The following is a 72,089-nucleotide window of genomic DNA, read 5'->3' as shown; positions in this document are numbered from 1 at the left end:
GTAACATTCTAAGCACACGACTCAGTCAAAATCTCTAAGACTCAAGATAATGCTATAAAACCTGTCGATGATAAAACTAATATTCAATCGTCCTTGCAGGAACTTCCTCGAACCAAGACAATAGAGACAATACACTATTATCATGAAGAGAACAAAGACGTCCATGAAGAATGAAGACTACGGATAGATGAGCTAGACGAATAGCGAGAACACAAACCGAGAACACATGATAAACAAAAACTACACCAAAACAAGCCCAATACCTCTCCTAATCAACTTCAGGTTGGCGATAAAGTCTTACTGGATGCCACAGGTCCCCACATTGTCGCTACCACACCAAATGAGGAAATCCCTCTTACGGTACTTAGTATTTTCCCATTCGGTATGGTTTAGGTGAGTCATCCAAAGTTCGGCACTTTTTAGGTAAACAAAACCCGATTAAAACCTTATTTTAAGATTGACAGCAGGAACGAGGAGTATGAACTCCTCAAACGACAATGATAAATCAACGGAGAGGTAAGTCAGGCTTAGACTATAAATAAGCGCTTCTCGGGAGGCAACCCGAGCACTAACATACTTTGATTACTTTATTTTCTATTTTCTAACACTTTGGATCCTTAACTTAATCTTTAAATTGAAAAGTTTTTCAGCATACACGGCCAGGCACACAGGCGTGCCGAAATCCGTGGCCAAACAGGGGAAGAGACACGGCTGTGCGATACAGCCGTGTTGAAGCAAGACATGATTTCCCCAAAACACGGGATGTGATAAATCCCCATGGCCATGCGACATGGCTGTGGGTGAACTTGTGTAATGCCCCGTACCCGAGATCGTTGCCGGAGTCGAACACGAGGTGTTAACGGACTTAATTCATTACTTAAACAGCTCAAACAATTTATTTTTAAAACTTCCAAAGAAGCTGGCAATCTGCATCACAGTCGCTTAAAAATTCATATCTTGAGTTAAGAAACTCTAAATCCAATTCCGTAAGATTTCCCTGAAACTATACTCATATATCTATTAACTAATTTTTTTCTAGAATTTTTGGTCAGGCCAACTGGTACAGTTTGTTAGTTAAAGTCTCCCCTGTTTTAGGGTTCGACTGCTCTGACCTCTGTATATTACGAATCACATATCTCTCTGTATAGAATTTCAATGACTATGAAGTTTGTTTCTATTAAAACTATACTCAATAAGGAATCTGTACATATAAATAATGACTTCTAATTATTGTTTTACAATTTATGAAGAATTTTTAAAGTCAGAACAAGGGATCCAGAAATTGCTCTGGCCCTGTTTCACAAAAAATTAAATATCTCATAAAATATATCTCATTTACCTATTTTGTTTCTTCCATTTGAAAATAGACATAATAATATTTTATTTCATAACTTATTCATCATTTAATTCCATTTCTACTATTTTTAGTGATTTTTCAAATTCACGTCACTGCTACTGTCTGATTGTGCTAATTTCACCTTTTCATTAATTTCCATGGAATAACTAGCATTTAGGCATACATAACACCAAACATGTCCTTGATTAGCCATTCCAACAGCTAATCATTATCAAGCATTTACATACCATTTATTAGCCATATCATAAGATCATACACACAAAATGGCTACGATGCTATACATGCCATACTCAAAATGAAACGTCTAGCTATACTAAAATAATCCTCGTGATAGTGTGCCCGGACCTCCGACGTACTTTACGATCCCCGAGTTAGCTTGACAAAACTATAAAAAGAAGGAAAATAAAGGGGGTAAGCATTAAGCTTAGTAAGTTTGCATGCAAATAAATAACAACATTCATTGGAACTTTCTTACTACTTGGCATGATACTACTTAATGCAACTTCATTAATTGTCATAGACATATTTAAAATTTCTTCACTTACACACTTACTTAAATACTTACTTACTTAATCAAATTTATTAATACATTTTACTTACCTTTTTCCTTATCAAGCATACATGAACATTATGTACTTACCTTTACTCTTCTAGCATGAACTTGTCTTACCTTTTTAGTATAACTCCTCTTACCTTACCTTACCTTGATATTCTCTTTAAATTTTCCCGTTGAACCACTTGGAATACTAAGGATACGCGGGTACCTTACCATTGCCATGACTTTTCATGGTCTTACGTGGTATCCTTTTGAAACTTACCATTGCCATGTCTTGACATGGTCTTATATGGTATCCTTGCCTTATGAATTCACCAATGCCATGCCTTGGCATGGTCTTACATGGGACCTTTGCCTTATAGTAACTTATCAATGCCACGTCTTGACATGGTCTTACATGATTTCCTTGTCTTAGAAACCTTACCAATTTCCATGCCTTGGCATGGTCTCACACGGTATCCTTAAACCCTAATGCCATGACATTTGTATCCTACACATTCCTAAGGTTCAACCGGGACTTTCTGAAATTACTTCTCTGTCAATTCATGCTTGAGTCTTCTTTGAATAATTTCATAAAATAAATATACACATGCTGGAAATTAACAAAATTAACATAAAATAATAGAATATTGCATTTATTTACCGCAAACTTACCTCGAAACAAAATACGATCAACTATATCGATTTAGTCCACTATCTTTTTCTTTCCCCGGTCTAACTCCAGATTTTGTCCTTCTTGATCTATAATAAAAAAATTAGCTTATTTAATACTCACATTTATTAAAATAGTCCTTGACCCAAACTTTGGCAAAATTACATTTTTGCCCCTAAACTTTCACATATTTTCACTTTTACCCCAAGGCTCGTAAATTAAACTTTATCCTATTTTCTTATGTTTTATGACATGCTGATCATTTTTCCCTTCTATGACAACATCAAATTCACACTCTAACATGTACTTATGACTATTAGGTATTTTTACCGATTAAGCCCTTTTACTCGTTTCACTTAAAATCGAGTAGCACAAGTTGTCTAACATAATTTAAAACCTCATATTCTATCATAAAACACCAAAATACACAAATTTCACCTATGGGTATTTTTCCAAATATGAACCCTAGGTTGAATTATTGCTAGAATAAGCTTAATTAAGTTATCGGGACTCCAAAAACGTAAAGATCATTAAAAACGGGGCTTGGAATCACTTACTATGGAGTTTGAAAGCTTGAAACAAACCCTAGCTATGGAGAACCCTTGAAATTTCATCCTAATGAAGAAGATGGACAAAAATTGGCTTTTAATTTTGTTTTTAATCCATTTTAATAACTAAATGACCAAAATGCCCTTACTACTAAACTTTCCAAAAATTCCATCCATGTCCAATTTTCGTCCATAGACTTAGAAATTGGTCAAATTCTATTTAATACCTCCTCAATTAATATTCCAAAGCAATTTCATACTAAAACATTCCAGAATGCAAGTTTTGCAAATTATTCGATTTAGTCCCTAATCTCAACTTAAGCACTTTATGCATAGAATTTCATCACAAAATTTTCACACAATCATGCAATCATATCATGAACCTCAAAATAATAATAAAATAAAAATTTCTACCTCGAATTTGTGGTTTCGCAACCACTGTTCCGTTTAGGCTTTATTTCGAGATGTTACATTTCTCCCCCCTTTAGGGATTTTCGTCCCCGAAAATCTTACCTGTGAAGAGATTTGGGTACTGTTTTAGCATAGCCTCTTCGGGCTCCCATGTAGCCTCGTCTACCCCATGTCTATTCCATAGTACTTTCACAAGTGCAATACTTTTGTTCCTTAATTGCTTTACCTCTCGAGCTAGAATCTGTACCGGTTCTTCACCGTAAGTCATGTCTGGCTGAATCTCAACCTCTGTCTGAGAAATCACATGTGACAGATCTGAATGATAACGACGTATCATAGACACATGAAATACATTATGAATCTTCTCTAACTCAATCGGCAAAGCTAACCGATATGCAAATGATCCGACTCTCTCAATCACTTCAAACAGTCCAATAAAACATGGACTTAGTTTGCCTTTCTTGCCAAATCTGAGAACTTTCTTCCACGGGGATACTTTCAAAAACACTTTGTCACCAACTTGATACTCAATCTCTTTTCTCTTCAAATCTTCATACGACTTTTGTCTGTCTGAAGCTACTTTCAAGTAATATCTGATGATTTTTACTTTCTCTTCTGTTTCCTTAACTAGATCAACCCCGTAAATCTGATTTTCCTTAAGCTCTATCCAATACAAAGGTGTGCGACATTTACATCCATACAAAGCTTTATAAGGTGCCATCTTCAAACTCGATTGATAGCTATTATTGTAGGCAAACTCTACTAATGGTAAATATTTTTCCCAACTGCCTTGAAATTCTAGTACACAACATCTAAGCATATCTTCAAGTACCTGAATAACTCTCTCTGACTGACCATCGGTTTGAGGATGGAAAGCTGTACTAAAACTCAACTTAGTGCCCAAAGCCTCCTGTAATTTCTTCAAAAACCATGAAGTGAATCTTGGATCTCTGTCTGAAATGATCGATAATGGTACCCCGTGTAGTCTGACTATCTCTGAAATATACAATTCGGCCAACTTGTTAAGTGAATAATCCATACGAACTGGAATAAAATGAGCCAACTTCGTTAACTTATCAATCACAACCCATATTGCATCTTTCTTTCTTGGTGTCAATGGCAATCATGTCACAAAATCCATAGTAACTCGATCCCATTTCCACTCAGGGACTAGCACAGGCTGCAATAAACCTGAAGGTACCTGATCTTCGGCCTTTACCAGCTGACAGATCAAGCATCTAGAAACAAAATCTGAAATGTCCCTTTTCATTCCTACCCACCAGTACATTTTCTTCAAATCGTTATACATCTTTGTACTACCTAGATGAATAGAAAAAGAACTACTATGTGCTTCCTATAAGATCTTTTGAATAAGGTCATCATTCTTCGGTACGCATACCCTGTCTCGGAACATTAAACAACCGTCAGGACTAATCTGAAAATCTGACTCTATATTTGATCCACACTGACCTCTTTTGGCTAACAACTCACTATCATTTTTCTGAGCTTCACAAATTTCTTCAAGAAACATCGGTTTAGCTCTCAACTCAGCTAAGATAAAACCATCATCTGATAAGGCTAAACTAGTGTTCAAAGCTCTTAATGCAAATAAAGATTTCCTACTCAAAGCATCAACAACAACGTTTGCCTTACCTGGGTGATAATCGATCACTAGCTCATAATCTTTAATCAACTCTAACCATCTTCTTTGCCTCAAATTCAAATCTTTTTGAGTCATCAAATATTTCAAACTTTTATGATCAGTGAATATGTGGCACTTCTCACCGTACAAATGATGTCTCCAAACCTTCAGCGCAAAAACAATGGCAGCTAGCTCTAAATCATGTGTCAGATAGTTCTTCTCATGTGGCTTTAGCTGTCTAGAGGCATAAGCAATTACCTTCCCTTCCTGCATAAGTACACAACAAAGTCCATTCATGGACGCATCACTGTAAATCACAAACTCCTTACCTGGTTCTGGTTGTACTAAAACAGGAGCTTTAGTCAACAATGCTTTTAACTTGTCAAAACTCTATTGACACTTCTCAGTCCATTCAAACTTGACATCCTTTCACAGCAATCTTGTCAGGGGGGTAGCTATCATGGAAAATCCCTCTACAAATCGTCTATAATATTCGGCAAGACCAAGAAAACTTCTAACTTCTGATACATTTCTAGGAGACTTCCAATCAACAACGGATGAAATCTTGCTCGGATCAACCTTAATACCTTTACCTCAGACAATCTGTCCAAGAAAATCAACTTCTCGTAACCAGAACTCACTTTTGCTGAACTTGGCATACAACTGATTATCTCTCAGAATCTGTAAAACTGTTCTCAAATGCTCTGCATGCTCAGTCTCATCATGAGAATAAATCAAGATATCATCAATGAACACAATACAAACTTATCCAAGTACGGTCTGAAAATTCGGTTCATTAAGTCCATAAAAATGGCAGGAGCATTAGTCAAGCCAAATGGCATCACAAGGAACTCATAATGACCATACCTAGTTTGGAAAGCAGTCTTCAGGACATTTGACTCTTTAACTCACAACTGATAGTATCCAGATCTCAAATCTATCTTGGAGAACATAGTAGCTCCCTTCAATTGATCAAACAGATCATCAATTCTAGGCAATGGATACTTGTTCTTTACTGTTACCTTGTTAAGTTGCTGATAATCTATGCACAATCTCATCGATCCGTCTTTCTTTTCCACAAATAGCACTGGTGCACCCCATGGTGAACTACTGGGTCTTACAAAGCCTTTATCTGTTAATTCTTGTAACTGAGCTTTCAATTCTTTCAATTCCAACGGAGCCATTCTATAAGGAGCAATAGAAATAGGCGTGGTAGCTGGAATCAACTCAATACCAAACTCAACTTCTCTAACAGGAGGCAAACCTAGTAGTTCTTCCGGAAACGCATCGAGAAACTCACATAGCACAGGAACTGGTTCAATTTTCAATTCTGGATCTTTAGTGTTTAACACAAAAGCAAGATAAGCTTCATACCCTTTTCTCAAACATTTCTGAGCAGACATAACAGAAATTATGGGAAATGAACTATCTGACTCTTCTAAATTAACCCGAAGAATTTCACCATTTTCACACTTCAACTCAATGAATTTCTTTCCACAATTCACTATCACATCATGTGTAGTCAACCAATCCATACCAAGAATCACATCAAACTCATCAAATAGCAATAGCATGAGATCGGCTGGAAAACAGTAGCCTCTAATCATTAAAGGGTAATTTCTACATACTTTATCTACTAATACATGCTTGCCTAATGGATTCGATACTTTAATCACAAATTCTGTAGATTCTATAGGCATACTTATACTAGGCATCAATTTCATGCAAGCATATGAATGGGTTGAACTCGGATCAATCAAAGCAATAACTCTAGTATCATGGAGAGAAAATGTACCCGTAATCACATCGAGGGAGGATGCCTCTTCGCGGGCACGGATAGCATAAGTCCTCGCAGGTACTCTAACATCTGGATTCACTGCTAAATCTCTAGATGCACCTCTATTATTTGCCCCAACTCCCAGATTTCTCAGTGGTCTACCTCTGACAGGAGCTTTTCCTGATCTTACATTCAGTATTGCTTCCCTTTTAATCATCTCGGGACACTCCCGAATAAAATGGTCTGGTGCACCACATCGGAAACAACCTGTCTCAGTTGCTCGACACTGACCTGGGTGACATCGACCACATCGGGGACACTCTGGTCTATCAGGCTGAACACTGCCAATGCTTGCAATCGAAGTTGTCTGAGCTTTCGGACTCATAAATCTTCTGCCTCTGTTTTGGCTAGAATATCCAGCTAAAAAATTAGATCTAGTGGAGAACTCTCTAGGCCTCTTGGATGTAGACTGAAATGACTTGCTCATTAGTCTTTTCTTCGTGTCTTGCGTCTCAATTTCAACTTTGCTCTTTCTTTTTAATAGCTCCTCTATCTTACAGGCTCTCTCAACTAGGATAAAAAACTCTTTTATTTCTAGGACACCAACAGACAATCGGATATCATCATTAAGCCCATCCTCAAATCTTTTGCACATAATACCTCTGTAGACACACACTCTCGAGCATAATTGCTGAGTCTAACAAACTCGCGCTCATATTCAGTCACTATCATATTGCCCTGTTTTAACTCTAGAAAATCTTTTCTTTTCTGGTCAACAAACCTCTGACTGATTACTTTTTACGGAATTCCTCCTGAAAGAAGTCCCAAGTGACTCTCTCTTTCGGTACAACTGATACAAGTGTCTTCCACCAATGGTAGGTCGAATCCTAAGGAGTGATACAACACATTTCATACATTCCTTAGGTGTGCAGGATAACTCATCAAAGACTCTGATAGTATTCTCGAGCCAAAATTCTACCTTTTCTGCATCATCATCTTTTGTAGCTCGAAACTCTTCGGCTCTTTGTTTTCTGATTTTATCAACTGGTGGTTTTTCTCTTATAACAATACCTGTGACTGGGGAAGCTACATGGGTGGTCTGATGATCATGAGGGGGTGGAGGTCTAACAGCCGGATTCGTTTGAACGAACTCGGCAAACCATTCATTCATAGCTTGGAAGAAGGCTTCTCAAGCCCCTCCTCCCTGACTAACTGTAACGGGCCTTTCACTACTATTTGGTGGCACAGTCCCTTCTGCAGGAGCGGGTACGTTACTCTGTACATCATCTGCACCAGGTTGTTCGGGATCCATAACTATAAAAGAAAACATTTTAAAATCGTCAGGAGTCGTCACACTATCAACACATAAGTATGGCATGTATAGCTAGACTCTTACTGATACTAAATATTCCGAGAACTGACTAAACCTTTGCTCTGATACCAATAAAATGTAACGCCCCGTACCTGAGACCGTCGCTGGAGTCAAACACGAGGTGTTAACGGACTTAATTCATTACTTAAACAGCTCAAACAATTTATTTTTAAAACTTCCAGAGAAGCTGACAATTTGCGTCACAGTTGCTTAAAAATTCATATCTCGAGTTATGAAACTTGAAATCCAATTCCGTAAATTTTATCTGAAACTAGACTCATATATATATCAAATAATTTTTTTCTAGAATTTTTGGTAGGCCAACTGGTACAGTTTGTTAGTTAAAATCTCCCCTGTTTTAGGGTTCGACTGCTCTGACCGCTGTATATTACGAATCAGATATCTCTCTTTATAGAATTTCAATGACTATGAAGTTTATTTCTATTAAAACTAGACTTAATAAGGAATCTTTACATATAAATAATGACTTCTAATTATTTTTTTACAATTTGTGATGAATTTTTAAAGTAAGAAAAGGGGATCCAGGAATCACTCTGGCCCTGTTTCACAAAAATTTAAATATCTCATAAAATATATTTACCTATTTGGTTTCTTCCATTTACAAATAGACATAATAATCTTTGATTTCATAACTTATTCATCATTTAATTTCATTTCTACTATTTTTAGTGATTTTTCAAATTCACGTCACTGCTACTGTCTGATTGTGCTAATTTCACCTTTTTTTCATAATTTCAATGGAATAACTAGCATTTAGGCATACATAACACCAAACATGTCCTTGATTAGCCATTCCAACAGCTAATCAATATCAAGCATTTACATACCATTTATTAGCCATATCATAAGATCATACACACAAAATGGCTACGGTGCTATACATGCCATACTCAAAATGAAACGTCTAGCTATACCAAAATAATCCTTGTGATAGTGTGCCCGAACCTCCGACGAACTTTACGATCCCCGAGTTAGCTTGACAAAACTATAAAAAGAAGGAAAATAAAGGGGGTAAGCATTAAGCTTAGTAAGTTTGCATGCAAATAAATAACAACATTCATTGGAACTTTCTTACTACTTGGCATGATACTACTTAATGCAACTTCATTAATTGTCATAGACATATTTAAAACTTCTTCACTTACTCACTTACTTAAATACTTACTTACTTAATCAAATTTATTAATACATTTTACTTACCTTTTTCCTTATCAAGCATACATGAACATTATGTACTTACCTTTACTCTTCTAGCATGAACTTGTCTTACCTGTTTAGTATAACTCCTCTTACCTTACCTTACCTTGATATTCTCTTTAAATTTTCCCGTTGAACCACTTGGAATACTAAGGATACGCGGGTACCTTACCATTGCCATGACTTTTCATGGTCTTACGTGGTATCCTTTTGAAACTTACCACTGCCATGTCTTGACATGGTCTTATATGGTATCATTGCCTTATGAATTCACCAATGCCATGCCTTGGCATGATCTTACATGGGACCTTTGCCTTATAGTAACTTATCAATGCCATGTCTTGACATGGTCTTACATGATTTCCTTGCCTTAGAAACCAATTTCCGTGCCTTAGCATGGTCTTACACGGTATCCTTAAACCCTAATGTCATGACATTTGTATCCTACACATTCCTAAGGTTCAACCGGGACTTTCTGAAATTACTTCTCTGTCAATTCATGCTTGAGTCTTCTTTGAATAATTTCATAAAATAAATATAAACATGTTGGAAATTAACAAAATTAACATAAAATAATAGAATATTGCATTTATTTACCGCAAACTTACCTCGAAACAAAATACGATCAACTATATCGATTTAGTCCACTATCTTTTTCTTTCCCCCGTCTAACTCCAGATTTTGTCCTTCTTGATCTATAATAAAAAAATTAGCTTATTTAATACTCACATTTATTAAAACAGTCTTTGACCCAAACTTTGGCAAATTTACATTTTTGCCCCTAAACTTTCACATATTTGCAGTTTTCCCCAAGGCTCGTAAATTAAACTTCATCCTATTTTCTTATGTTTTATGACATGCTGATCATTTTTCCCTTCTATGACAACATCAAATTCACACTCTAACATGTACTTATGACTATTAGGTATTTTTACCGATTAAGCCCTTTTACTCGTTTTCACTTAAAACCGAGTAGGACAAGTTGTCTAACATAATTTAAAGCCTCATATTCTATCATAAAACACCAAAATACACAAATTTCACATATGGGTATTTTTCCAAATATGCACCCTAGGTTGAATTATTGCTAGAATAAGCTTAATCAAGTTATCGGGACTCCAAAAACGTAAAGATCATTAAAAACGGGGCTTGGAATCACTTACTGTGGAGTTTGAAAGCTTGAAACAAACCCTAGCTATGGAGAACCCTTGAAATTTCGTCCTAATGAAGAAGATGGACAAAAATTGGCTTTTAATTTTGTTTTTAATTCATTTTAATAACTAAATGACCAAAATGCCCTTAATACTAAACTTTCCAAAAAATCCTTCCATGTCCAATTTTTGTCTATAGACTTATAAATTGGTCAAATTGCTATTTAAGACCTCCTCATTAATATTCCAAGGCAATTTCATACTAAAACATTCCAGAATGCAAGTTTTGCAAATTATTCGATTTAGTCCCTAATCTCAACTTAAGCACTTTATGCATAGAATTTCATCACAAAATTTTCACACAATCACGCAATCATATCATGAACCTCAAAATAATAATAAAATAAAATTTTATACCTCGAATTTGTGGTTTCGTAACCACTGTTCCGTTTAGGCTCTATTTCGGGATGTTACAACTTGATAGGAAAAACACGGGCGTGGGGATAGAAAACCACGGGCGTGCTAGGGACAAGGCTCTATTCTATTTCTTCGACACGGGCGTATGACACGCCCGTGCCGTTTAGCCGTGTACAACAACACACGGGCGTGCTACCATAAAACACGAGCGTGGAAGAAGCGAACAAAGCTAGGCACGGCTATGTGACATGGCCGTGTTTGACACACGCCCAAGACACACAGGAGTGTGATAGTAGCCGGACACGACCTAACTCGCAAAATTCGAAAAACACAGGCTCACCTTCATAGTACACGGGCGTGGCCCTAGACTGTGTGCACATTTCCTATATAAACTAACCACTGTTCATCTTTTCCCCCCTAAGGAACGACCAGCTCATGCGACTGCTTCATTGGCACACCTTTTCTACCGACTCGCCCATTTCGAGCAGTATTGCACTACACAATTCGAGATGATTCACAAGCGAGATCTGCGACTTGATAGACAGATGGACGACATGCAGGCCATGATGCAGCAGCTGTGGCAGCACTTTCACATCGCCACTCCAGCACCACCACCTGAGGGCCCCACCTACGAGGATCATTGAATCCTCCTATTTTTTTAATTGTTTTTATTTTATTTTATTTTATTTTATTTATTTTTCTTTTTCTTTTGATTTTTATTTTCATTTCAATTTTATTATTTTATTATTTTATTTTGAAAGACATATCTATTTTAATAAATTTTACTTTTTCCATTTTCTGGTATTTCTAACAAGTAATTCCATTACGCTCTCTTCCACACAAACTCTTAAGAAGCTCTTCATGGTTCTACAGACTTCCAAGCAAAGCTGCTAGGAATATTTTACGGAATGAGGAAACAAACGGGAAACAATACCTCACGAGTGTCATGTTCAACGACCCAATTTCTTCATCTAGCCAAGAACGATGGTAGCTACTACTTTCCCTAAACACTCTAGCCTCAGAATCTAGCTCCGTATCCATGTAACAGGGAGTTTCACCTCCTTTTCTCTTATGATTTTCTTTATTTTAAATAATCTATCTTTGTACATTGAGGACAATGTACATCTTAAGTGTGGGGGGTAAACATGGAACCTAAATTTTTGCATTATTCTCAAATCCCTGAATTTGGTCTTGTGCTTAAGTGATTTTCTCATAATATTGATAGAATGAATTCTGATTGATCTATAATTATTATTGATACGTCATGAATTAGACCAAAGGAATTATGCATGATTATTTGATTATAGGACCTTAAATAATCGAGCATGATAAGTTGATATTTTGAGAAATAAAATTTTTTAGACTATTTTTCCTAAATTCAGGTATTATCTTGAAATCTTAAGTACATAAGAATGACATCAAAAACCCAAATTTTTGGTGAGATTTTTGAGCCTTTTGAACATATAGCTTTCTTTCTTGCTCACTTCTTTTGCGGTTTGAGTGTGTCAACATTGAACTGTTATTCTAGAACTTGCTTCGATTTTTCATGTCGAGATCACACGTATAATTTGATATACTGAGATGATAAAGGCAATTAAGATTTAACCCATTTACTCCATAAAAAGCCTTCCTATATAATTAAACCCTTAGTGAACCCCTTTTGAGCCTACTAACCCTCTTCTTTGATTAACCCTCATCATTAACCCATTATTGTTGAAATCCTCTTACTTAGATTGACCCTTTTTATCGAGATTGAATTTAATACTGTTACCCCACTATGTCCACCATTTTTTGTTACTAAATCATGAAATCTGATTTCCATATTGTATTGACTTGATTTGTTCTAAAAAAAACACTCAGTATTATTATTGTAATTCTCAGCAAGCTAAAGTTGTCATGAACTCATGTAAAATAGTTCTAGATATTTGTTTGTGGTTCAATAATTAAGTTTTTGATAATGGGGTAATATATTGAGATTATCTCGATTTTAACCCTTGTCTCTTCAACTTGTATCCATACCTGTAACCCAAACCCCATTACAACCATGCAAAGATCTTTTGATTAGTGTATCGTATCATTTACAAGTGGTAGAGATTTGATTTTCATGCAAGCCTATGGTAATAACTTTTCATGTTAGAGAATCAAGTGCTTAATCTTGAACCTTAAACACTTTGAATGATTTGAGTAAATCTTTAGTGAGGATGTCATCTCTTGTATATTTAGGGCTACACTCAATTACCTGAAGGAAGGAGATTACCTATAATTTTGTTATCAAAGTATTCGATTTAGATTGTTTGAGGTTTTTAAAGCCCTTATAGTTGAATTCTCGTTGTATGATTTTTCGTGGAATGATTTGTAACATTATCAGTAATGCTTATACGATTGAAAGGAATGAATTCTAGCAGTAAATGAGAATTTTACTTGAGGACAAGCAAATGCTTAAGTGTGGGGGTATTTGATAAACGCCAAATTATACATATCTATACCCCAAATACTTAGCATATTTATGGATGTTTACCATTAGATTTGTGGATTTTGGTGCTCTTAATCTGGTTATGTCATGTTTTGTACTCAGGAGAGCACCAAGAGTCAAAAAGAGCCAAAAACGAGCCAAAAACGGACAAAACGGACCAAATCGAGAAGATGACATGGCCTAAGCCTTGCCACACAGGCATCTCACACGCCCGTGGCCTTCGCGGGTGTCAACAAAGGTTTTCATAATTCACATGGCCTGGCCATTGAGCCCGCACGGCTGTGTGCAAATTAATGGATCGAACACGGCCTGGCAATCACGTCACATGGCCGTGGAACACGGGCATGTCCCTTTTTCAAACAGTTGTATTTTACACGGAAAAGGATACTTAAGGAGGAAGAAAGCCAATCCAAAACCTATATAAACACCCTAAGTGTGATCTAGAAGGGGGACACTCTTTCCAGAACTTTTCTAGAATGCAGAACCTCACACCGAGAATTACTTGAAGAAAGCCAGACGTTCCATCCCAAAAGCCAAAGCTACTCCAAGACTGAAGATCTCTCTCAGAATTCCTTCAGGGGTTTTAGAGTTTTCTTTATGTTTTGTTATTTTCATACTTTTAAGATGTACTCTTATTTTATTATGAACTAAACCCCTTAGATACCTAAGAGGGATAAAACTTATGATGGATCTTATTATTATTATCTGAACTGTATGATAAATACTTGATTTGTTGTTAATTATGTGTTCTTAATGCTTGAGTTAATATTTCGAGTATTAATTCATGATTTGATGTGCTTATGTAGAGGAGGAATAGACCCTACCTAAGAGTAGATTTGTCATAATTAACCAGAGTTGATCGAATGCCTAGAAATAGGGTTACAAGATTTTGCCGGATTAGGGTGAAACTTAATATGGGAATCCATAGAGTGATTTACTACTTCCCTAGGGGTTCTAATTAAGAAAGAAATTTCGATTAATTCAATTGAGGGTTAGATGTTACTAGTCTCGAAAGGGATAATAACATAGGTTAGGGGGTCTCACGGATCAAGTCAAGTGAATAAATCGTCCGGTTCAAAGTCAGATAACAAGTGAAATTTAAGTAGATTCCTCCTTGGGTGTCGCATTTATCAATTGCTTTTCTTCAAGTCTTTTTCCAAAATTTCCCTTCGCTTTAATTAATTAGTTAATTAGTTAAAATAATTAGTTAATTAAAACAAACCCTTTTATTTCTAGGGTAGATAATAAAAAGATTATTACTGGTACTTTTGGTTCCGTTGGGTACGATATCCCGGTCTTGCCGTTGCTATACTATTGTTCGATAGGTGCGCTTGCCTTTTTGTCGTGATAATAGTTAGTCTAGGTTTGATCTTCATTGTAAATATTTATTACTTGTTACGAATCACGCGATCAAATATTCCAGGATATTAATTCAAGTTAAGCTCTTATTTAGAGGAGGAATAGACCCTGTCTAAGAGTAAATTTGTCATAATTAAGCGGAGTTGGTTGCGCGCCTAGAGATAGGGTGACAAGATTTTACCGGATTAGGGTGAAACCTAATAAGGGGATCCATAGATCGAGTTAATGCAACCCTAGGGAGTTAATTAGAAAGAGATTTCAATTATTCAACCTAGGGTTAGACATTGGTAGTCTCGAGAGAGATAATAGTATAACTTATGGATTTCTACAGATCAAGTCGAATGAATAAATCGTTCGATTCAGAGTCAAATAACAAAGTGAAGTCTAGGTGGATTTTTCCTTAGGTATTGTCTTAATTCAATCGTTTTTTCAAAAGTAATTCCCCAATTCTATTTTCTGTGAATTCTTAGTTTAGTTAATTAGTTAGTTAAAACAAACCGCATTATTCTTAGGCTAGATAATAAAAAGACTGTCATTACTAGTACTTTTAGTTCCTTTGGGTTCGACAATCCAGTCTTGCTAAAGCTATACTACTATTTGATAGGTACACTTGCCTTCATCGTGATAAGAGTTCATTTCAAGAACGATTCACTATAAATATTTACAACCTGTCGCGAATATCACGTATCAAGTTTTTGGTGCCATTTCCGGGGAACTAAGATATTAGGAACATTCGATTTTTATTACTTTAGCCATTTTACTTTTATTGCAGTTTAAATTTTTATTTTCTTTTTTAACTCTTCATTTATTTTCTTCTGGCAGGTTTTTCTAGTTTATGACTAGAAGAAACCCATCAAGACCATTACTTTTTAATAGTGAGATCGATCGCATAGTTCGCAGAAACCAACGAGAAATAAGGCGAAGCCTAAGATACACAGAGCACGAGCAAGAGGACGATACTTCAATCACAACCGTAGAGATCGCTGAAAACCAAGAAAATCTACTACCTCCTGCGATTGCTGTTAATCAGAATCCTGCTCCGCGCACTATGTATGATTATGCTAAACCTAATTTAACGGGAACTGAGTTAAGTACAGTTAGACCTACTGTAGCTGCAAATACTTTTGAACTGAAACCTAACACAATTTAGATGATACAACAATTTTTCAGTTTGATGGTTTGCGGGGCGAAGATCCCAACGCTCACTTAGCAAACTTTTAGAACTATGTGATAATTTAAAATTAATGGTGTTTCTGATGACACCATTCGCCTTCGGTTATTCCCTTTTTCATTGAGAAACAAAGGTAAACAATGGTTGAATTCGTTACCGTGGAGGTCAATCACTACTTGGAAACAAATGACCGAAAAATTTTTATTAAAATATTTTCCACCAGCTAAAACAGCCAAATTACGTAATGATATCTCTTCTTTCGTACAGATGGATTTAGAAACACTCTACGATGCATGAGAGAGATACAAGGACCTTTTGAGAATGTGCCCTCACCATGGGTTACCGCTTTGGCTACAGGTTCAAACGTTTCGTAATGGCCTGAATCCTTCAACTCGACAAATGGTTGACACAGCTGCTGGCGGAACCATCAATAATAAAACACCTGAAGATGCCTATGAATTTATAGAGGAGATGTCACTGAATAACTATCAGTGGCAAGTCATGAGGACAAAGCCAACAAAAACAGCCTGTGTTTACAATGTCGATTCGGTTACTATGCTCTCTAATCAGGTAGAACTCTTGAATAAGAAAATTAATGGTTTTTTTAGTTCTTCACAAGTCACCCAGTAATGCAGTGCGAAGCAAATGGAGGTGGATCAAGCAATCCAGAATACCCACCTTATGGCTACAACATGGAGAACAAGCAGTTAAATTACATGGGTAATAATCCTCGATCTCAAAACAATCCTTACAATAATACTTACAATGCAGGCTGGAGGAATCACCCAAATTTTCCATGGGGAGGCCAAGGAAATCAGAAACCACCACCCCCTCCAAGCTTTCAGCAACCACCATACCAGTAGGAGAAAAAGTCAAACCTTGAGGAGATGCTAACCAAATACATCTCGGTGTCAGAGACTCATTTTTAGAATACCGAGACGGCACTCAAAAATCAACAAGCATTAATCCAGGTGCTTGAAACTCAGATTGGACAGCTTGCCAAGTTGATTTTCGAATGACCACAAGGTAGTTTGCCAAGCAACACTGAATCTAACCCAAGGGAGCAACTCAACACAATTTCCATTCAAGATGAGAAAGGGCTAGTGGCAAACCCAAGGCCAAAACCGGTGGTAAGCGAAGGTAAGAATGAGGTAGGCCAAAACAAACAAAAATTGGTAAGTCCAGAATATAAACCTCGTGTGCCATACCCCAATGCGATAAGAAAAGACCGCTCAGATAAACAATTTCATAAATTCCTTAAACTTTTAAAGAAACTACATATTAACTTACCTTTTATTGAAGCACTTTCGTAGATGCCAAACACAGTCAAATTTTTAAAAGAGCTTCCAGCAAATAAACGAAAGTTAGATGAAAAGTTACATGTAGAGCTGAACGCGGTTTACTCAACCATTCTTCAGAATAAGCTACCCAACAAACTAAAAGATCCATGGAGTTTTACGATTCCTTGTTTAATTGGTAGTTTAGATGTTAATAATGCGTTGGCTAATCTAGGGCCTAGTATCAATGTTATACCTTAGAAATTGTTTAAGCAACTAGGTCTAGGGAAACCCAAACAAACTAGGATGAGCATTTAATTAGCAAATAAAACTGTTAGATTTCCTAGGGGTAATATTGAAGACGTACTCGTTAAAATTGACAAATTTATATTCCTAGTTGATTTTGTTGTTTTAGACATAGAAGAGGATGGTAACGTTCCTTTAATTTTGAGAAGGCCCTTTTTAGCAACTGCTAGAACAATTATTGACGTTGGCATAGGTGAAGTCACATTTCGTGTAAGAGATGAAACAATCACCCTTCAAGCTCGCAACCCGAACAACACATCGAAAATTGAAGGTGATTGTACAAATTGTTCTACTAAGACTGATCATACAGTACAACCTATTTTGTAAGAAATAAGTTCGAAGGACACATATGAGCCATGTTCAATCCACAACAAAGAATCTACCCATGAAGAACGAAGGTTACGAATCGAAGAATTAGATGAATGGCTAACATTTAAACTGAGAAAACATGATAAACCAAAACTACGCCAGAACGAGCTCAATGTCTTACCAAATCAACTTAAGGTTGGACATAAAGTTTCATTAGATGCCGCAGACCCTCACATTGACACTGCCAAACCGAATGAAGAAATTCCTCTTACGGTACTTAGCATTTTTCCATTTGGTACAGTCGAGGTAAGTCATCCCAAATTCAACACCTTTAAGGTAAACAATACCCGCCTAAAACCTTATTTTGATGGGATTCATAGTAGGAATGAGGAGTATAAACTCCTTGAACCACCATGACCATTCACCAGAAAGGCTTAGACTATAAATAAGCGCTTCTCGTGAGGCAACCCGAGCACTGACAATATTAATTTCTTTAAATTTTAGTTTTAACATCTAACATAGTAACTGACTAGAAGAACGTAGGCTTTTTAAAGCACACACGGCCAAGCACACGGGCGTGCCTTAGGCCGTGTGAAAATGGGGCAAAATTTTCCCCAACACGGGATGTGATAAGTCACTACGGGTGTGCGTTAGGACCGTGGGCGAATCTACCAAAACAACACGGGCATGCAACACGCCCGTGTCGTAGAACCATGGTTGAACCTGAGAAAATAGCACGGGCATTCTCCACGCTCGTGTCTAGAACCCGTTGTCGAACCTGACAGATTAACACGGGCGTGTGCCTGCATACACGGGCGTGGGAGAAGCAAACGAAGATTGACATGGTCGTGCAACATAGCCAAGAACACCGATGCACCCAATTTTGAAAACCACGAAATGCACGAGCTGAAACGATGGCACACGGGCGTGCCCCACGACTGTATGTCCCAATTTCCCTATAAATACCTATTATCTATCTTAGCTTTATCTTTATATTTTGAAATTACTTTTTATTTCCTATTTATGCTATTTTATCTTAAGTTTTGACAATTTTCAATTTCAGCTATTTCATTACGAGTAACTATACTTCCTTATAGTCCTGACTCTGTCACAATTATAAAGAGCTCTAAAGCTCATCGTCGCATAGGAACTAATAACTCCACCGGGAAAGAACTTATGGACTAATGAACCTCTACCACCACCAGAGTATCCTTCTCCACTCTCACGCAAATTATTCTCCATAACCACAATTCAAGGAGTTCATTCATCATTCAGGAAGTTTCACTTCTCTCCCTATCTTATGATTATCAATCTATCTTTTTCAATATATCTATCTTTGTACATTGAGGGCAATGTACATCTTAAGTGTGGGGGGTATTTCATATCGTCATTAGAAATCCCTGAATTCTCATGTGATCTTCTCGTGCCATGACTAGAATGAATTTTGATTAATTTATGATTTTTATTGATATGTCTTGAATTAAAACTTAAGCATTCATGCATTGATTATTTAAACTTTAAGATATTAAAGAATCAAGCATGATAAGTTGACTTTTGAATTTAAAATTTTATAGGTTGTTTCTCCCAAGTTTAGGTATTATCTTGAGTTGAAATTCACAGGTTTAAACATCAAAAAGCCATAATTTTTGTGAGATATTGAGCCTTCAGAGCATCTATCATTTCTTTCATGCTCACTTTTATTGTTGCTTTAAGTTCGTCAGTATTGAATTGTTATTCTATAACTTGCTTGACTATGCATGTCAAGACCACACCATTTGATTTGATATGTCAAAATGATAAAGGCACTTAGGTTTAACCCACTCACTCCATAAAAGCCTACCTTCACAATTAATCCATAACTCATTATTGTTGAAATCTCCTAAATTAATTTGATCCCTATTTTTGTCGAGATTTGAGTTGGAATAATTTCTTCGCTACGTTTTATTTTATTTTGTAATTCGACTTGTTCTTAAAATATATATATACATGTATACATATTAGTAGTAGTGATATTCTGAGCTGAAGAAGTTTAATTCCACATTCTGAGAAAAAGCTTTATTATACACAATTGATATTTAATTACTTTTTCTAGTTAGGTAGTTTTTCAATTCAATCTCAATTCTAACCTTTTATTTCAGCTTGTGACCACACCTCCTAACCAAAGCCACGTTACAACCCTTTATAAACCTTTTGATTGATGTTCATTTCAATATATAGTGGTGGAGATTTGATTTTCATGCAAGCCTATGGTAATAACCTTTCATTATTGACTATTGAGTGCTTCATGTATTGTCCTTAAACACCTTGAGTCATTTGAGTGAATCTGTAGTGAGGATGTGAAACTTTGTGATATTTTGAGTCGAAGGTAATTACTTAGATGAGGGGAGACAACTATGTTTTCATGATAAAATGCTCAACTTGGAATGTTTGAAACTTTGATGTTCTTTTAGTTGAATTTTCAATGTATGATTACCTATGGATTATGTTGAGATATTATCGATAGAAATTATAAGTTGAGAAGAATTTATTTTGATTATGAGTTGAGGATTTTGCTCGAGGACAAGCAAATGCTTAAGTGTGGGGGTATTTGATAAACCATAATTTATACATATTTCTATCCCATGCTTAGCACATTTTATGGATGAATTTTCCTTAGATTTGGTGAATTCGATGCTCCTAATGCCTTAGTTTCATGTTTTATACTTAGGTGAGCATAGGAGAGTGAAAGGAACGAGAAACGGGCCAAAAACGAAGAAAATGGGCCAACATATGAAATTACTACGGCTTAGACTTCCTCACACAGCCAGACCACACGGCCGTGTCAATTCAAAAAAATTGAAGCACGACTCACACGGGTGGACCACACGCTCGTACCTATTTAACAGGCTTGACCACGGCCTGAAGTAATCGCACACAGGCATGTCACATGTGCATGTCCCTGTCAAGCCCAAGTTGAGTCCAATTCAAAAAAGGTAGATTTTGAGGGTTCTTGGGCATTCTACAGCCTATAAATACACTCTAGAGGAGGAGGAAAAAAGGACACACGAAGGAGGAAGCAGGGAACTGCTCAAGGAAAGTCGATTGATCCATCTCAGAAGCCGAATTCATCATCAAGACTAGAGATCTTCCCCCAATTTCCCTTTAGGAGTTTTGGGTTTTTCTTTATGTTTTGTATTCATTATTCTTTTGAGATGTTTACCTTTTTAGTTATGAACTAAAACCCCTAAATACATAAGGGGAATGAAACCTAAGATAGATCTTGTTATTATTATCTGAATTGTATGATAAAAATTTGACTTGTTCTTAATTATGTGTTCTTAATTCTTGTTTTGATATTCCAGGATATTGATTCAAGTTAAGCTCCTATTCAGAGGAGGAATAGACCCTGTCTAAGGGTACATTTGTCATAATTAAGCAGAGTTGGTTGCGTGCCTAGAGATAGGGTGACAAGATTTTTCCGAATTAGGTGAAACCTAATAAGGGGATCCATAGATCGAGTTAATGCAACCCTAGGGAGTTAATTAGAAAGAGATTTCAATTATTCAACCTAGGGCTAGACGTTGTTAGTCTCGAGAGAGATAATAATATAACTTAGGGATTTCTACAGATCAAGTCGAATGAATAAATCGTCTGATTCAGAGTCAAATAACAAAGTGAAGCCTAGTGGATTTTTCCTTAGATATTGTCTTAATTCAATCGTTTTTTCAAAAGTAATTCCCCAATTCTATTTTCTGTGAATTCTTAGTTTAGTTAATTAGTTAGTTAAAACAAACCGCATTATTCTTAGGCTAGATAATAAAAAGAATGTCTTTACTAGTACTTTTAGTTCCTTTGGATTCGACAATCCGGTCTTGCTAAAGCTATACTTCTATTCGATAGGTACACTTGTCTTCATCGTGATAAGAGTTAATTTCAAGAACGATTCATTATAAATATTTACAACCTATCACGAATATCACGTATCAACGGCCAAAGCCAAATTAGGCCGTGTGGGCCCACACGGGCATTCCATATAGGCATGTGAGCTCATTTTTCTGAAGTGATCTGTAAGGTTGCATGGGTCGCCCAAGTCGACTGTGGACCTATCTTAGACCCCTATTCACGTGATCTAATTATATGGTGTCTGACTGAGTATGATATGTGTGTTGAATTGAATGTATGATCGGCTATTTGCATGTTGCATGACATATTTGGTATGTTGCATTGCATCGGGGAGGGTTGATAATATTTCAGAGGTGGTGTCTGAAAGGCTTTTAGCCTGTTATCTGGTAGCTCAGCTGCATTATTCTATTTATGTGTCGCATTTTGATACAGTGTGATGTGTAGGGATGGGTGGGTTGATTATATCCCCACATGGTATGTAAAGTTGGACGGAGATGGTGTGTAGAGGCTAGTGGGTAGGATTCTAATATTCTTATCTACATTTTGTATCTGATTGGGCTGAGGCTCTAATATATTTCTGAATCTATTTCTGAGCTGGACTAAGGCTCTAATTTATGTTTGATTCTGTAATAGGCTCAGGCCCTATCTGCATATACATGATTGATTTATGATAGTATGCTATATGCATGTATTCTGTAGGGGTTACACACTGAGTTGCGAAAACTCACCCTTTTCTGTTCGGTCTGTTTAGGTAATCCCCAGCATTAGACGAATCAGAGTAGCGGAGGACTCGACGATGACCACCACTATTTCATACTATTTAAATTTATTTTTTTAGTTGATTAATTTCACGTTAATAATTTGGGTAGTTATTTTTGTAATTGGGACTTTTGGAACTGACTGTTTAAATTTGGGATTATACTTTGTTTTCCAGTTTTACCACTACAAAAACACAATGTTTTCTTCAAATTAAAGTTTTCCTAAAAACGAATGGTTTTGTTAAACAAAAGATTAACAAGCTTCTGCTAAAAAGTCACATTTTGAACCATAACAATGAATATGCATTTTTCTGAGTTAATTACTAATTAACTTGAAGTGATTTTCATGATTACAAATTCCATTCCATGGACATCGTCAAATTCGACCATAACTTCTGGGCCGTTTGAGGTGTTACATTTAGTGGTATCAGGGTCAGGTTGCAAAACTTAGCTGTGGATATGGGTTTTAAACTTGGTTTTAAAGAAATAAATTGTAAATGATTTGAAGTATTTTGGGGAATAAGTAAGTGGTACACAAAGTCTCCAGCGCCGATCTTGTAAGTTCTTGAAACTCTGTTTAGAATTGCCTTAAAGTATGATTAGAACATACTAAAACTACTTTAGGTAGTATATCACATTGAAAACACTCTAGGTAGTGTAAATTGAAAATTGTAGTGGGACTACTACTCACGATAACTGACTCTGAACATTTTGATACTGTACTGCATAAAATATCTATTAATAAAATATTGGAACTATTAACTAATACATAAAACTGTTAATACAATTTAATTCCAAAATTTACGATGAGTGCATGAGGTACCCGAGGACGTGGTACTAAAGGCCGAGGTAGGGGCCGTAGAGGGGCTCAAGCTGAGTCTTCCTCCATAGATAATATATTGAATTTGGACATGAGTGAGACACTAGTGTCACCTACTACTGAGACTGGGTCTCATGATTGCGTGGCTGGGGGTGGCGCATTGTCCCAGGGTATGCTCAAGATTTTGGAGAAGGTCGCTGGGCCCAATGCTAGATCTGAGGGTCGTGGGTCGGTTACAGAGTGACTCTGGTCCAATAGGGCTGAGTTATTTAGGGGTGTCGCTGGAGTCGCCCCTAACGTAGCCGAATATTAGATGGAATCCATGGAAAGAATTATAGATAACTTGGATTTTCCTGCTGAGTAGAAGGCACCCAGCCCGACTGACTGACATGGGATCTTTTTAAGATGACTTTTTAGGGCAAGTACATGAGGGCCAATTATATCGATGCTAGAAGACAGGAGTTCCTTAATCTCACTCAAAGAGATCGTTTAATGGCCGAGTATGAGGCCAACTTCCTGAGGTTGAGCTGTTATGCGTGAGGCATGGTGGCGACCGAGTATGAGCGCTGTGTCCAGTTTGAGGATGGTCTTAGGGACAGTTTGTGAGTTCTGATAGCTCTGCAGGGGGATCTCTATTCTAGTTGAGAAGGTAAAGATTGCCGAGAAGGTTAAGTGCCCTGAGCGTCAAAATCGAGAGAAATGAAAGAATAAGAGGGAATTGGAGCCCTCGAGTTCTGGGATGAGGCCTAAGAAAAAGGCCAAAGTTGATGGGCTAGCTAGAGTTTGGCCACCCATTGCACCTTCTGAGGTGGAGCTTTGTGGGCACTGTGGTAGACATCATCCGGACGAATGTTGGAGGACTTTAAGATGTGGCTCTACTAAACATTGTGTCAGAGATTGTCCGCAGAGAATTGATCAGATACAAGCTCCAGTTACTGGGATTGCACAACCGCCAAGGGTAGTTCAGCAACCACCTAAAGGTCAGGGTTCAGCCAAGGGTGGTAACGGCATGGGCGGAGAATAAAGAGCACCGAGCAGAGGTGCTGGACCGACTGAGGCGAGGTAGTCTGCTTTGCTCTATGCTGCTTGTCGATGTGAGGACCGAGATGCTCCAGTCGTCATTATGAGTACATTTTTAAAATTTGATGTACCATATCTTGCACTGATAGACATAGGGTCTACACACTCATATGTAGCTAGTACTGTGTCTAAAACTTTGAGAATTCTGGTTGAGTACTTCTAATGGGGTAACGGTGGTAAATCCGTTGGGGCAGTCTATCCGAGTGAGTAAATTGTTTACAGATGTCCTGCTAGATGTTCAATGGACAGTATTTCTGGCTGATCTAATGGAGCTTCCATTTAGGGAGTTCAATCTGATTCTGGGGATGGACTGGCTAGTTAAACACCGGGTGAGTCTAGATTGTACGACAAAAAGGGTTATCTTAAGGACCGAGGAGGACAACGAAGTAGTCGTGATTGGGGAACGACAAGATTATTTGACCAATGTGATTTCTGCGCTGATGGCAGAAAAGTTGGTTCAGAAAGGATATGAGGCATTCTTGGCCTACATCAATGTTTCTGATTCTGGGGACTCTTCAATTAAGGACATCAGAACTATAAGGGACTTTCCAGATGTATTTCCTGGGGAACTACCTAGGTTTCCTCCTAGCCGAGAGGTAGATTTTGAGATTGAGTTGATTCCTGGTTCAGGTCTGGTCTATCGCCCCTTACTGAATGGCACTGAAGGAGCTTACAAAGCTTAAGGCTCAGATTCAAGAACTGTTAGACCACGGGTTCATTTGTCCCAGTGTGTCTTCGTGGGGAGCACATGTTCTATTTATGAAAAAGAAAGATGAGATAATGAGGATGTGTATCGACTACCGTCAGTTGAATAAGTTAACGATCAAGAATAAGTACCCGCTTCTAAGAATAGATGACTTATTTGACCAGTTTAGAGGGGCCTCTGTGTTTTCTAAGACCGATCTGTGTTCGGGCTATCATCAGTTGAGAGTGAAGGAGGCCGATGTATATAAGATGACATATAGGACTCGATATGGACATTACGATTTCTTAGTTATGCCCTTTAGGTTGACTAATGCGCTCACGACATTTATGGATTTGATGAATTGAGTGTCCAAACCCTATTTGGACCAGTTCATGGTCGTATTCATCGACGACGTCTTGATATATTCTAAGACAGAGGATAAGCACGATGAGCATCTCAGAGTGGTTCTACAGATTCTTCAAAAGAAATAGTTGTATGCAAAGTTCAGGAAGTGTGAGTTCTAGCTTCGGGAAGTAACATTTCTGGTACATGTAGCTTCTACTGAGGGGATACGAGTCAATCTTCATACGATTGAGGCTGTATTGGATTGGAAACAGCCGAAGAATATGTTTGAAATTCATAGCTTTCTAGTGCCAGTAGGATATTGTCGACGATTCATAGAGGGATTCTCCTTGATCGTAGCTTTGTTGACTAAGCTTCTGCGTAAGGGAGTTCCTTTCGTTTGGTCTGGTACACAGTAGGAGAGCTTTGATAAGCTCAAAACTATTCTAACACAAGCTCCTGTCCTGATACAGCCTGAGCCTGGTAGAGACTTCGTGGTATATAGTGATGCGTCACATGTGGGTCTGGGTTACGTGCTGCTGCAAGACGAAAAGGTGGTTGCTTATGCATCTCTTCAGTTCAAGACTCATGAGGCTAATTATCCAATACATGATCTAGAGTTAGCAGCGGTGATCTTTACATTGAAAATCTTGAGGCACTATCTGTACAGGGAGAAGTGTACTGTCTACACTGATCACAAAAGCCTCAAATACCTCCTCACCCAGAAAGAATTGAATCTTAGGCAGCGTAGATGGGTTGAACTACTTAGGATTATGACTGCACTATCGAGTATCATCTTAGGAAGGGCAATGTGGTGGCCGATGCGTTAAGCCGTAGGGCTATGATCAATCTGAGAGTAATGTTTGCTCGACTTAGTTTTTTCGACGATAGGAGTTTGTTGGCAAAACTTCAAGTGAAACCGACATGGATTGATCAGATCAGAGATAAATGTTTGGGGATAAGTCTCTTGAGTTACATTTTTGTCAGGTTGAAAGTGGTGTTACTACGGATTTTGGGATTAATAAGGATGGAGTATTGTGTTCCCGCGGTCAGATTTATGTACCAAATGATGAGAACTTGAGACTGTCGATTTTAAGGGAGGCACATAGTAGCCCTTATGTTATGCGTCTTGGCGGGAATAAAATGTACCGTGATCTCCGAGAGTTATACTGGTGGCCAGGCTGAAGCATGAAGTTATTGCTCGTTGTTTGACTTGGCAGCAGGTTAAGGCTGAGCATCAGTTACCTTTGGGGCTGCTGTAGCCGATAAAGATACCGTTATGGAAATGGGAGCGAGTAACGATAGACTTCGTTAGTGGGTTGCCTCTAACACCCACTAAGAAGGATTCTGTCTGGGTCATTGTGGATCGATTGAAAAAATCTACTCACTTCATCCTGGTTAGGACAGACTTTTCTCTGCAAAAGTTGGCTAAACTCTACATTTCCAAAATAGTGAGACTTCACGGGGTACCTGTCTCGATCATATCCGATAGGGATCCTTGTTTCACATCTCAGTTCTGGAAGAAGCTTTATGGCGCTCTAGGTTCAAAGTTAGACTTCAGTACTGCTTTCCATCCTCAAATAGACGGTCAGTTAGAGAGGGTGATTTAGATACTGGAGGACATGTTGAGGAGCTGTGTTATTGATTTCCGAGGCAGTTGGGAGGAGTACTTGCCATTAGCGGAGTTTTCCTACAATAGCAGCTTTCAGTCTAGTATACAGTTGGCACCTTACGAGGCACGTATGGTCATAAGTGTTGCACTCCCTTATGCTGGACTGAGTTGGGTGAGCGGCGTATTCTGGTTCCGAAATTGGTTTTAGAAACTAAGGACAAGGTCCGTTTGATTCGAGATCGACTGAAAGCGACTTATGATAGGAAGAAGCCTATACAGACTCGAAGCATCGAGAGATAGAATATTCCATGAGAGAACTTGTTTTTCTTAAGGTTTCACCATGGAAGAAGATTCTGAGGTTCGGTTGCAAGGGCAAGCTGAGCCCTTGATTTATTGGGTCGTACTGAATTCTGAAACGAGTGGGGCCAGTCGCATATCAGTTGGAGCTACCTCCAGAGTTAAATCGCATTCATGATGTTTTCCACGTTTTAATGTTGAGACGCTACCGCTCTGATCCCACACATATTGTTCCTCTTGAAGAGATTGAAGTTTGAACAGATCTGACCTTCGAGGAGGAGCCGGTTCAGATTCTAGATCACGATGTTAAAGTTTTGCGTAGGAAATCAATCCTCTTAATGAAGGTGCTGTGGCGGAACCATAGCACTGAGGAGGACACTTGGGAGCCGGAGGATTCGATGCGTCAGCAGTATCCTTACCTTTTCTGATCAGGTAAATTTCGAGGCCGAAATTTTCTTTTAGGGGGTAGAATTGTAACATCGTAAGTCTTAAAATTATGTTCGGATAAAATATTACACAAGTGTGTATCTATTTCAGTGGTTAAGCGTTCTGGGTGTGTGTGTGAAGTCCCAAGTTCAAGCCATGACTTGGGAAAATTTTGGTATTTTTTTATGAATAAAGCCCAATCTCTAGTCAATAGGCTTTTCTTTGATTAGTGGTAGAATCATAACAGAATAGGCCTGCTAGTCTGGTGGTTAAGGGGTATGTTGTTAAGTTGGAGGTCTTGTGTTCGACTCTCTACAGTGGCAAAGGGGATTATTTTGCTGCGATTTTTGGCTAAGAGTTTGTGTTTTACTAAAAGTCTATGTAGTGGGGTGGTGGATGGAGAAAAGTAAGAGGAGTTGGGTTAGGGGGTTATCAAAATTTTTCTGTTCAGTTTTCTTTTTGCAAAAAAAAATTCTATTATCTTCTTCCGTCTCTTTTGCCAAAATTCCATCTCTTCTCCCCCTCTCGTCTTTTTCATTGTTTTACTCAAGTTCACCTCTTTTGTTTGTGTTGCACGTAATCCCGATCTTTTGGTAAGTTTGGTTTCTTATTAATCTTAACGGTTTCTTCTGAATATTGGTTTAAGAGAGGTTTTTAGCTGATTTGTAGTTGTTAATCAAAGGGCAGAATATCCTTCATCGGCTAAGGATATGGGATTCCCGTTGTTCGATAGTAGGTAATGGTTTTCTCGCTCAAAAGGTGAATAACCCATTTCGGGTTTAGTTAGACCGTTTGTTAAAATGATTAACTGGGTGAAATTTTGATCAAATATAGGTGTTGGAGTGCTTAGGAATATTTAGGCATCAAAAGCGATACAGACGTGTATCCGAAAACACAGAAAATGAGAATTGGTAAAAGTCAAAAAATGAAACTGTCAATGCCACATGGGCGTGTAGTCGCCCGTATGGTAGGTCGTGTGGCAATACACGGCCGTGTAGTTGATGAACTAGGCCGTGTGTACGTGATACCGACGCATGACACAACCATGTGATGGGCGGAGAGGCCGTGTGTGAGACATAGGCTTGACCAATTGGGCCGTGTGAGCCCGTACGGGTGAACCACATGGGCGTGTGGGATTCTAGTCCAGGACATATGGGGCCACAATGGCATACCACATAGGCGTGTGAGCCCATTTTTCTGAAACAATATATAAGGATGCACGGATCGCCCAAGTTGACTGTGGACCTACTGTAGGGTTAGTAAGCATTACTTAGACCCCTATTCATGTGATCTAATTATATGGTGTCTGACTAAGCATTATATGTGTGCTGAACTGAATGTATGATCAGTTATTTGTATGTTTTATGACATATTTGGTATGTTGCATTGCATCGGGAAGGGTTGATGATATTTCAGAGGAAGTGTCTGAAAGGCTTTTAGCCTGTTATCTGGTAGTTCAGCTGCATTATTCTGTTTATGTGCCGCATTTTAGTACTATATAATGTGTAGGGATGGGTGGGTTGAATATATCCCCACATGGTGTGTAGGGCTGGATGGAGATGGTGTGTAAAGGCTAGTGGGTAGGATTCTGATATTCTAATCTGCATTCTGTATCTGATTGGGCTAAGGCCCTAATATATTTCTGACTCTATTTTTGAGCTGGGCTAAGGCCCTAATTTATGTTTGATTCTATAACGGGCTCAGGTCCTAACTGTATATACATGATTGATTTCTGATATTATGTTGTGTGCATGTATTTTGTAGGGATTACACATTGAGTTGCGAAAGCTCACCCTTTTCTGTTTGGCCTGTTCAGGTAATCCCCTGCATTAGACGGATCGGAGCAGCGGAGGACTCGACAGTGACCACCACTATTTTGTACTGTTTAAATTCATTTTTTAGTTGATTAATTTCACGTTAATAATTTGGGTAGTTACTTTTGTAATTGGGACTTTTGGGACTGACTGTTTAAAGTTTTCCAAAGAACGAATGGATTTCTTAAACAAAAGGTTAACAAGCTTCCGCTAAAAAGTACGTTTTGAACCATAACAACGAACATGCTTTTTTATGAGTTAATTAATGACTAATAAACTAGAAGGGATTTTTACGACTACAAATTCCATTCCATGTGACATCGCTAGATTCAGCCATAACGTCTGGGCCGGGTTTGGGGTGTTACATACCCACATAATTTGCAAAGTTTCACATGGCCAAGCTACACAGGCTATAAGATTTCACACGGCTGTGTGCTCCACACGGCCAAGCCATATGGGCAACAAAAACACACACAGTTGTATGGCACACACAGTCTACCACATGGCCGTGTGGTGTACAAGGTCTACCACATAACTGTGTGGCACTGGACAGTTTTGAAAATAGCCCTTATTCCATGATTTAATCAAATTTTGATTAAGTTTTTGGGTTGTTTTCACACACTTGATTATTGAGTTAGTTAACCACATGTCTAGAAAGCACGAAACTACTTTTTCTCATCAAATCACATGAATTAATCACAAGAAAATATATCTAAGAACACATCCTTGAACAAAATTTTCAGTCCATAAAATACAATTCAATTACTTACTTCTTTGAAATAGCATCCAAAATCGAGCCTATTCTATTGGGGGTTTTGGCTCACAACCCTTTCACCTACCAAGAACAAAAAATACACTAATCACATTTCTGAACATGAATAATAACCAAGCAACCATCACTTTACCAAAAACAAATTAAGAACAAGACAACCATAAAAACAATCCAACGCACCAGCTTTTGATTCCTTATCTATTTGAACTCAGGCTTTTACTCACATCAAAGTATACGAGTCACGCATACATAGTTCATCATCCAGTCAAAATTAAAGTATGTCACACTATGAACATTATAAGTGAATAAATCCATGCATGGGTTTAGGATCTATTCTACTTGGGTCTTGTCTGATGTGTTGTCGGTCTAGTTAGTCACATCTTTGTCTCTATCTTCTACGAGTCATCCGTATCGATGCTCAAGAGAAAGCATCTCCCCAACTGGACCTGATAGATGACATATTAGTCTTTGAATTGGTTTCCTCATTTTCTATTAAAACAAGGACTTATATAGGTTCATCTACTAAAATAAGTTGTCTTTCCATATAATGATCCAACCACGTAATATTGTTTAGTATTAGTTAAAGATTAGATAATCAGTGAGCTAATATTTGTTTTCATTTTGTTTTGCATGCAAAAACCATTGAGGGCAATATAAAAATGGTATTAATATAATTTATGGTAATTTTATTAAACCAATCAGTTTAAAAAATACAAGTATACATGGATAAAAGTACTAGTCACCAAATCCAACAGTCTCTTACTTGCCCTATGAAAAATGGATAATCAACATACAGATTAACTTAAGCATGACGACCAGAAAGAAGGTTTCTTTGTAGCTATCACCTTCCTTCTGGATGTAACATTTTTCCTACAAGTCTGGCCTTGAAAGTTTCCACTTTTCTACTTGTAGTTTTTTTCTTCTTATAGATCCACTTATGCCCTTGTGGGTTTTAACCTTTTTAGTAAGTTTAAAAGTTCTCATACTAAGTTGGATTGCATACAATTCATACTAGATTTCATAGTTATTTCCCAAAACTTGGAATCAGCACTTTGCATTGCTTCATCAAATTTGAGTGGGTCATCATCTTCCTGTTTAGCAGACTCGATGTTTAAAATACTTCTGCCAGATTGGAAGAATTCAAGCCTGTGAGAGACCCTCATATTGGGAAATGTACTCATATTGTAGTAAACATGCAACTATTTTCTATGTATTTCAACTGTAAATAAATAAAGTTAATTTCACTTTTAGCTGTTATATCTTTTGTGTCTTTGTCTTTCATGTTTTGCATACGTAGCAAATTTGTGACAATAAAATATTAGGTCATTTATTGTCTAAGTTGAAACTGATGATAAGTGGCGTTGTAAGAATGTTTACATTGCTTGAAAGACAACTTACTTTAGTAGATAATCTAATCAAGTCAATAATCTCATAAAAGAATCAAAATGAGTGTTTGATTCAAATACTTAGAAGGATTATTATGTTGTCTACAATTCCAATTGGGGAGATGACTAATCTTGTCTATCAGAGCAGTTGACTACACAGGTCGAGACATAAATGTACTCATTGGAAAAATGATACATTGGACTGGACCTAAGTTGAATTAATTCTGAATCCGTTAGTGAATTAGTTCACCTGTGACATTTATGGTGTGATTTACCTAAATCCTGAGTTAGACACCAACCATTCTTATGTAACTTATGTGTTTTGATATAAGTGGAGGTTTATGCCCTAAAGATAACCGAGCCCATAGTCAATATGTTGGGTACATAACTTGTGTATGGCATTGCTTTACTAGCAATAATGAAATTCATAGCTCGATTAAAGAGTTAACAATATCCTCTCATTGGATTTGTGTGTTGATTCATAAATATAGAACATGACCATGGGTTTCTTATCTTTGAACGAGTAATTTATCACAGTGATTTATTGATAGTGATCATATTAATCATTAAGAAGACACAATGGTGACAACGAGATAAAATAGGATTGTATTGAGTGAACGGATTTAAATCAAAGGAATCAAGGATATAATATAATGGTAACACACACATGACGAGGTCATTAGACAAAGGAGTTCGATGAATTGCTTTCGTAAAGAGTATACAATAAGGAGTTTTCAATCATGGTACTTCTTGTGGACTGACTCCATGATTAAGTAAATAGCAAATTATCAAAACGATGCTTCTAGAAATAATTGCAATTACTAGAGCCTAATTGTATATGTTTGATTGGTCCCTCCACTAGCTGAGCTAAAGCTCGATGGACCGTATTTGAATCAGAATGAAATTCTACGGCCTTGGAAATAATTTAATTAATTCGATTTATTCAATGTAGAATTAAATTGGGCGGTCGTGAGAATGGTTCAACTAGAGAATTTGATTAAATAATTTTCTTGAAAAATTAATTTTGGAAAATCTTTCTGACTTTTTTAGAAAATTAATTTTGATCAAGCAAAATTAAATTAATCAAAATAATTAAAATAAATATGATTTTTTGAAATTTGATTTTAAGTCAGACAATTGACCTAATAGGTAATTGGACTTGAAAATTGGACTTAAGATCGAATGTTCGAATCGAGAACTAAAAACTGAGGCTGAGACCCAAAACTGGTCGAACTGAACCCAATATGTGAAACCAGGTCGACAATCCAACCAACAGCTAGACCAGACTGGTCGGGCCGTTACTGGCTTGGATCTAACTGGCTCAGTGTGTCATGAGGGTATTGTAACACCCTTTACCTGAGTCCGAGTCCAAGACTGGGCACGAGACATTACTTGACCTAAACACATGTATACAATCATTTCAAATCATAAAACTCGATCAAATTTAAAACTTTTCAATCTTAGTCTAAAAATTCTTAATATAGCCCAAATCGAGCTTTTGAAACTATCTAGAATTAATTCGAACACCTTTGAAAACTTAAAAAAGAAAATGTTTTTTGAAACAGAGGCACACGCCCGTGTGGAAATGCAATACACTCGTGTGGCCCTTTTGACCTAGCCATGCTGAAGACCCGTGTGGTTCACATGACCTAAGCTCAAGGGAACACGCCTGTGCCCCAAACCCGTGTGAATTTAATTCTAAATTTGAATCTACAGGGGTTGTCACATGGTCTAACACATGCCTGTGTCCATGGTCCGTGTCCCTCACACGGCCATGACACGCCCACGTCTTAGCCCGTATTTAAAAAGCTTGACATTCTATTTCTGATGTCAGCAACCAATTAAAGGCACACGACCAAGGCACACGCCTAGGGCTATAGGCCGTGTCCTCCACATGGCTGAGACACACGGCTGTGTCTCTACCCGTGTGTTTACTACCATGCATACTGACTTGTAAATTTGAGGTGCGGGGGACACGCGGCCACACAACACGCCTATGGGGTTAACCATGAGTCACACACGGCTTAGACACACGCCCGTGTGTCTACCCGTGTGGACAATATAAGTCTATCTACCAAGCCTTTTTGCCACCCTGAAACACAATATAACACCATCCATCATACCAAAGTCTTATGGAACATGATTTTTAAACCAAGCAACCATAACTAAGGCCTATACACATTTCACATATGCTTAAACAACCAATTTCACATTCATGAAAGACCTTCTTGTATTCATGTTGGCCTTATACAAAATGAGTCAAAAACTAAAGTAAGCCAACACATTTGGCCCCAAAACATTGTGGCTCTAAAACAAGATTAAAAGATCCTATACATGCCATAATCAAAATAAAAGAACTAACTATACCAAGTGCTTCAAATGATAGTGTACTGGCTTCTCCGACGTAAAGCAATGATCTACGAGCTACTTTGGCGGCACTATAAGAAAATAGAAAGGAAAAGGGGTAAGCATAAAGCTTAGTAAGTTGCATGTAAATAAACATCAACTATTTATCATACAACAATATGCTCATAACATTTCATAGGTTGTCCATGAATACAATAAATAGACATAAGTAAAAATTACTCATCACCATCCAATACAATTCATATGACATATATTGAGCCCACATCTCATACATTTCAAGTAGGTACCTGTACCACTCACTACATGGTCATAACTTTTCTCATGTCGATATAATTGAGGAATCTTTCGTTGGTCTATTTGAAATATTATAGGATACTCAATAACCCCAAACATGGGATAAGACGTCGACACCATGTATTAGACATGGTCTTGCACTGGCTAGCACGTCAAAGTTGATGCCATGTCCCAAACAGGTCTTACACTGACTTTCATATATCGAGGCCGATGCCATGTCCCAGACAGGTCTTACACTGGCTCTCGTCTATCGGTGTCAATGCCATGTCCTAGACAGGTCTTATAGTGACACACAACAAGCTGACGCCATGTCCCAGACATGTCTTACACTAGCTCTCGTCTCAACGCTGATGCATGTCCCAGACATGTCTTACACTAGCACACATACCACCCAATGTCATGGTATGAATATCCAAGTCTATTCCAGATGTTCAACCAGAAGTCTTTATTACATTAATTTCTCAGCATGCATTCTCATATTCACAATCAAAACAATTTATACAATATCAAATCAATCACACACCATAACAATATTGTTCTATTATTAACATACAACTTACCTCGGATTACAAAATGTAGGCGACTAGACGATTTAATCTACTTGTTTGGCCTTCCCTTGGTCCAGGTTTGGATTTTGTATTTCTTGATCCAAATAATAAAAATTTACTCATTTAATCACTAAATAAATTTTAGGAAATCATAAATTCACATTTTTGGCAAAATGACCATTTTTCCCTAGACTTTCACAAAATGACCATTTTACCCTTAGGCTCGAAAATCAATTTTTATCGAATATATTCAAGTCTTAAGCCTAGCCAAACCCTTTTTACTCTTATAGTGACTCAAAATTCCCATTATTTCACAACATTACTATCTATTTTGCAAACTTTACAAAATGATCCTATTAGGGTTTCCATGAGAAGTCCTTTTACAAAAGTTGTTTACTAAAAAACTAAGATTCATTTTCTTCCCTAAAAACTCAGCAAACATCATAAATCCTTTCATGGAAACTCCCTAGACTATCAACCATTTTGAAAAATAGTCCCCCCATTAGCTAGCTCATGTTGCTTGGGTTCTAAAAGTACCAAAATTATCAAAAATAGGCATCTAAATCACTTACTTGAGAGGGAGATGAATGGCTGAAAGTTTTAAGCTTAAAAACCCTCACTCTTGCTGAAAATTTCAATGAAGAAGGAGATGAGAAAGGGGTGATATCATCCCTTGTTTATTTTATTTCTTTTTTGTCAAATAAGCCACCAAATTTTTACCTAACATTTGACTATCTTAATTATTTGTCTCATGGTTGGCCATCTCTCATTTAAAGGTCTAATTTCACTTTAAAGACCCCCAATTTTGGTTCTCTAGCTATTTGGTATATCTATCAAGTAAAATTGAACTTTTACGCTTTATGTGATTTGGTCTTTTTTCGCAATTAACCTCACAAACACTAAAATTACTTCACCACATTTTTCATGCACTAATATAATCATGCTATAACACCAAAATAATAATAAAATAATTTCTCTGACTTCAAAATTGTGGTCTTGAAATCATTGTTCTGACTAAGCCCAAAATCAGGCTATTACAAGTATCACGTTCGCGATGACACCGCCACGTACAGGAATGTTGACAGATACCACAACTGATATAGAATTGAAGTAGAGGAAGCGGATCAAGTATCAAATTCAAGTTGTTCGACTCAAAAAGGAAAGATTTGGATTTGATCTGAAAAGAAGAAATAAACAAATTTAGAAAATAACAAAGGAAATAACAAAAATAAGAAAATTTTAAAAAATAAAGGATAAATATTCAAAATAATAACTAAATGGAGAAAATATAGATTAAAATAAAGTGAAAGATGGATTGAATAAACCAATGGCTATGATGGATATAAGGATAAATGTTCAATTGAACCCTTTGAGATATAAATCCCAACAAACTCAATTAATGACTCTAATCAACCCTCCTGGAAATAATCCTTGGCAAATTAAAGGTTGAAGAATGAATTCTTATGACTCTTTAAAAAAAATCGAGGAGAAAACTACTTCTAAAAATCACAAGAAAGAAATCATGCACAAAGAAACAAACTTCCAGACTTGAAACTTTATTAATGAAAACCAAAATTGTCTCATTTGTGTACAATACAAAGGCCTATATATAGCTTAGCTAAATAACTCTAAATAAAACTCTTAAGTATTCTAGAACTCTAATTAATTTAAACAAGAAGTAGTTTTAAACTAAACTTTCTTGTTGACATAAAACTGTTAAATAACATAAACTACTTAATAATTATTAAAAATTCTGAATAATAAAATAATAAAATAACAAGAGCTGATAAATACAATATTGGGCTCATATATAATAAAAATTAAGTCCTAAACCCGAACCCAATATGATTTAAACTCGAGTTAAAAGCTCAAAACTCGTAATTCCCGTCATAATCGAGTCTAGAAATTTCGCTCGCACAGTCATCACTAAAATGATCATAACCTGAGCTCCCGAACTTGAAATCGAAATCGAATGGCTGAAAATGCGTTTCGAAGATAAGAGAGAGATATTCAAATTCTGTGCAGACATCTAAGCCCAAAAATTCTTGGATCCAATCAAAACATTTGTCGCAAGTTGACTATTTTCTTTTTAAAAATCGACAACTTGGTTGAATTGACTTTAATAAAATTTACCCCATTTGATGTGATGTGAAGTCGTGGTCACGAATGTGACCGCAACAGCGATTCTGGTCACAGAAAAAGGTGAAATTAGATAGTCAGTCCCTGTGGATTCGACCCTACTACTCTATAATACTAACTAATGTTATTTTGTTGTAGGAATTTATATTTGATGGTTTTGACGCCCATCTGAAAGAAGATTATTTACTTATACTTTAGAGTAAATCATATTTTATTTAAAAACGAAATATTTTATTTAAAAACGAAATTACCTCCTATAATCTTCGAATAACACCCAGAAGCGGATACAAGGGGGCTGGCAGTGGCCTTGGCCCCCCTAAAATGGAAAATTTATATTTAGACCCTTGGAATTTTTTTAAAATTTTAAATTACTAAAGGTAAAATTATACTTTGCCCCCCTAAAATTATAAAAATTTAGGATTAAATTATAAATATATAGAATATAAAAAATTAAAATTTCATTCGGCCCCCTAAAAATTTGTTTTGACTTCGCCCCTGTAACACCAATATCAAATTTTATTTTGAAGAATAAAAATTTGATTTACTATTTTTTAAAAGGATATTCCTCTTGAATGGAGATGGGTGAAATCCTACCCATCATTCACTACCTTTATTAAATAAAAATGTTACTTTATGCACTTAGAAATTTGTTTAAACACAATTTATGAATGCTTGACAAATAATTATGATAAAAAAGGTAATAAGATATTAATAATGTAACACCCCATACTCGTAATCCACGCCAGGCGGAGTACAAGGTATTACCTCACCTGTTCTCATGCTTCCGATCAATCTCAAGTCTCTGAGATTCGGTCAAATTTTAAAACTTTTTCTATATCTACTTTAGACATCTTATTATGGGCCTACGAGTCCTAAATCGATCATTGAAAACTAATTGGAACCATTTCGGGTCCCTAAACCAACTATGAAAATTTCGTCCTTGAACAGGTTACATGCCCTTATGGAAGGGTAACACACCCATGTGACCATTTTAACATGGCCGTGCTGATGGCCCACGGCCTAGGCACCTAGGGACACTCTCGTGTCCAATACCCATGTGGAATTAAATTCTAATTCACACCTACAGGGGTTTTCACACTGCCAGATACAAACCCGTGTCAATGGCCCGTGTCCCTCACACGGCCATGACATGCCCGTGGTCTAGCTCATGTGCAAAAACTTAGACATTCTATTTTTGACGTTAGCATCCGTAAAATGTCACACGACTACGGCACACCCGTGTACTAGGCCGTGTCCTCCAAACGGCTGAGACACACGGTCGTGTCTCTGCCCGTGTGCTTAATACCATGCATACTGACTTGAAATTTTTACGTATATGGGACACACAGCCGAACTACACAACCATGGGGAAAACCGTGCGTCACACACGGCCTAGTACACGGGTCCCTTGTGTCTACCCGTGTAGACAATATAAGGCTATTTACCAAGCCTCATTACCACCCTTATATACCTAGTTCCATGCAAATATCAACCAATACCAAGACAATACATCTTTTATAAATCAAAATGATAATTAGCCATCATTCAAGGCTTAATACAAAATTAAGGGTTACAAACCCGAGGCATTGCGATTGGCAAATTCTCAAAGACACAAAACGATAAAGTCTAAGCTCTATACATGCCATATTTGAAAATATAAATCCAACTATACCGATTCTTCGGCTGATAGTGTGATCGATATCTCTGACTTCCAACTATCATTGAGCTAATTAGCCGGCACTGAAAGGAAATGAAAAGGAAAGGGAGTAAGCATTAAAGCTTAGTAAGTTACGTATAAGTAATATATAACAACAATCACCATGCTCATGATACCAAGGTAGGCATAGGTATAACTTACTCATTACCGTCCATCCAACCCACAAATCATGTATATAGAGTTTCTATCTCATACGTACCAATTAGGTACCTGTACCACTCATAACACGGTTATACTTTTCTTCATTAAGCTAAAATTACTACTCTCACTGTTGAACTATTTGGAACACTATCGGATATTCCATAAGCCTCAAACACGGGAAAATTGCCAATGCCATGTCCCAGACATGGTCTTACACTAGCTCTCACATATCTGTGCCTACACCATGTCCCAGACATGGTCTTACACTGACACATTTCGTAGCCGATGCATGTCCCAGACATGTCTTACACTAGCTTACGTCCCAAGGTCGATGCATGTCTCAAACATGTCTTACACTAGCACTCGTCTCAATACCGATGCCATGTCTCAGACATGGTCTTACACTGGCTCTCATAATATGGCCGATGCATGTCCCAGACATGTCTTACACTAGCCCACAATAACCCATATGTCATGGGATGAATATCTGATTCATTTCCTAGGTTCAAACGGGAACTCTGCTATCTCTATTGTCATCATACTTTCTCAATTCCAAAATCAAGCAATTCATGCTATGTTAATTTCAAGTATAATTTAGTACATACATTAACAATGTAGTTGTATTATTTATATACAACTTACCTCGGATTACAAAACGTACACGACTAGTCAGTTTAGTCGATTTGCTTAGCTTTCCCCCGGTCTTGGTTCGGAGTTGGAAATTCCTGATCTATATTAGCAAAATACACTTATTTATTCACTAGTCACAATTAGGCAATTGAAGATTCACATCTTCGGTAAAATGACCATTTTGCCCTTAGACTTTGGTAAAATGACCATTTTAACCTTATGCTTGAAATTTGATTTTTATCGAATTTCTTCGCATCTCAAGCTTAACTAAATCTTTTTTTCTCTTATAGCAACTCCAAATTCTCTCTATCTCTATTTCACACACTTATCACCTATTTTCCAACTTGTGCAAAATAGTCCCTTTAGGTGTTTTCATGCTAACACATTTCACAAGAGTTGTTTATAAGACAACTAAGACTCATTTTCTTCTATAAAAACTCAGCAACCAACAAAAATCCCTTCATGGAAAAACCCTAAACTCTTGATCATTTTGCAAGATAGCACCCTTATTTGAAAGCTCATGCTTCAAGGGTCTCAAAAGTACAAAAATCATCAACAAAGGACAGAAAAATCACTTACTTGTGAGTGCTTCAAGTTGCTGAAAATTTTAAGCTCTCAAGCCCCCTACAATGGCTGATATTTTCAGCTAAGAAGGAAGAAAAATGATACCTTTTCATTTTTGTGTTATTAAAATTACAACTAGTCAAAATTGGTGACATAAGCTTCACCTAGTTTTGACCATCTCTCCAATTTTGTCTCCCATGGCCGGCCAAGCTAGTGTCTAAGGGCCTAATTGCCCTTTAAAGACCCCCAATTTAGGTTCTCTAGCTATTTAATACCTTTAGCTATCAATTTAGGACTTTTACACTTTATGTGATTTAGTCATTTTTCACAATCGGGCTCACAACCATCAAAATTAACTTACCAAATTTTTCATGTAATAATATTAACATGCTATGACTCCAAAATAATAATAAAATAATTTCTCCAACTTTGAATTTATGGTCTTGAGACCACTATTGTGGCTAGGCCCTAAGTCAGGCTGTTACATTTTCCCCCCTTAGGGATTTTCATCCTCGAAAATCTTACCAGTAAATAAGTTCGGGTACTGATCTCTCATAGTCTCCTCGGGTTCCCATGTGGCCTCATTGACTCCATGTCTATGCCACAAAACTTTCACAAGTGCTATGTTCTTATTTCTCAATTGTTTGACTTCCTGAGCCAACATCTTGAGTCTTCACCATAAGTCATGTCCGGAAGAATCTCAACCTCTGTCGGCTCAATCACATGCGAAGGGTCTGATCTATGTCGACGTAGCATGGACATATGAAACACATCGTGAATCTTTTCCAATTCCGGTGGTAAATCCAACCGGTAGGCAACTGGCCCCACTCTCTTGGTAGCCAAATAAGGTCCTATGAAATGAGGACTCAACTTGCCTTTTCTACCAAATTTGAAAAATTTCCTCCATAGAGATACTTTTAAAAATACCTTATCACCGACTTGAAACTCAATTTCCTTTTGTTTCAAATCTGCATATGATTTCTATTTATCTGAGGCGGCCTTCAAGCAGTCACGAATCACTTTAGCTTTCTCTTCAATCTCTTTGACTAAATCGACCCTGTGAATTTGACCCTCTCTATGCTCGGTCAAATATAAAGGCATTTCGTACTTTCACAAATATACTGTCTCATAAGGCGCCATTTTTAGACTTGTCTGATAACTGTTATTATAGGCGAATTCAACCAATGGTAGATACTTTTCCTAACTACCTTGGAACTCAAGGACACAACACCGTAACATGTCCTCTAATATCTAAATTACTCTCTCTAACTGACCGTCAGTTTGTGGATGGAAAACTGTGTTACAACTCAACTTTGTTCTCAAAGCCTCTTGTAACTTTTTCCAAAACCTCGAGGTAAATATCAGGTCTCTATCTGAAGTAATCGATATGGGCACCTTGTGTAGTCTCACAATCTCGAAAACATACAAGTCGGCTAATCTCTCGAGGGAGTAATCGGTACACACTGGTATGAAGTGTGCCTACTTTTTTAGCCTATCCACAATAACCCATACTACATTTTTGTTTTTCAGGGTTACTGGCAAACCCGTCATAAAGTCCATAGTGATTCGATCCCACTTCCACTTGGAAACCATGATAGGCTGAAGTAGTCCCGAAAGTACTTGGTGTTTAGCCTTCACTTGCTGACACACTAGGCACCTAGACACAAACTCTGAAATGTCTCTTTTCATACCCGACCACCAATACATCTTCTTAAGGTCGTTGTACATTTTCACACTACCTGGATGGACGGACAAACAACCATTATGTGCCTCTCGAAGAATCTTCTAAATATTTTCATTACCCTTTTGTACACAAACTCTATCTCTGAACATTAAACATCCCTCAAAACTAATACAAAAATCTAATTCAATTCCCGACTCACACTGAGTCCTCTTGGCTTGTAATTTCTCATCACCTTTCTGAACTTCTTGGATCTCTTGAAGAAATTTCGGTCTAGCTCTCAACTCTTCTAGAACCAAACCATCATTAGACAAAGCTAAATTGGTGTTCATTGCCTTCAATGCAATAGCAATTTTCTACTCAATGCATCAGCGACAACGTTCGCCTTTCCCGGATGGTAGTCGATAATCAATTTGTATTCCTTTATCAGCTCTAACCACCATCATTTCCGTAAATTCAATTCCTTTTGAGTCATCAAGTACTTTAATCTCTTATGGTCGGTAAATACTTTGCATTTCTCTCCATACAAATGGTGTCTCCAAATTTTCAATGCAAAACAATAGCGGCCAACTCTAAATCAAGCGTCGGGTAGTTTTTCTCATGTGGCTTCAGTTGTTTTGAAGCATAAGCTATGACCTTACCTTCTTGCATAAGCATGTACCCCAGACCATTTAAGGAGGCGTCGCTGTATACTACAAACTCCTTGCCTGACTCCGGTTGCACTAACACTAGGGCTTCGGTCAACAAAGCTTTTAATTTCTCGAAACTCTACTGACACTTTTCTGTCCATTAAAACTTGACATCCTTTTGTAGTAGTCTCGTCATTGGTGTAGCTATCATAGAGAATCCGTTTACAAATCGTATATAGTATCCGGCCAAACCCAAAAAGCTTTGAACTTCTGTCACATTCTTCGAAGGTTTCCATTCAACAATAGCCGAGATCTTACTTGGGTCAACTCGGATCCCGTCTCCTAACACAAGATGTCCTAGAAAATTGACCTCCTTAAGCCAAAATTCACTCTTACCGAACTTGGCATACAATCTCTTATCTCTCGATTTGCAACACAACTCTCAGATGCTCTGTGTGCCCGCTCTCATCACGCGAATAAATCAATATGTCATCGATAAAGACAATGACAAACTTATCCAAATATGGCCTGAAAATACGATTCATCAGATCCATAAATACCGCCGGGGCATTAGTCAAACCAAAAGGCATAACGAGGAATTCATAATGCCCATATCTCGTCATAAAAGCAGTCTTTGGAACATCTTGCTCTTTTACTCTCAACTGGTAGTACTCGAATCTTAGATCAATCTTGGAAAATATAGTGGCCCCCTTCAACTGATCAAACAGATCAGTCTTGGAAAATATAGTGGCCCCCTTGTTTCTAGATCTTGTCTACTGGAGGCTTCTCTCTTCTAAACATGTCCGCACCTTGCAGAGCTATTAGGGCATACTGAGAAATTGTGGAAGGTGGGGGAAGTGGAGTGTTCGGGTTCCAACGAACGAACTTCGTGTACCAAGCATCCATCATCCGAAGGTAGGCTTCTCTAGCCCCTCCATCCTAGCCCATGGTTACTGGCTCACTCTCTACTGGCACGGTCTCTTCAGCGGGAGCCGGCGCATTACTTTCCACGTCATCTACCGTGGCTCTATCAGGATCTATTTACTATATATAAAAACACAATTTATAATCGTTAGAGATCATCACACTATCAGTATACAATTACGGCATGTATGGCTGGACTCATACTCTCGCTAGGTAGTCCTAAAAATGACTAAAGTGTAGCTCTGATACCACTAAATGTAACACCCCATACCCGTAACTCACGCCAGGCGGAGTACAAGGTATTACCTCACTTGTTCTCATGCTTACGATCAATCTCAAGTCACCGAGATTTGGTCAAATTTTAAAACTTTTTCTATATCTACTTTAGAATTCTTATTATGGGCCTCAAGTCCCAAATCGATCATTGAAACTAATCGGAACCATTCTAGGTCCCTAAACCAACTATGAAAATTTTGTCCTTAAACAGGTCACACGCTTGTGTGGAAGGGTAACACGTTCGTGTGACCATTTTAACATGGTCGTGCTAATGGCCCGTGTGGCTCACACGGCCTAGGCACCTAGGGACACGCCCGTGTCTAATACTCGTGTGGAATTAAATTCTAATTTACACCTATACGGGTTTTGGCACGGCCAGACACACGCCTGAGTCAATAGCCCGTGTCCCTCACACGGCCATCACACGCCCGTGTTCTAGCCTATGTGCAAAAACTTGGACATTCTATTTCTGACGTCAGCATCATTAAAATGTCATACGGCCATAGAACACGCCCGTATACTAGGCCATGTCCTCCACACGGTTGAGACACACTGCCGTGTCTCTGCCCGTGTGCTTAATACCATGCATACTGACTTGAAATTTTTACGTACGGGGGACATACGGCTGAGCTACATGCCCATGGGGCAGACCGTGTGCTACATACGGCCTAGACACACGCTCGTGTGTCTACCCGTGTGGACAATATAAGGCTATTTACCAAGCCTCATTACCAGCCTTATATACCTAATTCCATGCAAATACCAACCAATACCAAGACAATACATCTTTTATAAATCAAAATGATAATTAGCCATCATTCAAGGCTTAATACAAAATTAAGGGTTCCAAACCTGAGTCATTGCGATTGGCCAATTCTCAAAGACACAAAACGATAAAGTCTAAGCCCTATACATGCCATATTCGAAAATATAAATTCAACTATACCGGTTCTTTGGATGACAATGTGATCAATATTTCTAACTTCCGGCGATCCTTGAGCTAATTAGGCGACACTGAAAGGAAATGAAAAGGAAAGGGAGTAAGCATTAAACCTTAGTAAGTTGCATATAAGTAATATACAACAACAATCACCATGCTCATGATACCAAGGTAGGCATAAGTATAACTTACTCATTACCGTCCATACAACCCACAAATCATGTATATAGAGTTTATATCTCATACGTACCAATTAGGCACCTGTACCACCCACAATACGATTATACTTTTCTTCATTAAGCTAAAATCACTACACTCACCGTTGAACCATTCGGAACACTTTCGGATATTCCATAAGCCTTAAACAAGGGTAAGTTGCCGATGCCATGTCCCAGACGTGGTCTTACACTAGCTATCATCACCGAGGCCGATGCCATGTCCCAGACGTGGTCTTACACTAGCTCTCACATATTCATGCCGACACCATGTCCCAGACATGGTCTTACACTGACACATTTCGTAGCCGATGAATGTCCCAGACATGTCTTACACTGGCATACGTCCCGAGGCCGATGTATGTCTCAAACATGTCTTACACTAGCACTCGTCTCAATACTGATGCCATGTCACAAACATGGTCTTACACTGGCTCTAATAATGTGGCCGGTGCATGTCCCAGACATGTCTTACACTAGCCCACAATAACCCATATGTCACGGCATGAATATCCGATTCATTTCCTAGGTTCAAACGGGAACTTTGCTATCTCTATTATCATCATACTTTCTCAATTCCAAAATCAAGCAATTCATGCTATGTTAATTTCAAGTATAATTCAGTACATACATTAACAATGTAGTTGTATTATTTATATACAACTTACCTCGGATTACAAAACATACACGACTAGTCGGTTTAGTCGATTTGCTTGGCTTTCCCCTAGTCTTGGTTCGGAGTTGGAAATTCTTGATCTATATTAGCAAAATACACTCATTTAGTCACTAATCACAATTAGGCAATTGAAGATTCACACCTTCAGTAAAATGACCATTTTGCCCCTAGACTTTGGCAAAATGACCATTTTATCCCTATGCTTGAAAATCTATTTTTATCAAATTTCTTCGCATCTCAAGCTTAACTAAAACCTTTTTTTCTCTTATAGCAACTCCAAATTATCTCTATTTCACACACTTATCACCTATTTTGCAACTTGTGCAAAATAGTCCCTTTAGGTGTTTTCATGCTAACACATTTCACAAAAGTTGTTTATAAGACAACTAAGACTCATTTTCTTCCATAAAAACTCAGCAACCAACACAAATCCCTTCATGGAAAAACCCTAAACTCTTGATCATTTTGCAAGATAGCACCCTCATTTGAAAGCTCATGCTTCAAGGGTCTCAAAAGTACAAAAATCATCAACAAAAGACATGAAAATCACTTACTTGTGAGTGTTTCAAGTTGCTGAAAATTTTAAGCTCTCAAGCCCCCTACAATGGCTGATATTTTCAGCTAATAAGGAAGAAAAATGATAGCATTTCCTTTTTGTGTTATTAAAATTACAACTAGTCAAAATTGGTGACATAAGCTTCACCTAATTTTGACCATCTCTCCAATTTTGTCTCCCATGGCCGACCAAGCTAGTGTCTAAGGCCCTAATTTCCCTTTAAAGACCCCCGATTTAGGTTCTCTAGCTATTTAATACATTTAGCTATCAATTTAGGACTTTTACACTTTATGCGATTTAGTCCTTTTTCACAATCGAGCTCACAACCGTTAAAATTAACTCACCAAAATTTTCATGTACTAATATAAACATGCTATGACTCCAAAATAATAATAAAATAATTTCTCCAACTTTGAATTTATGGTCCCGAGACCACTATCCGACTAGGCCCTAAGTCGGGCTGTTACAAATAATCATCGTAAAAATAACTGTTACTAAGTACAAACATACAACAACCACAGTAACATATTAAAATATAAACAAGTATGAATTTAAATGAAAGAACCAAAGATTTTAAGGACTAAAAGGCAAAAATATAAAATACTTAAGGTCTTAATGCTATATATTCCCTTATTATTATTTTGGCTGTGAAATGAATCCTAATTTTAATGGTATTTAATAAAACATTTATCATCCCAACATTATTTACATGTTTTATATGAAATCATCCAATATTAAAGCATACAAAAGCTAAATGATATAAGTTATTAAATACCCATAATAATGAAAAGCTAAGAACATAAAATCAAATAACACAACTTCAAAGTCATTTAAAGATATCAAATATTTTATTTAAATAAACATCAATTAAATATTGCAAGTTAAAAATTCTGATGAAGCTAATCTTTTTCAATAATTTTCCAACGGTTTTAATGATCCCTCCCACAATTATTAATTTCATATTTTTTAATAATTTTAGTATGATGCTAAAGAAGTGATATTATGTGATTAACTCAAGTTGTATAGATTTATATATTACAAACCGTTTTAATTTTGTTGAAATAATTAAAGGAAACAGGAGCAATGAATTTTCAAGGAAGAATGGTGAAAATAATAATAAACTAACTAGACCCAACTGTTGGAGTCCAACTCCGAAATAGTTAGCAGTTTACTGATATATTAAAGGGTAGAGTTCCAAAGTGATGTTCATCCTCCTAAATAATCACAACCAAGTCTGATCAATTTCTCTCTCTCCAGGACTATAATATGTTCTCCATGCTTTGCATACTAGTCATACTGCTATCACTTTCACTACTCTTGCCTCCATCTTCAACCACAAACACTCCCGTAATTGGTAAGTTGTTTATATAAAAGTTTTATTAATTACTTATATCTCATCTCTTTCTGAGTGTTGGTTTTGGGGGTTAAAATTGTAGTTATGGAGAAATATAGAAATCTTGGCCAAGTAAAACCGCCTCCATGTCCTGCACATTATCCTTCTTGTCATGCACCAAGCGGTAGTGGTCCTCCTCATAATCCACCCAGGGGAAAGTACTGTCCTCATCCATCACACTGTTACTAGGAAGAAAGAAAGCATTACCAGGACAACCCTATTTAATGGCTATCAGATATGATGACTTGTGAATTTCTATTGTAATTTTTTTTTTTTCAATCCTGCTTAAATTTAATGTTACATATATTGTAATGTTTACTTATGAGCTGTAAAGCTTCCAACCTTAATATTTATATATATGCCAGTACATTTCATATAAACTTTTTTTTTTTCTGATTTGAGTTTATGCGACTAATCTAAGATATGTAGCTGAGGTTAATAATTAAACATTCGTAGTAATTAGTTTTAATTATGATGTGATAGAACACAGATAAGATGTTGATCATTAGCTTTAAAAATATGTCAATTACAGAATGAGGTAAGTTCATCAGAAGGGATGCTGGAAATATTTCAAACGGTCACTCTACTACCTACCGACTGCAAGCAAACATGATGTAAAGGTTGGATTTAGAGTGAAAGTATAGATGAAGACAGTCGTGTTAAAACCAATCTCATAAACTGGGTGTGGAGATAGCAGAGAAAGGTTTGGAAAACGCTGGAATGGTTGCCAATGGTTTTCACTATACAATTTCAAATAGCTAGCTGATACTCTGGAGAAATTAGCCTCAACCCATCCTGTTTTGGACCAATTGTCTCATATCTACTGGCGGTAAAACTATTTACCAAGTCACATTAATCTTATTTAATCCTACTGCATCAATTTAATAAAATATCCAACCTATTATGAACAAATAATTTTTTAATGAATGAAATAAAAAACTAAATCCCACCTAAAATTTTTAAAACTATGTGTTGATGCATATCATGGAATTGAATCTCTTTTTAGGATTAATTAAATGGTTTGTGATTTTCTAACAAAATATCTTTTTCTTTCAATTTTTTAAAAACTTCTATGATTTTGCAAAAACTCATTTTCTTTTTCTTCTTTGGGTTTTGAGTGACCCATTCTTTTTTTAAGCCTTTCATTCCATAAATGATGTGGGGTTCATAAGACTTATTTTGCGGCTTTTTCTTCTTTTTTGAAATTCATGTATTTTTAAACGATAAACGCTACAGCATGTTTGGTTCGCTGTATTGGAATAGAGGCGTAATGGATTAGAGGCGTAATGGAATAGAGGTGTAATAGCAAATCAATTGTTTGGTTGAATGTAATGGAATAGAGGCGTAATAGTAATCTTGTGTTTGGTTGAATGGAATAGAGGTGTAATAGCATAATGGAAAAAACTAAAATGACTAGAATACCCTTAGCATAAATTTGTTTAGGTAATTGATTATTGTTATTGTTATTTAAATTTTAATAAGATTATTAATATCAATAATAAATAATTTAATCATATTTAAACATAATTATTATTAAATATATTATAATTAAAATATACAATTTAATAAAATTCTTAATAATCAATATTCTTATATGAATTTACTCAAAGCATAATATATGATACTATAAATATAATTTAACATAATTATTATTAAATATATTATAATTAAATATATAATTTAATAAATTCTTAATAATTAATATTCTTATATGAATTTACTCAATCATAATATATGATGCTATAAAAGATAATTTAACATAATTATTATTAAATATAATTTAATTAAAATATATAATTTAATAAAATTATTAATATTAAATATTCTTATATGAATTTACTAAAATCATAATATATAATAATATAAAATATAATTTAAAATAATTATTATTAAATATAATTTAATAAAAATATATAATTTAATAAAATTCTTAATATTAAATATTCTTATATGAATTTACTAAAATCATAATATATAATACTAAAATCATAATATATATAATTTAATTTTTGAATGAATGCAAATGATTCACTATGAATGTTTCATTCATAAGATCTCCCTTGCTGTAACTTCTTCCTAGATAAAAATTGAAAAACAATAGCAAACAAATAATTCAAAGGATTTTTTCATTAATTTTATAAATGTTAATTGGGAGAAGCAACTCCAAAACTCATCATATGTTATAAAAATTCAGCATTTATGAGCTTAACAAAGGAGCTTGATGATATCCCAATATACAGGTTTATACAAACTTGATAGCAATCTTCCATCAAAAGTGTACGGATGAAGATAAGAGATGGTGACATTTTGGTAAGATAAAGGTTCCAGGACAGCTTATCGCCCCAAAAGCGCAACACGATCCTTCTGTACTGCCTGTGTCAGGTTGATGTCAAAGAGTTTGAATCGTATAGGCATCTCCATTTCATAGAAGGGGTTCTTCAAAACATAATCTGTGTAGAGCTCATAAACAACTTTCACGAGAGCCTCCATGTGCTGTGTCCCAGGTTTACAAACTACAAAGAACTTTGTCCCTGAAAATCATAACATGCATATTTGCAAAATCAACAGTGTAGAGAATTCATCGAGTGGTTATTTAGAATCCATTTAAAGGAGAGAATTCATATTTGAACATGAGTTTGAAGAAGATGAAGTATAGAACTTATGTCTTATTATCTTTATGCATAAGGAAATACCAATCTTGATGCTTAAACTAATATGGAAGAAGATGAAGTATAGAAGGTTTTTGGATAGTTTATGCCACGTATTAAATAAGTTTCTCAAAAAATATGAAAATTGTGAAGTCACTAAGAATTGCAGCTGCTATTGTCTGCCATCATCCAAATCAAAGATAAACTCAGGTGGGATTCTAATCTAATCAATTTCCATTATCCAATACACTCTTCAAGGTTACAATGTAAAACAGTATCTTCATCTAAAGCATTCAAAATCAAGAATAAAGTTGCAAACAATTGCAGTTAAAACTTTTTAAGGTATGGGTGGCATACAAGTTACAAACACTCTCAAGAGGCCTCAGGCAGGTAATGTCTCCCTTAGGTTCGTTAATGACATGTGGGAGGCTAGTGGTAGATTATGAGCTTCAAAGAATATATAATTATTAGTGTTTTACAGTACATCTCATTACCAAAACCATAAAACAATCAGTTAGAAGTTTCAATTACAAAATATACCCTTCAATCACCAAAACCATAAAACAATAAAACAATTTGTTTAACAAGTGAGACCAACTCAGTCAAAGGCATTATATTAGTATGGATAGATAGGTATTCAAAATTAGAAGAAGTAGAATCAACTCAATATCAAAGCAATATACTAGTCTAGAATTAGAAATTTGGGACCCTATCATGTCTAAATGATAAATTTATGAAGAAACAATAACCCATTCCAGCAAAGTTCCATGGCTATTATATTTTCAACAGGCATGCAATACATCAAAGCATACTGAAGTTCTTGACTTTAACAGTAGTGAAAGTAATTCGAAGATTGAACTTTTTTTTAAAAAGTACCTTTTCCAATCTGAGCTTTAAAGTTAACTGTGTTAATAGAAATCCCTTCAGCCTCAGCTATAGCATCTACCATCACAAAACCCACCTGTTGGCAAAAAAATGAAAAAAAAATCATTAAAAGAACATTAAATTCGTTAAAAAATAAAATGAGGACGTATTAATACGTTGTGGCGGGTGCCATTGAATTTCTTGCCGGGATTACCGAGACTGACGATGAGCCACGGCTTGCGAGGCGGAGACTGCGCCTGGGCTTGGGCGGAGACACCTGAGCATCCTCCGCCGTATTGGCGAGAGAAGAATTTGAAATTTTCATGGAAAAATAGGGAATTGAATCATGGTTCTTTTGGTAGCGGAAGAAATTTTGAAGGAAGAATGAGATCTGGGGATATGAAATCTGGAGCAAACTTTTTGGGTAGAAGAAAGCAGGATATTTTGATCTCAAAATTTTAGGGTGAAGAAATCAGTAAACGGTGAATACCAATTCCTTGCCCCCACCCCTGAATACCTATTACAGGTGCTGAGGGAATAAACAAGTAATAGCAAAATGGTGGAATAGTAAACGGTGAACCAAACAATAGAATATGGGTGTAATCACTGTAGCGTGCGGAATAGGCAAGGAATGGAATGGCTATTCATGCCAACCAAACATGCTCTAACATTATTAAAACCTAGTCTTGTTTGATGGTATAAAACTTACCTTTATTTTTATAAAATAAACTTCTTGAATTAGCCTTAAACAACTTTAAATTAAAAGGGTAAATTCCAAATAGTCATTTAATTTTTAATTTTTTTTATTTTATCCCTTTAAAATAAAATATTTACAATTTAAACAATTACGTTACATAATTCGATCATTTTGGTCACTCCTATTAAAACCCACAAATGACAAGATGACGTGACAGTTTAAAAAATCAGTATAATAACAAATTTAGCCCTCAACTTTTACATGTTATATCAATTTAGTCATAATTTTATAAAATTAACTCTCGAAATTTACAAATGATCTCACTTTGATTCTAATTCTAAAAAATTGAAAGAACTATATAAAAATACATAAATATTTTTTAAAAATATAATTATATAATTAAAAATATATATAATAATATAATAATAAATTTTCAAAAAAAATATAATAATAAATTTAATTTTTAGATTATTATTTATTTTAATATTAAATAAATATATTAATATTAATATTAAATAAAATAAAATAAAAATCACATCCTAACCCATCCCTCTCACCCTCTCTCACTAGACCTCCCCCACTATCATCCCTCTTCCTCTCTGTTGTTACTGCTAACCTTACAGTGTAGAATTTACAAGAAAAAGAATTCAACTGGTGATGAGCTTGAGCATGTCCTTGTCTCTGCCCCTACTAGTGGAACCATAAGTGAAAGCTCTGACCGAGAGAAGGAAGAAAAAGAAGGTGCAGCAGAAAAGGCATATTGTGGTCTTCGAAATGAAGAGATGCGTGGTGGGAAGGGGCATGGAAACAGCATTTACTATGAGAAAATTGAAGGAACCCAATTTTCTCACAATCATTTTCTGTTACCATGAATGTAAGTTAGTTTCATATATATAACCATTTGCCGACCACCGAAATGTTGCTATTGCAACCGTTGGCACCTCGAGCTGGTTCAGTCCAGGCCAATAACGACCCGATCGGTCTGATCTAGTTATCGATTGGTCTGTCGGTCTAGTTTCACAAATCAGACTTGATTCGACGAGTTTTTAAGTTTTTCGACGAGTTTTTTAGTTAAAGTCTCTAGTTGAACAATTCTTATGACCATCCAATTTAATTCCACATCGAATAAATCAACTTAATTAAATTATATCCAAAATCATAAAATTTTCTTTTGATTCAAATGCAGTCTGATCGAGCTTTTTGTTGAGCTAGCGGAGGGACCGATTAGACATATACAATTAGCCTCTAGTAATTGCAATTATGTCCAGAAGTATCGCTATGATAATTCATAATTACTTAATCATGGGGTCAGTCCACAAGAAGTGACAAGATTGAAAACTCCTTACTGTATACTATTTACAAAAATAATTCATCAAATTGCCTTGTCCAATGACCTCGTCATGTGTGTGTTACCCTCATATGGTATCATTGATTCATTTGAGTTAAATATGTTCGCTCAATACAATCCTATTTCATCTCATTGTCACCATTATGTTTTTGTAACAGTTCAGTTTAGACCCTAGTCAGAATAGTAGTTTCGGGACCACATATCTGAGTCAGAAAAATGTTTAAATATTATTTTCTATGCTTGTGATATGTGAATTAGCATGTGTGAAAGTTTCGTTTTAAAATTTAACCATATGTGTGTTTAATTTGATAAAAGGATCTAACCGCATAAAATGTAAAAGTTGTGTGCTATATGTTAAAAGTGCCTATTTGACTTGGCTTTGTTTATGAGAGGTCCTTATGTGGTATTATGCCATTTAAAAGGTTAATAGACATTAATGACCTTTGTAAAATGGTTTGTTAATGTTTTATACTAAGGGCAAAATGGTAAACTAATTATAAAATGAATTATAATTAAAATAAGGTATGAAAATAAGCCATTATACATGTTCTTGGCTGAAAATAAAAGAAAGAGAAAGGAGAAAAGCTTTGGCTAGGGTTCGGCACTTGCAAGCTTTGATTTAGGTATTCTTTTACTTTCGTTTTTGATAATTTTTACGTTTTTGTAATCGTTGCTTCGTATATTATCGAACCCATGCCTCAATTTCTGATTTTATTGATGATTTTGAAATTTTACATGGATGGATTCATGAGCTTTGTGATGTTATAAGATGAAATATTAAAGTTTGATTTGGGTTTACATGTTTTATCTTTGGATTTTTGATGAAATTGAGTATTTTGGGCTAATTTGTAAAAATTTTATTTTGAGGGACTAAAATGTGAAATAAATGAAATTTATGGACTTGTATGAGAGCTATGAAAATTTGGCTAAGTTTGTGTATAAGCAAATTTTGTGTATTTTGTGATTTTGTGAATTAGGGACTAAAGTGTCGAAATGTGAAAATGTAAGGGCTAGTTTGTAAAATGCTTTAAATATGTGTTTATGGATTGTTTTGAATAATTTGGTAAATAAACGGGTTAATTTTGAATATATTTAGATTAAGAAAAAAGGAATTCAGATTTAGTCCGAGGGAAGTCGAAGATTATAGAGTAGATGATCTGAGTCGACAATTTCAAGTATGAGGTAAGTTCGTACGCAAAATATGATGTTATAAGTATGTTTTGATGTTTTTATTATACATTGATCGTATATTTATTTATTTTGGATGAATACGATGATAAATCAATGGTATTTGGCACTAAGTGTGCGATTTGAATTAGCTTCGGCTACTTGAGGCACTAAGTGAGCGATACCGAAATAGCTTTAGTTAATTGAGATGACACTAAGTGTGTGAAATTATTATAGCTTCAGATAATCTTTAAAGTACTAATTGTGCGAAATTATTATAGCTTCGGCTAATTTTTAAAGCACTAAGTGTGCAGATGTTAAAGCAGTGGTGATCTTCAGAAAGTCTTAAAATATCTGAACAAGAGGTGAGAATGAAAATGAATGAATACGAGAATGTTCAGGTAAGAATAATACCTATGTGGTAAACAGTAAAATGCATAAAAAGTTTATTGAATTGGTATAATCATATGGTTGGTGTTGGCCTGGACTTGATGGATGAGTTGAGAATTTATAAGTACTTATGTGCTCATGTTTCATATTTTATATATAGTTGATGTTTTGGTACGAGCTTACTAAGCTTTTGAAAGCTTACTTTGTGTGTGTTTACATTGTTTTATAGATATCGAAGCTACTGTAAGCTCGGGGATCGTCGAGGATTGTCATCACACTATCGAACCTCATTTTGGTACTCTGAAAATATATATATTAAAGTATGGCATGTATAAGCTAGTAGTTGTGAGATCATGTTTTGTGATGTATATACTTAGCAATGTGATTTGGCTAGTTTGTGTTTGAACTCATAGTTGATAATGATTTATGAAATGTGATGTTAATATGCTATTGTGGTATGTTTTAGTTAGGAAGTTTTGGTAAGTTTAGTTTGAAATTGAATGATGAATGTTTTGGCATAAAATTGGCTGAAATGGTGGTGCATATATGCTTGTTTCTTTACTTGTAGATTGACCCAAATTTGGGGTGGCAAATTGGCTACGCAAATGGCCTATTTTTGTCCACACGGGCGTATGTCTCAGCCGTGTGCAATACACGGCTATGTTGCACAGCCGTGTGTCCCTTAGGGTACTCTACAATTATAAGTTAGGCCCGAACATGGCCAAAGCACACGGGCGTGTGGCTAGCAGTGTGGCCCAAGTCAAGCTCGACAACGGCCAAGGCACATGGGCGTTTCTTGTAGCTGTGTGAGCAAGTCAATAACTATTCCTTGTTTTGACATAGCTTAGACACATGGGCGTGTTTAAGACCGTGTGAGGCACATGGCCTGTTCACACAGGCGTGTGACCTTTGAAAAGTTGAAAATTTTATAAGTTCTGAAACTTTTATATGTTATCAATTTAGTCCCGAATGCACGTTTAAGTATCGTATGGTCAATTTTATGTTCTTAACGAATGTGAATGAATGACATTTATTGTAATGATTTGATATTTGATATACGATTATTCTGAATTGTGTTATGGGTTAAGTAATGCCTCCTAACCTATTCCGGCGATGATTACGAGTTAAGGATGTTACAGTCTTCTTAATGATTAATATAATCATTGTCAACAAATGAATGTGATAAATTTCTCGTTCGAGAACAAGCAACTCATGGTCACGTTTCATAATTATCAATCCACACAATGCTAATGAGAGGATATCGTTAACTCTTTAATTGAGTTATGAATTCCACTGTTGCTAGTAAAGTCATGCCATATACAAGTTATGTGCCCAACATACCAACTATCGACTAGATCATCTTTAGAGAGTAAGCCTCCATTTATATAAAAGCTCATGAGTTACATAGGCATGGTTAGTAATAACTCAGGATTTAAGTAAATCACATCATGAATGTCACAAGTGAATTAATTCACAAATGAATTCAAAATTAATTCATCTTGGGTCCAGTATAATATATCATTCTCAGTATTTGAATCAAATTCTCACATTAATTCTTTTACGAGATTACGGACGGACTCGTTTAGATTATCTACTGAAGAAAGTTGTCTTTCTCACAATGTAAACATTTTTACAGTGCCACTTATCATCAGTTTGAACTTAGACAATCAATGAGCTAATATTTGCTTGTCACAATTTTTCTATGCATTCAAAATATGGAAGACAGAAATACAAAAGACATAACAATGAAATGTGAAATTTATTTATTCATCGTTCAAATACATAGAAAATAATTACATGTTTACTACAATATGGGCTAATTTCCCAACACTCGAGTCTCCCCCACATGTCAATCTTTTGCAGGCCATCGAGCTTTTGAGATTGCAATGGAGTACGTTGCATACACCCGAACTGTCGCATCACTCGGTCAGATTCGTGCATATCTACCATTGCAAAAATGATCAATGGCACCTTCACGTGCTAGATGCTACGGTTGGCCAAAAATTCATCCGAGACGCATTCTTAAATCCTCAGATCCAACTTATGGCATCCATACGAACTGCAGCATGTATTTAATTTCAAATGTTGGAATAAAAAATTGATAACTTCAAAATTCATAAACTAACATCCTTTTCAGTTTCTTAATCTAAACTTAGTTGGATTTCCTCGAGCTTGGACGATATACTGCTGTGACTCGCGAGGTTGTTCCACCTATTCAAAAAATATGTTATTTCAAAATTATAACAATAAAAATTCCAAAATGGTAACAATATTGTCAAATGAATTTTACCATATTATGAGTGGGAATTAGTAAGGGACTTGCACTCGGAGGCGTAGAAATGAAAGTCAATACCATGCCCACAATTGAAGAAGGAGCATGAAACCGTCTATTTTAACTTTCTTCGATATTGTTGCTCGACATATTTTTTGGTACAATATCGCCAACACCATTGATCCCCAACTAAGTCGTCCTGCTTCTTTCAAGTCAGCTAGTATTAGTAGCCACCTTAAATGTACCAGATTGCAAGATTTATTTGGCATTAGTAGACCCCCAATCAACTTCAAGATGAATGCGTGCGAGAATTGTTCCTTTTCAATGTCACTCGCTGAAGCCTTGATAGTTTAGAAGTTGTCCTCCAACCATCTCATCTCTATCTGACTACCCCTAAACTTGTTCAGCATCTTCCCTAGCAATTGCTAGTATGTTGCACTCCAATCGGCACTAACAACTGACCCTGTAACGACATCCCCATTGATTGATAGACCGAGTTATAAACTGACATCCTCGAGCGTAATTGTACACTCACCGTAGGGAAGATGGAACGTGTGTGTCTCCGGTCTCCATCTCTCGACCAAAGCACTAATGAGTGGGGAATCCAACTTGGTACTCTCGAGCATACAAGCCGTGTAAAAAAAGCATGCATCTCCCAAGTGTCCACAAATAACCTTAGGTGTACTTTCGCTTAAGTTGTTTATATATGTCTCCAAAATCCAATCTTCAGGTTGAGTATATAAGCACAAAAAAATTAATAGTCTAAGCAAAATAATAATTAACTACTTAAATTTAAATAAGTTAATAAAAAAATTTTAACATCATTATAATTAACTAATTAAAATTAAATAATTTAATAATATTTTCTTACCATTTGTAATTGAAAGCCGGAGATGTACTTGTCATCTAAACGAATAAGTTTATTTGACATCAAAGAATGAATAAAATCAAATCAAATAATTTAGACAATTGTTTTGTTTTTAATTTGGAATTGAGAATTTAGAATAAAAAATCGAGAATTGACAATTGAAAATAAAAAATCGAGAACAAGAAATTGAGAATCAAATTGTGAAAATTGAGAGTTGAGTTAGAGGGTTTATATAGGGAAAAAAATGGTTGTTGGAGTCCCCTAGCCGTTGGGACTCCATAACTGTTTGGATTTTTGCCTGTTGGTAAATGTTATCTTTGGACCAAAAACGCATCCTACATGGCACGTTTTCGTTGATCTGGTAGAGAAAACGCACCACATACGATGCGTTGTAATGAAACAGAAGAAAACACGTCCTACATGGTGCACTTTCACTGCTAGATTCATAAAAAAACGTCCTGTAGGATGCGCTTTCTTTCTTTCTCCAAATACAATATAGATCAATAAATTTATAACAAATAGCATAGTTACTCAATTGATTCTTTTTCAGCATATTTAGATAATTTAACCATTAAATACCTACACATGTATTTTTTTTAAATATTAATGAGGTGTTGCAATTTTATTATTAAAATATATTTAAGTATGCTTGAATTTTATTTTTATTATTATTACAATAGTAGTATAGCCAATTGTTTGCTTCAACAGCAAGTCAAGTGTTATTATTATAACTACCAATGTAAACAAATCACTAACCAATGGACAAATAATCTTGTAACTCGAATCCATGATTTGAGTTGTAGACTGGATATTCCTGACCAATCGACAATAGTGAGGTTGATATAAATTTGTATATTAATAATGTATTGTGAACAAACCATTTTAATTTCGTTCAACAATAAGCTTTTGATTTTCAAAAACTAAATAAGGAAAACAACAGCAATAAATGTTCAACGAGGAATTGTCCCCGAAAAGCAATTGAACTAAGTTAATCAAACTTGGTGCAACCTTAATTGGTATGCAGTTATTGTATTGATATATATAGCCCTTGAGTTCCAAAATAATCACAACGCAGGCCAAAAATAAGTTTATCGGCGACCAAACATGGCCTACAAGGTATACCCTGTGCTTTTTCTACTTGTCTTACTGCTATCACTTTCTCTACTCCTGCCTTCATCTTCAACAACAAAGGTTCACTTAATCAGTAAGTTCAATTCAAACTATATACAAATGTTCTTTCTTGATTTCTTTTCCGAATAATTAGTTTTTCTTTTTTGGGTTATAATTGTAGTTAAAGAAAGCTATGAAGTGATACAAAGGAATCTAATCGGCGCAAAACCACCTCCATATACTACTCATGGAGGTGGAGGTGGAGGTAGAGGACATGGTCGTTAAATAATGGTGCTATTAGATTTCATCAAAACTTTGTGTATTTGTTGTATGATTTTTCATATTTAAAACATTATATTTATTTTATACATACTTTGCTATATTCATAAATTTCTTATGTTTGTATTTTAACTTTTTTTCCCTCTTTCTAACGTATAATCATTGTAATGTTTAAATATGATTTATGCATTTTTTTTTCAAATTTACTATTTATACATGTGTCAATACTCTTCATTTACGTCTTTCTTATCATTAATCTAACATATCTAGTTGAGGTTTGTAAGGGCCCTATTTCGTCTGCCGCAACAAAAATCAAATAAATAAATAAAAACAATAAAAAAATTCCATTATTAAAGTTTATTTACAAAAAAAATGGCCCAAATGCAAAAAAATAAAAAAACTAAGGCCCACTATCTTAAAAATTTTCAGAAACCCTAGTTGCCCTAGCCCCTGCCGCTTTGCTCCCTGACATGTTAGCGGACGTGACGCCCAAAACCTTCCCCCTTGCATCAAAATGGCAGCAGCAACCCCGTTTACTTCTACTGCCCCTGCAAGAAACACAAAAAAGGAAAAGAAGCAGAAATAAGCAATCGAAAAAAGCATATATTGTAAAATTATTTCAGTTATAAAAACCGATCTTTGTAACACTAAAAGGGATCAAATAGATCAAAATAAAAAAAAATGAAATCGAAATACAAAAAAATCAGAAGAATCGAAATAAAAATATCACAAAGTTCAAAAAGGTAATATTTTATTGTTTATTATTATTATCATTTTATTTTGATTTTTCTCTTTTTGAAACAAAAAATAAAAAAGGAGAAACTTAACATGTTTTGTGCTGTCGCCAGAGGTCCCCTCCGACTCGAGAAGCCTCGGGCCCCTTAGGGTCCATGGAAGGCCTCGTTGGAGAGAGCAGAAACCGAAAGGTTTCTTTCATTTTTTGGGATTTTGGCTAAGTTTTCGACGATTCTGACTCCAGATTAGAGATTTACGCGGAAAAAAGATTTCGGGAAATTTTTTTGGCGATCTCCGACCACCGGAGCAGCAGTCTCCGTCGCCGGTGATTGGCGGCCATGACAGAGACTCGCCGGCCCCGTGGCCGGAGTTTATAATTTAGGCTTTTAGTTTTGTTATATTTTTAATTTAGTCCTTTATTTCCTTTTCCTTTATTTTTTCTTGCAATTTGTGCTTTATGTTTTGTTTGAATTATAATTTAATCCTCCATTCATTTAATTAAGTCCATATATTTACTTTCTTTCATTTTTTTTATCGTCTGATTTTTTGATTATTTTATTTTGATCCTTACTTTTAATTAATGATATTACTAATATTATTAAGTAATTATTATTGTTAATTGATTTGATTTTATTAAAATTCTCTCAAAGAACCAATATTTTATGCACAAAATTCTATTATTATCATGCATTTTTTATATTATTTCATTATTAGTATTATTAGATAATATTATTTATTGTTTTTTCATTTGTACTCATTATATTATTGTCATTTTGTTATATTATTTATGTTATTTTACCATAATTTTCTCCATTATCGTACATTGTAAACAATTGCTACATACATCCGTTTTTCGGCATAAGCGCATAAAAGAATAAAGACTAAGGCGATATTCTTTATTTTGAGGATTCTAGAAATTGTTCCCCTAACTTAGGGGGTACGATTTTCTCCTCGAACCAAAATAATCGAACGTCCCTTCTCTTTTTTTGGAAGAAATAATAATTAAAAATATGTAAGATTTGGGCAATAATTAAAAAAAGAGTATTCTTATTTTTAGGAATTTGAGACATCGTGCCCTAACTTACTAGGCATGATTTTAGTCCTGATTAACTTGAAATACAAAGACATTCTTCATAACATTTTATTTAATTTCTTAATTTAGGGAATTTGAGACATCGTACACTAACTTACGAGATATGATTTTCTTCCCGATTAACTTGAAATACGAAGGCGTTTTTCATAAAATTTGATTTAATTAGCGATATTTTAATCAAATAACATCATGCCAAAAAAAAAAGGATCGTATTGTAAATTTTCTTTTAATTCACAGGTCTCGATGTTAAGACATCAAGTAATCAATTAGTTATTAATTTTGGGCGTTACGAGGGTGGTAATCCTTCCTCATGCGTAACCGACTCCCGAACTTATTTCCTTGGTTTGTAGACCAAAAATCACCGTTTTAGTAAATTTAACCTTTTATTAAAATAATCGAATTCCAAGGTGACCCAATCACTTCTAAATAAAAAAAAAGATTGGTGGCGAGTCTATTTTTATTTTTAAAAATAAAAAGCCAATTTCAAAAGGTTTCGACAAGGTTAATATTTTTTTATACTTTCAACCAAATAGTTTTAACCACTTTTTAAAGATATAAAAATAGTTTTAGTAATTAACTAAACATTTTATTACTAATCTAATAGATGCTTATTTAATATATACATGTAAAAATAATTAAATATAAAATAAAAATTATTTAATAAAATTTCAACATGAAATTAGAAAATGAGTAAAAGTTTTCTAATAAAAAATTTTCTAACTAAAAAGTTTCCCTTCTCTTTGCTAGAGCAATTAAAAATGATCAATTGAAATTATTTGAAGGATAATAATTTATTTGGCCTTTTGATTTTATAAAAAAGAATTATTTTAGCTCTTATTTAATTTTCATCTTTTTTAACTTTTAAACTTGTATTTTTTTTTTGGTTAAATCACCTTAAATGGTTGGAAAAATTAACATTTTTTAACTTTGTTAATGTGGAATACAAGTGAATTTTCACGTGAATAATATGTAAGCATTTAATTAACTTTTTAAAACTTAAAAATTACTTTTAAAAATTTAAAATTATTTTAAAATAATAAAAAAATATACTTTTTATTATTTTGATGGTATAAAAATTAAAAATCATCATCTATCCAAGGGAAAGTACTGTCCTCCTCATCCATCAAATTGTCATTAGGAAGAAAGAAAGCGTGACCAGGACGACTCAATTTAATGGTTATTAAATATGATAACTTATTGTAATCATATTCACGATTAAAACAACAAATTATTATAAATTGAATAGAAATTAAAACAAATTGAATTTCTATTGTGATGTTTTTCATTTACAATCCAGCTTAAATTTAATGTCATATATATTTTAGATAAATTTAACATGTTAAAAGTTTTATGTTATATTCATATATTTATATTACATATAATCATATTTGTAATGTTTACTTATGAGCTGTAAAGCTTCCAACCTTTGTATTTCTATATATATGCACTTTTTTTTTTCTGATTTGAGTTTATGCCACTAATCTAAGATATGTAGCTGAGGTTAATAATTAAACATTCCTAATAATTAGTTTTAATTATGATGCGATAGAACACAGATAAGATGTTGATCATTAGCTTTAAAAAATATCAAACAAAATGAGGTTAGTTCATCAAAAGGGATGTCTCATTTAGAGGAAATATTTCAAATGGTCACTCTACTAGCTACCGATTGCATGCAAGCATGATGAGTGAAAGTATTGATGAAGACAGTGGTGTTGAAACCAAGCTCATAATCTGGGTGTGGAGATGGCAGAGAAAGGTTTGGAAAACGGTGAAATGGGTGCTACTGGTTTTCACCATTACCTCAACTGAATCAATTGAGGGGCCACTTCCTGTTTTAGACAATAATCAGCCTCTTATTGACTGGTATCTAAAATGGGTTTGAGGTCATACATTTCTCTACATCAATTTAATTCTTGTACCAGTAACATTGAATGTTAACAAAATCGCTTCTTAAATGAATGAAAAACTAAGGCTCCGTTTATTTGTCACAATAATATTTTTTGAAAAATTATTTCTGGAAAACGATTTATTTTTTTGGAAATAATTTACTTTTCTGGTATTTGAATGAATCTATATAAAATATTTTATGTTGTTTGGCAGATTTCCTGAAAATATTTCATAAAAGCTGTTTTAAATTAAACAAATATATATTTAAGAATTTATTATCTTTTCATTGTTTAATTGAGTTTATTATATATAGATTAATAAATTTATATTTTAATTTTTTTTACATATATTGCAATGATTTATTTATAAATAAATAAATCAAATTAAATATATACTAATACTCAATTATTAAGCTAGAATATTAACCGTCATAAATTGAAAACAACCAAATTCAAATAAATTATTTGAAATTGTGTTATAAATGTAACACCCCAAACCCGGCCCAGACGTTATGACCGAATCCGGTGTATTACAATGAAGCGTTACTAGAACAGTCATGTTTTATCTAAAGTCTTTCTTAGTGTTTAAAAATACCTTCTAAACACACACATACACTGCTTGCCACTGCACCGAAGTTCCTTTCATGACATAATCTTCTCACAATTAATTTTAAGGCTTAACTGCTGCAGTCACGGCTACTTAAAAATAAATCAAAATTTCGCCTTCCCTTGTGGCATACTCTGTTCGCCAATTCTTTTAAAGCCTATTTTAGTGCAACCTGTTTACTCAAAAAAAAATGTCTCGCGCGCCCCGTGCCTCGAACTGAGGTCCCCTTCAGCCTTCTAACGTCCCTTGCCACTAGGCTGAGTTCCTTATTGTGACATGAGTTAGCCCTAACAAGTTTTAAGGCCTGCCTGTGACAACCATTGACTTAAAAACATGTTTGCACACGCTGGGAATCGAACCCCATCCTTCCTTCCTGCTGCCTAGCGTGACTAACCACTTGGCCAGGCGTTCCTTTATGCCCAGCTTCTGCCCAACTTATTTTTAAGGCCTTATGCCCAGATTTCCTTAAGAGGCAAAATTTAAGAATGTTGCTAAAGCTATGGGCCGAGCCCCGGACTTTTTCCCACACCATAAACCCTTTATAATTTATTTTCTTACTGAATAAACATACTAAATATTAATAATAAAAATTAAATCATCCCATTTATTCGAGTCGTCTTCTACCCGAACTCGGACTCCAAACCTAATATTTCTAGGCCCAATTTTTGGGGCGTTACAACTCTACCCCCTTAAAAAAATTCGCCCTCGAAATTTTCCATCCAGCTATCAGTTGTCTAATACCGACTATTGCGCTATGCTACCGCTGTGCACTCTAGCTCTAATTGTAAATTAAGTAAATAATACACCATGAGAGAAGTACGTACCAGCATTTGCTTTCGGAGCGTCTCCGTCCTCACGACGACATGCTGCATAGACCAAAGCTGGCTGTCTCGCCTCAGCATGTCCCACACCCCTGTCTGGTGCTCCACGACCATGACCCATTCCATTGCTACGGCCTCTTGCTGGCTGCTGACCACCCCTCAGCGGTTGTATATTACCCATACCAGTAGTTTGTCCATAATCTGGTCTCCAAGGACACTCTCTGAAACGATGCTCCATCGATCCGCATCTTAAACAGGCTCCAATACTTTTCCAGCATTCGCCATAATGGCTTTTCCCGCAATCAACACAAGGTTGCAATCTAACAGCAGCAACAGGGGCTTCAGCTCGGACTGGCCCATCTGCCCTGGCACTTTTCCTATGCCTCTGATCAAAATTGGAGGGCCCTAAATCTCTTTTGTTTTTACTCCTTTTCTTTTCCCAGCTCTGGCACTCAACGCGCTTCACATACTCAGCTATCTTAGCTTTCTCTACCAATGCCGCAAAATCTCGCTCCCTCTGTGGAGCCATTAATACTCGTAGACTATCCCGGAGGCCATCCTCAAACTGAACACAATGTTCGTACTCTGTTGCTACTATTCTACGGGCATATCGGCTAAGTCGCAAAAACTTTGCCTAATACTCAGCCACAGACCGATCCCCTTGAGTTAAGTTTAAGAATTCCTTCCTCCGGGCATCTACATAGCTTGCCCCAACGTACTTTGTAACACCCCGAACCCGAGACCGTCGCTGGAGTCGAACACGAGGTGTTAACAGACTTCAAACCACTTATTTGACATTTCCCAGACAAGCTGCCAATCTGCGTACTAGTCGCTTTAAAAATCATATCTTGAGTTCTGAAACTCGAAATCCAGTTCCGTAAATTTTCCCTGGAACTAGACTCATATACCCATCTACATATTTTTTTTGTAGAATTTTTGGTCGGGCCAATTAGTACAGTTTATTAGTCAAAGTCTCCCATGTTACAGGGATCGACTACACTGACCTTCGCGCATTACGACTTGGATATCTCCCTGTACAGGGCTTCAATACTGATTTCGTTTGTTTCTATAGAAACTAGACTCAAAAGGGAATCTATTCACATATGGTATGACTTCTAATTATCTCTGGTTAATTTATAATGAATTTTCAAAGTCGAAACAGGGAATCCAGAAATCGCTCTGGCCCTATTTCACAAGAGTTTACTTATCTCCTAACATACAGCTCATATGGTCGTTTCGTTTCTTCTATATAAAAGTAGACTCATCGAGCTTCGATTGCATAATTTATTCATTAATTAATTCCATTCCTACTGTTTTTAGCGATTTTTCAATCTCACATCACTGCTGCTGCCAGCATCTGTTACTAAAACAACTATGCCTATTTCGTGATTTCTCCTTGATCTAACTAGTAATTCATCATACATATCACAAATTATAATCATGACTAGCCATGCCAAAGGCTAATCATTGTCAAACATCTCCCTACTACACTATTGCCATATCATGAATTTTAACACAAAAAATAATCAACCATGACATATGGCATAAAAATCGAATTACCAAGACTTACGACCCAACATTATAGAACCAAATCCAACCGAACATTTATGCCATTTTCGCATGGCTAAAAGTTTACATACCAAATTTCAACAAAACATATTAGCCTATACATGCCGAAATGTTCTCCTAGACCGACTAAAAAGAAGATACCAAAAGTTGCTAGCCGGTGTGATGACTTCGATGACGGCCCGATCACGCAAAAAGAGACGAGTCCAAGAAACCTAGAATAGGTGACAAGCAAACACCGAATGAGTATATAACTCAGTAAGCCATAAGCATTCCACAACCATCCATTAATAAAATTATCACAACAGGAAACAATGAAATGAGGTTAAGTACTCCATCCATACCGAACTATACCATAGTTCCTTAAACCTTACAGTTCAATCTCATACCAAGTCCTACATTGACCTTTCATACATCATTTTATTTTCGTTATAATCATACAATTAAACGAACTTTCACCTATTCCACAATGAACCTTATGTACGTGACTTCAACTATAATCGTCACATAGGTTCAAAACTTACCAAACTCAACTCCAAATATAAACATAGCGCCTATTAGCCATGAACTCAAGGTACTTACCTTTTCCGCTGTCCAAAATTTACTCGGTAAAGTCGCACCCTTAATGTAAATAATTTATAGAAAATATATATTGGGTTCGCACACATAATGTTTAGTAATCAACCGCGCACACTTAGTGCCATATACTTTAAACTCGCACACTTAGTGCCATGCATTTCAAGTTCGCACACTTACCTTTTCCGCTGTCCATAATCGACTCGGTAAAGTCGCACCCTTAATGTAAATAATTTATAGAAAATATATATTGGGTTCGCACACATAGTGCTTAATAATCAACCGTGCACACTTAGTGCCATATACTTTAAACTCGCACACTTAGTGCTGTACAATTTAAACCCGCACACTTAGTGCCAATCTCATGATAATAAATGTTTACACCCGCACACTTAGTGCCTAAACCAACAACTAAATTCATCTCACCTCTTTTCTTTTTATTCAATACTTTCATCACCCCATGCATACATGTATATATATATATTTATCGTTCCATTCAGCATCATTACATAGACGATATGACCATTTAAATTAATACAAAATATATGCTTAATGACTTACTTGTGTTGGGTAAGACGGTTCCAACTCGGCTACTCGATGATCTTTTCTTTGCCTTTGCTCGATTCTCCTCCTTTAACTCCTTGAGCTTAATCAATAAATCAACTAGTTTAACCGCCTTGCTAAATATTTACAATCCAATTACACATGCATATGTATGTTAGTATATTCGGCAATCACCCTTACTAATCACCCATTTAGTCGATTGTAGGGAATTAAATATAATATCTCTAGGATGTACTCTACATGGCCGAATATACCATGTTAGTTTTTTTTTTTAACATTTCCTATGTAATTACATATAGGTTTTTACACCTTAGGTTTCACACATTTTACCTTTTAATGCCTGTTGCTCATCCCTTTGATCTTAACCTAAATGACAACTCCCTCTCCCCATATCTCAACCGAATTATCCATAACATTAAGACTAAAATTTGCACCTTGAACTTCATATATTTATAAAAACTTCCATAACTCATTCGGCCCTATCTAGAACCATTTAACATGCTATGAAAAATAATCATAGAGGAAGAAATTAACATTCTCAATAAACTCACCCTTTTGACCGAATGTACAAGGAGCCTCTAAACTACTCCTCACACACTCTCACATCCAAACCTTTTTATTAAACACTCAAGCTCAATCATCTTCATGCCTCATCACCACCACATCAAAACACCAACCAAGAAAGACAACACCCATGGCCGAATATCATCTCCATCACATAGCAAGATTTAGACCATGGGCTAGGTAGAACTCAAACTAACAACTAAAACATGCATGCATCTCATGGAACATCATCAAACATACCTTAGCCTAGTTACATGCATGGCCGAATCTCTTCAACCTTTCTTCTTCCTTCCTCCTTCAAATTTTCGGCCAAGGTGTTAAAGGATGAACACCCTTTCTTTTTTTTCTTTTCTTTGTCTAGTTACGGAAATGGAGGGGGGAGAATGGATGAGACAACTTTGTTTTCATCACCCCTCCCTTTTCATTACTTAATTACTAACCCTTTATTTATTCTTTCTAACATAACACACTAAGCCAACATGTTCCCAACATGTTTCCACCCATAGCATGGCCGGCCACTAGCTCAAATTTTGGGTAATTTGACATGCAAACCCATCATTTTCATAACATGCATTAATAGGCCACTTCACATTTGCCTAGCACATTTCTAAATTTTCTCACATAAGTCCTATTTAATAAAATTCACTTACAATTAACAAAATTCAAACATGAAATTTTCACACATGCATATATACATATAATAAGCATCAAATATGATGGCTAATTATTAGTATGACTCGGTTTTGTGGTCCCGAAACCACTTCCTGACTAGGGTCAATTTTGGGCTGTCACAACTCTCCCCCACTCAAGAAATTTTCGTCCCCGAAAATCTTACCGGTAAATAGGTTTGGGTATCGTTCTTTCATCGAGCTCTCAGTTTCCCAAGTAGCTTCCTCGATCCCGTGTTTGAGCCATAACACCTTTACTAACGGAACCCTTTTGTTTCGCAACTCCTTCACTTCACGAGCTAGGATACGCATTGGCTCTTCTTCATAACTCATATCGGCTTGAATTTCAACCTCCGATGGACTAATTATGTGCGAAGGATCAGATCTATAGCGTCGAAGCATCGAAACATGAAAGACGTCGTGAATCTTTTCAAGTTCAGGGGGTAAAATCAATCGATACGCAACTGGACCGACTCGTTCAGATATTTCATATGGCCCAATGAATCTCGGACTCAACTTGCCCTTTCGGCCAAATCTGAGTACCTTTTTCCAAGGCGAAACTTTAAGAAACACTTTATCTCCCACCTGATATTCAATGTCTTTTCGTTTCAAATCCGCATACGATTTCTGACGATCTGTGGCTGCCTTTAGACTTTCACGGATTACCCTTACTTTCTGTTCGGCATCTTTAATCAAATCGACTCCTAAAATTTTACTTTCACCGAGCTCGGTCCAAAACAATGGTGTACGACATTTACGACCGTACAAAGCCTCGTAAGGTGCCATCTTAATACTTGATTGAAAACTATTGTTGTAAGCGAATTCAATCAAAGGTAAATACCGTTCCCATGAACCACTAAACTCAATGATGCAGCATCTCAGCATATCCTCGAGTATCTGAATTATCCGCTCGGATTGACCATCGGTTTGGGGATGAAAAGCGGTGCTAAAATGCAGCTTGGTACTTAAAGCTTCTTGCAATTTCTTCCAAAATCGTGAGGTGAATCTCGGATCTCTATCTGACACGATAGAAATAGGTACCCCGTGTAATCTCACAATCTGAGAAACATACAATTCGGCTAATTTATCCAATGAAAAATTCGTACGCACGGGGATAAAGTGAGCCGACTTAGTCAGTCTATCAACAACAACCCAAATCGTATCCTTCTTACTTGCTGACAATGGCAGTCCGGACACAAAGTCCATTGTGACTCGATCCCATTTCCACTCGGGTATCATGATCGGCTGAAGTGATCCTGAAGGCACTTGATGTTCTGCTTTCACTTGTTGACATATTAAACATCTCGAAACAAAGTCGGAGATGTCCCGTTTCATACCATGCCACCAAAACTGACGTTTCAAATCGTTGTACATTTTCGTACTCCCCGGGTGAATTGACATTCGGCTACAATGGGCTTCGTTCAGAATCATCGAAATGAGTTCCGAATTCCTTGGAACACACAAACGACTTCTGAATCTCAAACAATCGTCATCATCAATTTGAAATTCGGATTCCATATTCGGAACACATTCAGCCCGTTTTGCAACCAATTCATCGTCGACTTTCTGAGCTTCATGAATTTGATGAATCAATAATGGTTTGGCCTTTAATTCAGCTACTAACACATTGTCGGGTAGAACAGACAAGTGCACATTCATCGCTTGTAAAGCAAACAGCGATTTCTGACTCAAGGCGTCCGCAACCACATTAGCCTTTCCCGGGTGGTAATCAATGACAAGCTCGTAATCTTTCAACAACTCAAGCCAACGTCTTTGTCGCAGATTTAAGTCTCTTTGAGTCATCAAATATTTGAGACTTTTGTGATCCGAAAATACATGGCACTTTTCGCCAAACAAATAATGTCGCCATATTTTCAAAGCAAATACGATGGCGGCTAGTTCGAGATCATGGGTTGGATAATTTCTCTCGAGTGGCTTCAATTGTCTCGACGCATAGGCCACAACTCGACCTTCTTGCATTAATACGCAACCCAACCCGAGTAGGGATGCGTCACTATAAATGACAAACTCTTTGCCTGATTCGGGTTGCACTAAAATTGGAGCTTCAGTCAAATGAGTTTTCAGTTGATCGAAGCTTTTCTGACATTTCTCCGTCCATTCGAACTTAGCATCCTTTTGAAGTAGCTTCGTCATTGGTGTGGCTATCATCGAGAAACCTTTTACAAATCGTCGATAATAACCGGCGAGCCCCAGGAAGCTCCGAACTTCGGTAACATTTCTTGGAGGCTTCCAGTTAAGTATGGCTGAAATTTTGCTCGGGTCAACTCGAATACCCGATGCGGATACCACATGACCCAAGAAGCTAACCTCTCTTAACCAGGACTCACACTTACTGAACTTTGCATATAACTGCTTATCCCGCAAAATTTGCAACACTAATCTCAGGTGTTCAGCATGTTCGGTCTCATCTCTTGAATAGACCAAGATGTCATCAATGAACACAACTACGAACCGATCCAAATATGGTCTGAAGATCCGATTCATCAAATCCATAAATACCGCAGGGGCATTAGTGAGCCCGAACAGCATCACTAAGAACTCGTAGTGACTGTACCTCGTTCTGAAAGCAGTTTTGGGTACGTCCGAATCTCGAATCCGCAACTGATAATAACCCGATCTCAAATCTATCTTTGAAAACACTGAGGCTCCCTTTAATTGATCAAACAAATCATCAATACGCGGTAATGGATATTTATTCTTTATCGTCACTTTATTCAGTTGACGATAGTCAATGCACAACCTCATGGTTTCGTCCTTCTTTTTCACGAACAATACTGGTGCACCCCAAGGTGAGAAACTTGGTCGAGCGAAACCTCTATCCGTCAACTCTTGCAATTGAGCTTTCAATTCTTTTAACTCGGTTAGTGCCATACGATACGGAGCTATCGAAATTGGCGTAGTTCCAGGTACAAGCTCAATACCAAACTCTATCTCCCGAACAGGTGGCAAACCCGGTAACTCTTCAGGAAAAACATTCGGGTATTCACAAACCACCGGCACAGATTCGGGTTTCTTTTCTAATTCTTTGTCATCAAGTACATACGCAAGATATGCATCGCACCCTTTTCTTACATATTTCTGGGCCAACATTGCTGATATTACAGCTGGCAACCCCCTTAAGTCCGTAGACTCAACTCGGATTATCTCGTTATTTGTGCACCTCAAATCAATAGTCTTGCTTTTGCAATTCACAACCGCATCATGCGCGGTCAACCAATCCAAACCAAGAATAACATCAAATTCGTCAAACGGCAAAAGCATCAAATCGGCCGAAAAACAGGATTCTCGGATTATTAGAGGGCATTTCTTACACACTTTATCAACAAGTACGTATTGACCCAAAGGGTTTGACACTCGAATTACAAACTCAGTAGACTCAACAGGTAGAGTCTTACTGAATGCTAAGGTTTCACATACATATGAATGAGTAGAGCCAGGGTCAATCAATGCAATCACATTAGTATCAAAGAGAGTGAAGGTACCAGTGATGACGTCAGGGGAGGATGCCTCCTCTCGCGCGCGAATGGCATATGCTCTAGCGGGAGTACGGTTCTCGGCTCGAACAGCCGTATCAGAAGCTCCTCTCTGACTACCACCCCTACCTCCTAAAATTCTCGGTGGTCTACCTCTAGTTGTCACTCCACTAGGTCTTGCACCTTGAATCTTATTCTTCTCATCAAGCTCCGTGCAATCTCTAATGAAGTGGTCCTTCGAACCGCATCCGTAACAGGCCCTGTTAGTAGACTTACCCCAACATTCACCTAGGTGTCGTCTTCCGCATTG

At 36.2% G+C, this 72,089-nt stretch overlaps 1 protein-coding gene and 1 non-coding gene across 3 annotated transcripts; both read right to left on the bottom strand.

Moving 5' to 3' along the window:
* Positions 1–16,338: 16,338 nt before the first annotated feature.
* Positions 16,339–16,445, bottom strand: LOC121209106 (small nucleolar RNA R71). Its single transcript, XR_005904223.1, has one exon. It is a non-coding gene; the product is annotated as a small nucleolar RNA R71 (small nucleolar RNA).
* Positions 16,446–49,881: 33,436 nt separating this feature from the next.
* On the bottom strand, positions 49,882–51,633 carry LOC121208505 (trafficking protein particle complex subunit 4). 2 transcript variants are annotated; one of them, XR_005903622.1, is made up of 3 exons: positions 51,248–51,633; positions 51,084–51,168; positions 49,882–50,090 (listed from the first exon to the last, which is right to left on the bottom strand). XR_005903622.1 is itself a non-coding variant. In XM_041079357.1 (3 exons), exons 1-3 carry the CDS (start codon positions 51,394–51,396, stop codon positions 49,894–49,896), a joined length of 393 nt encoding a protein of 130 aa, XP_040935291.1. In that variant the 5' UTR covers positions 51,397–51,592; the 3' UTR covers positions 49,882–49,893. The 2 variants fall into 2 exon arrangements, 1 of the variants encoding a protein (XP_040935291.1); XM_041079357.1 differs by having other exon boundaries at positions 51,286–51,592.
* Between the last annotated feature and the right edge of the window lie 20,456 nt (positions 51,634–72,089).

Source organism: Gossypium hirsutum, chromosome A10 (genome assembly GCF_007990345.1).
Source record: "Gossypium hirsutum isolate 1008001.06 chromosome A10, Gossypium_hirsutum_v2.1, whole genome shotgun sequence".
NCBI lineage: Eukaryota > Viridiplantae > Streptophyta > Magnoliopsida > Malvales > Malvaceae > Gossypium > Gossypium hirsutum.
This window is presented reverse-complemented; position numbering and strand designations above follow the sequence as displayed.

What these genes read in the sequence shown, in the direction of transcription:
- LOC121208505 (XM_041079357.1), bottom strand. Translation starts at nt 51,396, where the DNA reads ATGAAAATTTCAAATTCTTCTCTCGCCAATACGGCGGAGGATGCTCAG. An exon ending in GTGGCTCATCGTCAGTCTCG is followed by an intron (nt 51,169 to 51,285) that starts GTAATCCCGGCA and finishes TTTTGCCAACAG; the next exon opens with GTGGGTTTTGTGATGGTAGA. An exon ending in TAAAGCTCAGATTGGAAAAG is followed by an intron (nt 50,091 to 51,083) that starts GTACTTTTTAAA and finishes TATGATTTTCAG; the next exon opens with GGACAAAGTTCTTTGTAGTT.